This window comes from Cajanus cajan, chromosome 2 (assembly GCF_000230855.2).
Source record: "Cajanus cajan strain Asha chromosome 2, NIPB_CcT2T_4, whole genome shotgun sequence".
NCBI lineage: Eukaryota > Viridiplantae > Streptophyta > Magnoliopsida > Fabales > Fabaceae > Cajanus > Cajanus cajan.
The window spans coordinates 51,159,440-51,231,528 of NC_138518.1; the positions used below are offsets into that span (position 1 = coordinate 51,159,440).

Sequence of the window (72,089 nt, forward strand, 5' to 3'; positions counted from 1 at the left end):
CCCCATCCAAATCGGGGCGGGTTCAGGCGGGTACCCACGGGGGCGGGTTAGATTGCCATGCCTAGGCTTGACTTGTCTCCACATACTAAGTTCGACCCATCCCCATCTATTAAGCCCACATATTATATATATATATATATATATATATATATATATATATATATATATATATATATATATATATATTATGAGAATGATCCTCTTATGTAAGAATGAGAATGATTAATTTCAACTTTTAGAATAACATAGATGACTTGAATTAAAAGATTTGTGTAAAATTACAATTGTTATTGTTGTTGTTGTTACTATTTCTACCACCACTATCATTATTATTGTTATCACTATTATCCCACCACTATTATTATTATCATCATTGTTAGTGCAATCATTACCACAACCACTATTATTGTAACAACTTGACAGGTTATACATTGGTGTAACATGACACCATAACATACAACGCAACAGAAAATAAATCATTTATGCTAGGTTTATCATGTGGCATAAAACATGAAGATTGTGCATTTACAAAACATGTATGTACTCGAGGATCTCCTACAATTAAAAGTTTATTCAACTCAACCCTATTGGATAGTAATAGCCTTAGTCACTTAGGTATCGTCGACATAAACATGGAATGCTTAGTATCACCAGTTAGGTATAGAATAGTTCGAATATGAGCTTACCATGATATTGGTCTACAAAACCAAAGCCTTTATGAATTTAGCTCATTGACTACCCATAAAATACTACACAATCTTCAAGAACTAGGTCGGAGAACACCTTAGTTGACCATCATCGGCTTAGGTTCCAACTCAACATCTAAGTTCCTAAATCCCAAACAGAACCATTCAACATCAAGTATGAAATTACTCATTTCATATTATTGTCACTATCATTTAAAGGAGAACACATCATTTTTCAGGAAAACACATCCATAACTTGAACTATGGAGCACTAGGCTCCCAAAGATCTAATCAACTAGTATCTCCTACTAAATAACTCAGCAAAAGAACACAAAATGTCATTTTCTTCTAAACCTCCTTAAGGATTTTCAAAAATAGTATGGATGAAGAGAATTATACCTTCCCCAATATCCAATTACAACATCGTGAATTAGGGACTCAACATTCCCTACATTCACTCTCTACAACATGCAGGGTCGGATATTCAATAAGGCAATTAAGGCTAATGCCTAGACCCCCCAAACTTATAAGGCCTCCAAATTCTTTTAATAGTAGTATCATTGATATAAATTAATTTTTAAAAAATTAATAATATTTGAGATAAGGCCCAATATTTTATAAGACATATATCTTACATTTTTTACATCTCTTATTTTTTTTATTATTAAAATTACTTGAAAGCGTTAAAGGCATAAAGTTTCAAGCACCAAAAATAAGGGATGCACTTGTTCAATTATCGAAAACTAGTAAGATAAAGAGTGAAGTCATGTGTTTAGCGACTTATGAGATAGAAAATTTTGAATTTTTATTAGGAATGAATATTTGGTATGATATACTTTTTGCGGTTAATTAAGTAGGTAAGATTATACAATCTAAAGATATGCATATAGATGTTGTTATAGATCACTTAAGAGACCTTATAACTTATTTAAAAAATTATAGGGAAAATGATTTTGCATCTGCATTAAAATCCACCAAATAAATGACTATTGAAATGGATATAAAGTTTATGTTCAATGAAAAATGTAAGATTCATAGGAAAAAAATATTTTGATGACATTAATAGTGATGAGATAGCTCATTCTGTTGAAAATTCTTTTCGCATTGATTATTTTTTGTATATATTACATCAATCTATTTCTTCTATTGAGAGTCGATTTGAACAATTTTTAGAATATGAAAACATGTTTGGTTTTTATTTGATTCAAATAAATTTAAAACTTTAGGGGAAGATGAATTGAAAAAATATTGTATCAATCTTGAAAAGCTTTTGAGTTTTGAGAGCCATTCTGATATTGATGGTCTTGATTTATTTTCATAATTAAAGTTATTGAAAGAAATTCTAACAAATGAAATTAACACACCATTAAAAATATTGAACTATATAAAAAAATCATGTTCTTTTCCAAATACATACATTGCTTATAGAATATTATTAACATTACTTGTAACTGTTGCGACTGTTAAAAGAAGTTTTTCAAAATTAAAATTGATTAAATCATATTTAAGATCAATTATGCTACAAGATAGATTAAATGAATTAACTATATTATCTATTAAGAGTGAGATGTTAGAATTACTTGATTATAAAAATTTAATAAATAATTTTACAGCTCAAAAAGCTAGAAAAATAACAAAAATTATTAGATTCGATTAACATAGGCCCTTGTCTTAATTTTTGTCTAAGGCCCCGAAATTCCTAGATATGACCTTGACAACATGAAACAAAGTATAAACAACACATCTTAACTACATCCACAATGGCCTAGTGCCCACATCAGGACACTCAACAATATATACATCTATCATCATCAACATTAACTACATAAAGCATCAATTAACACAACATTTTTAGCTATAGTCCCCACATCACAAACCTAAGGCAAAAGCCTCATGTTTCTAGCCCTATAGGCTTCCTAGAACTCATCATTCATTCCCAACTAGAACAAACACAACTATGTCCATACTTTGAAAACCACAACATTCATCTTCATGGCCCTTAAGGCCATAGGACAACAACACAATAACATTAGAATCACCATCCGGCAAAATAAGGGTTTTGTTGAGCGAGCCCTTTCTCGTTGAGTGAGAATCTACACAACAAGGAACATTCGCTCAACGAGATCCACTCGTTGAGTAACCCTCTACACCCCATCCAAACAAGGACCAACGCTCGCTTAATCGCTAGCTTTTGCTGCACGAGCCACCTCAATGTGTCATTTTAGGCACCATTCTCATTGAGCGACCACCTCATCATTGAGTGAGAGTCACTACCCCTAAAATTCAAAGATCAGATGCCACTTAGCGAGGACATCTCATTGAACAACCAATGACATGTCCCAAATCTAAGGACCAACTATCATTGGACGAGATCACCTTGTTAAGCGACACACACTCATCCTTTCTAAGGACCTACACTTGTTAAGTGAGCCTCTCTTGCTCAATAAAGTTTCATTGCATTCATCAGGTTTAGTTGAGTGAGACCTCGTCATTGAGTAAAATCCCAAAACCCTAACACTTGTGTCTTCAACCTATGAAGGGTCGCTTAACAACAACCAACTCATTGAGAAAAAATGAATGACAGGGCATTTCTATGTTTTGTCTTCAACATGCAATCCATAACAATGCATCTAAACATCATATATTCAACGAGTCCAACAAGAGATGGTGTATGCAACAAGGTTTGGGTCAGAAATTAAGGCAACAAAGATTACCCCCAAAAACCCTAAAAAAATCAAACACATGCATATCATCAATCTCAATAATTCATCTGACAATCCAACTATATACAACAACAACTACGCTCATACAATATGTACAAGTTACAATCAAGCTTCCTTTACCTCAATTAAGCTCCCTACGAAGAAGAGTTGAGGTAGAAGAGAACTTTCTCACCAACTCCTAACATAAGCTCCCTAGCTTTGATCTTCAAGATCTCAACTCCACAATCTTCCTTTGACTTCAAGATACTTTATTCTCATGCTTTGGAGAAAATCCACGATCTTAGAGGTGATTGAAGGCTTAAATAGAAAATATGAGTCGAAGAACCTTTCTTTTTAACTTCTCTCTAAAAAATCTGAATTCTAAAACTTATGAAGTTCCCTTTTTAAATTTTCCCTTACATGCCTCAACCTTCCACAAGCCAACTCTCACACATTTAAGTTATATTACTAGTATTTTAAGATTAGGGTTATCTCAATACTAACCCACGCCCCACAATAGAAAAATCAACACACTTAATTATATGTATCACAAATATACATTATAATTATAAAAAACATGATGTTACAATTATTATTGTCACCTCTACTATCAACTAATTAAGTAATTTTATCTAGATGTTAATGTGAATTTGAATGTTCTATCTTTATAAGTTATATTTATAAAATTTTATTTTAAAGATAATTATTTAATACATTATTCATGTATATAAAAATTTACATGATATATATTTTTTTAAAATAAATATGATTGTAAATTATTTGATTATTTTTTATTATATTATTATTTTTATATAATTTGACACAAATAATCAATTAATATACTTAAAGGTTAGATCGATAAAATTTACATTCTATATAAAACCATCAAAGGTCTAATATAGTTGGTGAGACATAACTTGGACAAACTATTACATCATAAATAAATTTTAATTAAATAATTTTATCTCAAACTTTATTATTGGAATGAAATTCCCTTTTGTATAGATCATATTTTCAAAATTTTTAAAATTATTTGATACTTCATTGATATACATAAAAATTGATGTAACTTATAGTTTGTACTAAAAAATTGATATAATATATATTTCAAAAAGAAACTTCAATATATTTTTAATCTCTTAAATTTGGACTACATTTGTTTGTTTGTTTTTTTATTTCCAAACTAATATATATATATATATATATATATATATATATATATATATATAACTTAAAAAAAAAAGCCTATTTTAGTCCCTTGAACTACCTTTAACATCACCGATAGAGATAAAATGAGGTTGTAAAGTAACAAATTGAATTTGATATCATATTTTTATTAATAAGAATATTATTAGGTGAATTTTGTTACATATTCATCAACAAGTGAGTTTTGTGTAGCATATTCATTAATATATATTTTTTTAGAAAAAAGGATTAAAACATTTTTTTTAAATTTATAGGAACTAAAATAACTTTTATCTTTTTTAATCTAGACAAGAAAAAAAATAAATTTATCTTTAGATCACTCAAAAAATATTTAAATCTTTTTAAAACGTATACAAATGCAAATGATTTAATTACATTTATATTATTATTTTTATAAAACTTAACATAAATTATTGATATTATATAATTGAAGATAATAATTAGATCGATAAAATCACATTCTATATAAATTATGATAAATGGTACATGCCCAACAATTTGCATAAAGAAAAAAGAGGGGGGAAAAGCAAAGAAAAGAAAATTTATATATAATAAATAATGTGATTAAAAAAAGATAGATAAAAAAAATTGATTCTTGTACAAAATATTGTATGGGTTGTTGCACGTCATCATTATTGTAAAGTTATTAGTATTAATAATGTATTATTTTGTGTTGTAATTTGAATGCTTCTCTCTCTATATATACATATATATATATATATCCACGTTAGCATATACATGTAAAAGTTGTTAAGCAATATCTCAGGATTAGGTCTTATAGATGAAAAAAAGTTTACTTGAGAGAACAAATCGTACTAAAGGTGGTCAAGTAGATTTCTTAGTAGAAATTAGTCATTAACAAAGTTGATACATTACATAGACTAAATGTTTATTTTTATATAACTAAAATTTATAATTATTATGTATACAAATAATTTTTTATCTTTGAATATATAAATTATATTTAAAATTTTCATATATTGATATTTTAAATATATAAATTATATTTTTGATTAAAATGATAAATAATTTATATTATGATACAAGATTATTTTTAATTATTAATTTATTTTAAAGATTAAAATTTAATTCATAAATAAATAATAAATAATAATCCAGTTAAATAAAAAGTTAAAAGAACCCCTTAAAACTTCTCATCAAATAAAAGCCCTTAAAAAACATTATCATACAAGATATTTATTTGTTTTTAATATATACTAGAGTAAGAAAAGTATGCCATGCCTCCATTTATTTTGTTTAAAAAATATAAATAAAATAAATCATAAAAATAATTGCAGTTAAATTTTATGAGAGTGGTTAACAATTAAAACTAGAAGGTATTTTTGAGTAGTTATTTAGAGGATGTAAAAAGTTTGAAAAATAAATTTATAGAGAAGTAGAAAAAAAATAATAATAATAAACTATATAAAAAATTGAGTGGGAAAAAAAGTGTTTTAAAAGTTAAGGGGCAAAATGTGTATACTAAGAAGGCATATCACCTTTATTAATAGTACTAGGACACTTTGTGCCTCCTTGTATTTTGTTTAAAAAATAAAAATAAATAAGTAAAGTTAAATATGAGTTAACAATTTTGAGTAGTTATTCATAGGATGTGAGAAGATTGAAAAATAAATTTATGGAAAAATAAATGTAAAAAGAGAATAAAAACTAAATAAAAAAGATGAGAGAGAAAATGTATTTTGTAAGTTAAGGGACAAAACTATCAATAAAATTTGTACACAAAAAAATATCATTTTTATTAATAGTGTGTATATATATACACATACAATAATCGAGTATTAAAATTATTTAATTTTGCATCTATCCTAATCACATTTAAAGTGATTAAATATTAACAAAGTTACTAATATAAATACAGGATTTAATAGTGATACAATAATAGTGTAAAATAATTTTACATAGTTATCTAATCATAATTCACCATAAATGAAAGTGAGTTGACTTTTATAATACTACTTCTATTCCTAATTATATGCAACATAGGAAAATTTATCAAGACTAAGAAAAACAAGTAATATGGTTATTTTTAATTGATTTTATCATAAATTCAAATTTTATTCTAAATATACTTTTTACTTAAAGTGATTGTCATACTAATATTAGTTATAAATAAGAAATAGAGTAATAATAAAAGAAGGGTATAAAAGAAATTTAATTCTAAATAACTTTAAAAATTAATGATTCTTGCTTAATACTAATATCAAAGAAAATTTCAATTTATTGCTTATAATTAGGAGCAAGGATATAAACTATCTAAAAATTCATACAAACTATAATTTCAAATTGATTGATTGTGTAAAACTTTTTATGTATAACATCATACAAACCTTAAATCTTAAACTTTTAAAAAATACTTACAAAGTTCTTTATGTCTAACATCATGTTAAATAAAGGAGAGAAAAAGGAGCACAATATATTGTGTATATTGATAGGATTTAATGATAATGCACTAATAATATAAAATATTTTTATATATCAATTAATCACAATCCATCATAAATAATAATTTTGTTAACTTTTACAATAACTATTTTCTATTGATGGAATGTATAGAACTTTTTATACTAACAATAAATTATTATTAAACTCATATTTATATATAATAATAGATAAGGGAATACATTCTTCCTTAACTATTTTTGTCTCTATTTTTAATAAGATCATTTTAATATTGACAATTTTCTTAAAAAAAAAGTAATTTATTTATATATAAATTTTTATTTTTGTTTACGTTTTAGTCTTTTAATCTCTTTAAGTAATTCTAAGTTAAATTTTTTATTGCAAATAAAAAAATTTCACTATGCATACAAATACCCTTTTTATTCTCGATTCTTTATTATAACCGTACACAATTATTTCTAAAATTCTCATTTTATTTTATAAAAAAAAAATAAAAGATACTAAGGGGTGTATTGGATTAAGATTTTAAAGGACTTTTTAGTTAAAAAAAGTCCTGAGAATTTTAAAATATTTTGCAGGATTTTCATGACTTTTAAGATTTTGCAGAATTCTACAAGACTTAAAATTAGAATTTTAATAGATTCTGCAAGACTTTTAAATTAGGATTTTAATGGATTCTGTGAGATTTTATAGATTTTGCATAATTTTTGTGAATTTTTGACATTTGATAAAATTTCAAAAAAAAATTCATACATTCAAATTTAAAAAGAGTCAAAGACAAAAATAATAAAAAACAACAATGTCTAGATAAATAATAATAATAATAATAATAATTCTCCATAATAGCTTGTCCTCTTAAATAACATTCACCCACATATCCATAGCTATACTAGTCCTCCAAGCATTAGCCTCTTCTAGCTCTTGCTCCTAGGTTTGAATAATAGGCTTAAAAGTATGATCTTCATTAACCGGTAATGTTGAAGATGAAGGTTCATCCACCGCTTCAATTGGAAATTCATCAGAACGACGTAGAAAGTTACGTAGTGCTACACATACTAATACAAGTTCTACTTGTGTCTTAAATAAAAATGGATGTGTTAACTTAAAAATTGTGAACCTTGATTTAAAATTACCAAATATTCTCTCGATCACATTCCTTAAAGACGCATGACGAAGATTGAACAATTTTTTTCTCATTTTCAGGGTCATTACCCTGACCTGCAAAATCTTGTAGATGATATCTTACACCTCAAAATGGAGCTAAAAATTGGCGTCGATTAGGAAATCCACAATCCACAAAAAAATATTTACCTAATTACATATGCAATATATATAATATTGGTATAATAATAATAATAAATTATAATTATAATTATAATAATAATTATTATTATTTAAAAAATAAGCATTTACCTTGAGCCACTTTAAGTCCATTCCTCCTTGTTATAACATCATTTAGTAGCTTAGAATCATGAGCCGAACCCTCCCACCCACTAAGAATGTACATGAACTCTAAATCAAAATTACAAGTGGCTAATACATTTTGTGATATCTTTCCATGACGATTACGATAACTACTTACATCTCGTCCCCTCACTATTGCTGGAATATGTGTCCCGTCAATAGCTCCAATGCAATCCTAAAATTTAACATATATAACAATTCATCGTATGAAAAATATAATTATAGTAGTGTCAAATTTAATTATAATTTTTATTGTAAGATAATTAGTACATACCTTGAAGAAAGGGAAGAACCTTGTGCTTTCTCTAATTTTAGCTGGCATAGTTGATCATGGTTTAGCCATCAAAGTAGGTGCTATCGTATTCAAAGCCTTCAAAATCTTGTGAAAATTTTCACTTGTAGCAAATTGTGATTAGCCAAATGTGTTACGAATTACACAATATCAAGTATTCTGACCAACAATTTGTAGGAATGATGCAAGCATTTCTTCAACACAAATATATCGTGTATCCTCTAAAGGTGTTTTTACTCTAAGAATTGCACATAACTTTCAAAATACATCTGGATACATCCTATAAACTTGTCGAAATATTGCAGGATCATCGTTTAATGCTCGACGTATATAGTCATTTCCCATGTTAGTAATTCGTTGTCGATTTAATGGACACTCAATTTGTTCATTACGTATCATAACTATAAACTGAGTCAACACATGCATTAATGCATGAATTGCCGTTACACATGCGTACATGGCATCATAAAATTCTTTGTCATATATCTCTTTGTCACCTATCGCTTCTTCATCTATGTCACTACCTTCATACATGCTCGAATGTGACATTGTACCTATATAAAACAATATAACTAAAAATAATAATATAATAAAAAAATAAAACATGCTAAAATATTTCAATCAAGTACGGTCAAAATAACACCAAAACAATATAATTCTACCATTCAAAATATAAATAATTATGGATAAGAGACAAAATCAATAAAATTATATTATTATTTTTAGAAGCAAATCAATCATACAAGATCGAATATATCTTGGCTATCCAAATAGATCAAATACCCCAACCATTATAAAAAAACATGTAAAAACGGAAGTATAGAAATATAAGATAGTTTTTTATATTATAAAAATCAGTATATTCGATACTGAGAAAATATTTAGATATATAATTTTTTTTATATAAACGAGAGTATTTAGATATAGAGAATATATATATATATATATATATATATATATATATATATATTATTTTAGTTATATATTATATGATAATTTTTTAACGATATTTATAAATGTAAATTATTCTAACAAATATTTTAACAATATATTTTTTTTTTAAATAAGCTAATGAAAGCATAGACCTTAAACCCTAAAAAATTAAATACTGCAGTATGTTTTGTTAATTTTCTTTTTTAAAATATAAAAAATCCTAATTTCACAATATAAAAATAAAAATAAAAATTTATAGTAAAAAAAATAAAATAATTGTTGAGTCATAAAAGGAGGAGGGATAAGAGTAACAAAGAAGGAGAGAGATCGCAGTTTTCATGCTAAGAGGGTTCTTCTCCCAACTAGGATCCATTTTCATCTCATTCTTTTCATAGAAATTCTAACTCAAATTCATCTTATATATATATATATATATATATATATATATATATAAAATAGAGATCATGATATAAATTTTATCTTTCATCTTTTCCTTTTCTTGACGTGTGTTATAAAAGAAATTATCACTTAAAAGTTGAAATTTTTAGCATTTTTTGTGCTATATAAAGGAACAAATTCAACTAAATAGAATAAAAAATAGAGTAAGTCAATTAAAGAGAATAAATAGAAAAATAGAGTAAGTTAATGACAATCATATTACATATCGGAATTTCACAAAATAGGGGAATGGAATGAGAACAGTACTACAATATTATATATGAGCAATGAACAATAGTGTAATATTATTAGCAGAAGACAGGAGCATAGAAAAAAAATGAAAAGCTCACTTGAAAATTCTTGAAGCACTTGAAAAATCACTTCAAACAATCCTTCAAAATCTGATGGGTTTGGATGAGATTGTTTTATGAATTTGGTATTTATAGCTAACACTAGAAAGTCATTCAAAATCTCTCTCACACAACAATTTTTTAACATCTTTATATTTTTGAATACTAATGAATTATTTTTAAGTTATAAAAAATTTCAAATAAATATCAATAAATTTTAATGGACTCTTAAAAAAAATCTTGAAAATCTAGATTAAATACCACTTGATTATTTTTAAGTGACATAAAATCCCGATTGAATAACTTTTTTATTCAAATTTTTTTTTTAAATCTTACGAAATATTAAAGCAATACACCCCTTAAATGTCACAAATTCCCAGGTAAATATAAAAAGCAATTTGCGTTACAATTAAAATTTAATGAAATTTGAAACTTACTAGCAATGCAGAGTGAGGCGCGTGGTCTAAGCTGAGGACCCCGCTGTATGTGTAAAATAGTGAAAACTATGATGAGATTGAGGCAAAGAAAGAGCGGCAATGAAGTCAACTAAGTCAACAAAAGTATCTGTCCTGGAGAGAGCACGCTAACGCTAACGCTAACGCGGGAGGGAAATTTCTTGGAAGGTTGTATCGTAGGTTCCCACTTCCCACCCTTGTGCCCAAAAATTATAAAAATTGGGTTTAGTAGCGAGTGCTTACCTAATTTGAGTGAGATCGAAAGAGCAACAGGGTGCGTTCATTCGTGACTCAAGTTATGGGATTGTTCGAAGGGGCCGCTCTTGGAGCTGTGCTTCAAGAAGGGCCAAAGCAGGTTATAAGCATGATCTATAAGGCTTTCATGTTCAAGTCCACCCGCAGAGACCTTGGATCCGCTTTGGAGCGCCAGATTCCTTTGTCCAAACAACTTAAAGAGCGGAACACGAATTTGGGCCGCCCAGAGGAAGAAATACGTGCGTTTTTGGATGATCTTCAAAGGGCCCAAGGGATCTTGGACGCCAACTCCAACATCCCCTGGTGCCTGGTGGCAATGTTGTTGCTTGCCCTGGAAACAGCTCAAGCTTCAGGAAGAGTTGGAGGCACTCACCAGGTCCAACGTTCTTTTGATACCCAACCTTGTGAGTTCTGCGCAAGAAACGCTGTTGTTTGTGAGGGAAGGTGTTCACGGGAAACCGTTGAAGAACCGGTTCGAGCCTCCTCCCGAACCGGATCATGTGGTGGGACTGGGATTGGCTAACCCTCTTTCCCTTTTTAATAAGTTGAAGAGCCACTTGCTGGAAACGGCTACTTCCGTTATTTTATTCACCGGTCTGGCTGGGTATGGGAAGACGACCTGGGCTACACTACTATGTTCGGATGTCCAAGTTAGAGGTAATAAATTTCATCCTTCTACCACTTTTCTATTCTTGAGACTCAGATGATACTAATAATAGGATATCCATTAATCCTATAAAATCACCCTTATCCACTTATCTATACTCTTTACAATACAGTATGCTATTGTCCACATACAATCTAAATTCCCACAACACATGCATATACATTTATTTACACATAAAATCTCCATTATTAAGATGTCTTTTGGATGATGACTAAAAATAAATTTATGAGAACTTAGATCTAAAGTTGACAATTTCTTATTAATATGAAGATTGTGTGGTAACTCTGGTATACACTAGATATCATTCTAAGAAAGTAAATTATGACTTGTTAGACATTTGAGGTTCACACACATGTCTCTACATTGGTATTTTCATCTCTGAGTTTTCATTGGTAGCCCTTAGAGCTTTAGCTACACTTATCAACTCTAGATACTCCACATTACCAAAAAGACTTTCCATACAAGGAATCTTACACTTGAATCCATTGTCTTTCATTGCTAAATAATTGTCTATCACTCTTGGACACTTAGGATTTATACACACATATCTTCACATTGATATAATATTATTTACTTTCTGCATAAATCTTCATAGTTTTGCTTTTGGGCATCTCCCAAAAGACTTCATACCAATAGAGACTATGCATGTTATATAAACCTTTATTTTTTTTCATGATCCTGTGAGATGTTATTTGTATTCTAACACTATCGAATTGAACTACAACTTTGATAACACTTGTATAATTTATTTTAGTTTTATAACTTGTATATCAAACTCAATGTAATACTTAGACTTTGAGATTGACCCACATAATAGACTACTCTTTTGAGTTGAGTTCTCTTTGTCTGTTCAACTCCTAATGATAAATCTCTAACAGATTTAATATGTGATAATTATACATTCATCATATGAGTCGTTAGTTATAATTAATGTTCCCATGTTATGATTTTTGTTTTGTTTGGAGCAGAAAAATTTGGGGAAAATATCTTGTTTCTCACCGTGTCCAAATCTCCCAATTTGAAGACATTGGTACAGTCTCTGTTTCAACACTATGGGTACGCTATGCCTGATCTTGACCTTGCTGATGATAGGCACTTCATTTCGCACTTGAAAAAGTTACTGAAGGAGATTGTGACAAGTCCGATGATGTTGGTCCTGGATGATGTTTGGCCTCAGTCACAATCCCTCGTCGACGCATTCAAGGTTCAACACTTGTCAGATTATAAAATTTTGGTGACATCTAGGTTTAAAATTGCAGGAATTGAACCTGTATTCCGCATGGAACCGCTTTGTCTTGAAGATTCGGTTACCCTTTTGAGTCACTTGGCTCTCCCGAATGAAGAACGTTCTAGTGATCATGGAGAAAAACTTGTTTTGATTCGCGAGGTTCTTTCTCTCACATTTTCATATATACACATTAATTTTTGCATTGTTTAAGCTAAGCTAGTTTCGATTTTAGCTGAATAATAAAATGATTTTTTTTTTTCAATTTTACCATCATTTTAGTATCTATAATTAGCATCATCTTTGTGATTAATGCTAAATTTCGCGGCTACTTGAGCAATATTTAATTAGGTTGATAAAATGATAGGAGTGGATCATAAAATGTTTAAAATATCATAGGATAGAATTAAATATGATAAAAATACATTTTATTTCATTCTATATAATACTTTTTGTCCCTCTTGATATAGTGTGAGGGATACAATGAAATGAACTAATTAATTAATTACTTCTTTCTGTCATTATCTCTACAAAACAAAAATAGAGAAAAAAAAAATTATCCCATTGTAAAATATTTGAATGATGATACAATGATTTTATTATATTACCCTTCATGTATACTACACCTATATTGAAACCTTTGTTACTAGCTAATTTTACTTGTTTTCACTCAAATTCAGATAGCAAGGGGTTGTTACGGTTCACCACTTGTACTTGAACTGGTTGGTGGATCTCTGAAAAGAGAGCGTCTGAATGTGTGGAGACAAAAGAAGAAGAAATTGTCCAAGGGTCATCCTATTATTAACTCTCATAATGAATTGCAAAGCATCTTAAAATATTTGGATGATTTATTGGAAGATAAGTCCATCCTCAAAGAGTGCTTCATGGACTTGGGTTTATTTCCTGAAGACCAAAAGATACCTGTTGCTGCTCTCATCGACATTTGGACAGAACAAAATAAATCTGATGATGATGATTTAGACCCAAGACCAAAATTTAAAGAAGCTGACGCAGTCAATATTGTCTTTAACTTAAAGGACCGGCATTTGACTGACCTTGTCATGAAAAGGTACGCTTAGTTTATGTGTGTAAAAAAAAATGTGTCATAGTAGTTAGTACTTTATGTAAATTGTCCAAACTTTTCACTGCTAGATTATAGTAATGTGTTAGTTAATTTTTTTTTTTACAAATAAATTGAAAAGTAAATAATCTATGAATCTTCGGTGTTTTTTTTTACTAAATTGGGCCTTTTCTACATAAAAAGGAAATTGTTTTTTTGCTACAATTAAAATAAAAGTGATATTAATTATTCAAGAATCATTGTTTATTTGTTTTATAAAAAAAGTATATGAATGAGCCTTAATCTCCTATGAAATGATTTCACGGGGAATCAATTGTTTAGATTGTGCATATCATTAATAAATAAGAATTGCACTTTTAGTCTTTCTATAATATTAAATTTACAATTTTGATCTTTTTATTTTTAATTTTATAATTTTAGTCATAATTTTATAAAATTTAATTTTGGTCCTTCTATTGAATATTTATGTGTTAATTGTTAAAATTGTGATGTAGTCATTATTTGATATTAAGCAGAAGACATAACTATTAATATTTAATAATATTTAAGCTAAATTTTATTTTTAATTCTTATTTTTATCACATAAAAAATGATAAATGGGATAAAAAGGATGGAAATGACTTTACTAAAAAAAAAGGATGAAAATGAGAACTAAAAATTTATTTTCCATAATTATTATTAAATATTAATTATTGTGTTATTTATCTAACATTAGGTCATGAATAATGTTATATTTTTAACGATAAACAAATAAACATGTAGTAAAGGAATCAAAATTGAGATTTTATATTATTGGAGGACTAAAAGTGTATTTTAGAAAAAAAAAATGTACTATTATCTGAATACAAATTGCCTTATACAATAATTGTTTATTTTTATACTAATTACTTAAAAAAATCATATCAACAACGTTTTTTATTGGTTAAAAGTAATTTTTTTTATTAAATATACTTTTGCTCTTTGTAATATATTGTTTATTTTTATTTTGGTCCTTATAAAATTATTTTTTAAATGGTACTTGTTAATTTTCTCTTTTATTTTAGTTTTTTTTTAATTAGCCTCTGTAATATACTAATTTTTTATTTTTGTCCTTGTAATATGCCAAAATTTTGCTTTTATTTTCTACCATATTTTTTTAAAGAGACTAACTTAAAATGAAAAAAAATATTTTTGGGATTAAAATGAAAAAATAGATATATTATAATGATTAATGTAAAATAACAAGGATAAAATAATTAAAAGGACCATTTTAAAAAAAATAAAGTTTATGAGGATCAAAACCAAAAACTTAATATATTATAAGAAACAAAAGCATATTTAAACTCAAAAAAAATACTGTCAATGCATTAAAAATTCAAGTCTTTTGATTTATTTAATGTATTTTTAATTTTACTTAAATTTATAAATAACAGTATCATATATATAAAAAAATACTTCCTAGTTTTGGTACTTGTAGATTAGTGGACTGTAGCGATATTCATGGATATCGGATAAGAAAGGTATAGCCCTTCAATTTTGAAAACACTGTCAATAAAGAAACCAATAATGTTAATTAACAGTAGAAAAATGGTTTAAGGCCATGTTTCTCTTTTGGCACCTAACTTTTTCTCATCGATCAGGGAAGTTGCGACTGACCTCGATGATTATTGCAACCACCATTTCTTAATGCAACATGATCTTATTAGAGAGATGATTGAAGCCAGTCAAGGGCCATATAGAAAAAGGAAAAGGTTGGTGTTTGACATGAATGAAAATAATTGGTCTCAACAAAACCAGCAAAATACCATCGCGCACACATTGTCCATGTCAACTTGTAAGTCAATCTCTTTTCTCAAAAATGCAAGCACAATTGTAATGTTACGCTCACATAACACCAAATGAAATGTTTTTACAGGCAAAATGGTGACTCCAGAATTGGACAATATTGTAAAAGCTGAAGTACTTGAGGTTTTGGTCTTGAATCTTCGTACTAAGAAGTACACCTTCCCAGAGATCATAAGAAAAATGGTTGAACTGAAAGTTCTCATAGTCACCAATTATGATGATTTATACTGTTCTGAGTTAAACAATTTTGAGCTACTTAATTCTCTATCTGGCCTGAAAAGAATCAGATTGGAACGAATTTCAGTTACTACCCTTGGCAAATGGCACAAGCTGCGAAAATTGTCCCTTTACAATTGTAATCTGAATAAAGTTTTTGAAAGTGACAACATCCCAATTTCAGTTAAATTGCCAAGTCTAGTGGAACTGTGTATTGATTATTGCAAAGATTTAGTGAAACTGCCTGCTGAATTATGTCATATTACTTCTATCAAGAAGCTTAGTATCACTAGGTGCATGGGTTTTATAGCATTGCCTTAAGACATTGGAAACCTTGTGAACTTGAAAACTCTAAGACTTAGTTCTTGTGCTGTGTTTGAAGAGGTACCAACTTCAATTGGAAAGCTTCTTCAGCTGCGTTTTCTTGATATATCAGGTTGCGTAAGTCTTCGCAGTTTACCAGAAGATATTGGTGACTTACGTAATTTGGAAAGGCTTCACATGATTGGTTGTAGCTCATGCAAAATGCCTTCGTTGGTTATGAAACTTGAGAATTTAAAGTATGTTAGATGTGATGAAGAGACTGCTGAAATTTGGAAAGCAGATTTCAAGCCTAGCCTTCCCAATCTAAACATAGAGGAGGCTAACGATCATAACTTGTTCATATTTTATGATAATATATGATATTTAATTGGTAGACACCGTAAAGCTATTTTACATTGTTTGCACATCAAAACTCTTCTATAAGAGAAAATAAGTGATGTATCGAGAGTATAAAGTAATTTTACACTATCATCTAATTATATGTTATCATTTGTGATAAATTGTTGACTTTTGTAATAAACAAGTAAAAAGTCATATTATTGGGAATAGTTTTACACTGTCAATGTATTACCATTCAATTCACTCATAATAAATTTGAACTTATTATTATATTTATTTATCTAAATTTTCTTACAATTCATTTTCATTCTATTTTTCTTTTTTATTAAAAAAAATCTAAATCTTACATTAACTAGAAATAAAACAAATAAAATATATATAAATGAAAGATAATATTAACATTTTAAGATAATATCGAAATTATCTTATATTTCTTAAAATATCTACTCACTATTTACACATGCACCAAATTTAATAGTATTAAACAAGAAAAAATGTATATATATATTTTTTAAATTTTACCTATTTTAAATTATTGAAAAGAGGCACTTATTTATCACGTACCTATCTCAATAATACTAAAAATCAATTTACCGTCATATCATTTATCTCACCTAACACACAGTCTCCTTTCATTTTTTTCCCCTCAATTTATCTTCCCTTTCCAATCCATAGACACTAAATTTCGGGTGCGTACGATTAACTTTCTTCCTTTACAATTTGTTCTTGCACCGAACTCAATTATATGATCAACTTTTGATGTCACAATGAGACTATGATTCCGGTGCTCTTTATTCTTATTCTTTCGATATACGTGGGAATCTATATTTGTTTGCACATTTATGCATGGTTGAGGCCATTTATAATAAGTTTATGGAGAAAGTGACCTTTAGGTAACGTGAAATTATTTCATAAGTTGAAGAAAAGTTCCCCGAGTCCGAGATAAGCTAAGCAATATGTTAGTTGGGCTAGGCCAAGTTTACTTATGAGGGTTCTGAACATTATATCTTAGATCATGATATATATATATATATATATATATATATATATATATATATATATATATATATATACACGAGGAGAGTTATAATAATACTAGTGTAACTTTTACTAAGTATTACACCGTTCAATAACTTTATATTAAATGTAAATTTTGTAAATTCAACTGTTAGATTGAAAGTTTTTTACTATTAAATCATATATACAAAATTTTATATTAATTCAAGATGATTTGATACTTCATTCTTATAAAACAAAATTGGCATAATATATTTATTTCAAAATATACTAAAATATAAATACTTTGATTATCTTCAATTTGTTGTTCAATTTTAACAAAATTTGATACACATATAAAGTGATATGAAATTTCAATCTAACGGTTGGATTTACAAAATTCACTTTTAATATAAAGTTATTAAACAGTGTAATAGTTAGTAAAAGTTACACTAGTGTTATTATAACCCTCCTATATATATATATATATGTATATATATACCTTTTATTTTTTTTAAAAAATAAATTTCTAAATATTCTTAATCCTTTTTTTTCTTCTAATTTTTTAGTTTTATACTTTCAACATTTAATTTAACACTTTCTTTTTCTTTTCTACACACCTCTCCCTTTCAATTTTCATATGCATCCCTTTTAGGGATGTTCATGGGTCGGGTTGATTTGGATTTGGGTAAAAATCCAGTCTGAACCAATTAAATTTAATTGGTTTGAGTTGATTTAGATTTCATTTTTTTTATTTAATCCAAATTAAACCAATCCGATGTTTATTGAGTTGGCTCGATTTGGATCATTGGATATCTAATGATTCTTTTAAAAAATTTAAATTAAAAATATAATTTTTTATTCTAAAAGTAAATAGATTTTCTAACATTAACTAAATTGTTATATTGTCATAAATTAATTAAATTGATAGATTTACAATATAATTCCTATTGGTTTCTTTTCTTAATAATCTACTTAAAGATTTCAAATACACTACAATGTAAAAATGACACTCAATATACTGTAGTATAGTTCTTCTTGATTTCTTTAAGTATTTGACAAAAGGAATGAAAAAATCTACATATTGTAACACAAAAAGGTCTTCAAAATAATCAAAATGATACATTAATTGTTAACCAAATAAAAAATAATAAAATAATATATAAATTAATTGGTTTGGTTCGTGTTAGTTCAGATCTTAAATGTGTAACTTCGATAACCAAATCAATCAGCATTACATTTAATTGGTTTGTTTTGGGTTGGACCTGAACCAAATTTTTTTTTAAAACCAATTTAATTGGTTTGGTTAGAATTGTCGGGTTCATATGATAAACTGGATCTGATGAACACCCCTAACCCACTTATCTTCCCCCTACCTCCTCCTATTTTAATTAGTAGTTTTAATTCTTTCGGTTTTCATGTTACTCTCTTCCCTCCTCCTCCTTCAATTTTCACATTGTTAGTTTCTTACCCTTTCCTTCCATTCTTTCAGATTTACACGCACGTGGGTCGTAGAATTAGTACGCAATGACATTGTAGGTGTGTGCAACTTCCTCGACAATGTCAAAAGTCCTTAGCCAAACGAGCTTTTTTCTCCAAGCACTTTCTCCCTTTTTACACTTTCGAAAAACATTAAATTTAATGTTCCATAAAATACATTTAAGAATATTAATTTTAGTATTGTGGAAAGTATTTTCTAAAGAGTGAAATTGGTGTTTGAAAAAGTATTTTTTGGAATTGTGTTTTTTATATGCTTTCGAAAAGTATTTTCTAACATACTAAAACCAAAATTTTGGAAAATTTTTTTTTGGAAGTATGAAAAAAAAATAAATTTAATGAAATGCCTCTATCATCCACTTTATACATTATCGACATATAACTCACAAAAGAATTCAACCCACTATTTATTCTTGTTTTGCATAAGTAATATTAAATGAATTACAAAAAAATTAAAAACAAAAATGTAATTTAACACATTAATTTATGCCTTGTACTGAATGTAGAAAACAATGAAGGTTTAGTGAATAATTTAAATTTAAAGAACAATAGAGTTAAAAGTAAAAAAAATAGAATTTAAAAAATACAAAGATAAGATATGACTGTCTTGATTGTTAAAAAGAAAAAAATCAAGAATTAAAATTAAAAAAGAATAAAATCAAGAAAGAGTGACTAGAAAGATGAATTAGAAGAAAAAGAATGAAAGAAGGAAAGAGTGAATGAAAAAGATAATTTTAAAATAAAACTTAAAATAGGAAATTAATTAGAAGGAAATTTCAGGAAACTTTTTAAAAAAAGGATTATATATATATATATATATATATATATATATATCTTTATTTATAAAAACCAAAAGGTATATTATCATGAGCCTTATATCTTTTTATGCACGCAACACACTTGAGCAACGTCCATGCATGGTCATTAACTTGAAACCTAAGTTTGTGTGACACCTAACTATAATTTCACTTGTTAATTAACAACTTCAAAGATGGAAAGTAAAAAGAAGGGTAATTCTCAAAAAAGAAATGTTGTACTTGTCAACTTTAATGTCAGTAACGATCAAACTATTGCTAAATGACAACTATCACCTTAATTATGGAATAATTTAGTTTTAGCAAATCTTTTGGATAAAGAGGTTTAGAAATTCAAAAAAATTGAAATTTTTGAAATTTTAATTTTAATATTTTATTATTTATTAAATATTTTATTTGGATAAATCAATTCAAAGTTTTAAAATTTTAAATTTCTAGTTTGGATAGAACAATTTAATTTGCACCATAGGAATAAATATTTTAAATAAATCAATATATGTATATTGAAATTTTTTAATAAAAAATTATAAAAGTAAACATTAGCATATTTTTAATTTTAATAATTAATAAAATTAATATAAGAAAATATTTAATAAGTTAAAAAGTTGTATATCCAATTATTAAGAAAAATTATTGATATTTTTATGTCAATATTGAAAGAGAGGAGAATGAGATAGGAGAAAAAAGAGAGAAAAAATATGAAGAATTTCAAATTCTTAAATTTCTAATCAACTCTTATATATTTAACATGAATCACACAAAAGTGTTTTTAGGAGTTTTTCTTCAAATAAAAAAAATTGTAGAGATTCTTTTAACTTCTTATATAATTCAATTTTTATTTATTAAAATCATTTATGAAGTAAATATTAATATTTAAAAATTATCAATAATAAAAATAAATTTTTTACTATAATATAAATTATTTATCATGAATTTAAAATATAATTTATATATTTAAAATTATTTATTTATTCAAATATTAAATATAATTTATATATTTAAATATAATATTTATCTACATATATAATTTATTAAAATTTAGTTATATATATAATAAAGATGTTTGTATATTGTACAAACTAAAATATTAATTATTTATAATTTTTTTATTTAAACAAAATATTTCATTTCAAAATATTTTAAATTCTTAAAAAAATAATTACTCTATAAAAATTTGTGATCCAAATACACTATTAGTTATTTATTTAATGAAAATAAGTAAAATTTTTGAGTTGGAAAGTATAAATCATATAAAGTCTTATTCAATACTAAACTATGAAGGACAACTTCAAGCGTGTGGTTCAGCGGTAGGGGTTAATCCACCTTTAAGCAAGGTCAGGGGTTCAAATCCTGTCTTGTGTATGCTGTCGCGTTAAATCTTGGGATACAACTTGGTGCAGCAGCATCCCGTTGTTGGAATTATTCTGGCTAATTCTATTCAGGTTGGATACAAAGATAACTAACTTTAAACTGTTCATTTCAGGAGGACCAAAATCACAATATATGACTATAAACTTCGATTTTATTCCTTTCTCTGTGGACTCTGGTAAACGCATCATGGATTCAAGGAACCACAACCTTTCTAGTAAAGGTAAGAAGTAGGAACATAACAAACCACTGAATATACAAAGAGTGTGGGTAGAGGCCTGTTGTTGCTTCTTCTCATCACACCATCTAATACAACATGATCAGGTGTTTAATGTGGTAGTACTTGTCTCTGTTTGGTGCAATTTTCCTATTATAAACAGGCAGCAACTAGTTCTTCAAAGAAGCAGCAATATCCCTGACAAGATAGATTGATTATGGATTCCAACTTTTATCCTCAGAATAAGATCATAAGAACAAATGCAATCATATAAAGTGAGAAGTTCAAATCCTCCCTAGATAAATGGCCATTTTGAAATATTATATAAGGAATCAAGTGTTTCTCAAATAAGCCAAACAAATAATTGAACTATATGTTTGGTGAAGTACCATCACCATTTATAACTAACATTAAGTGGCCTAAAAGAAAACAAAGGACAAACTCATGGAACCTAACTTGTCGATAAGGGTCATTGTTGATTATAATCACTGTACCATGGTACTGGATAGAAACAAAATCAAGGAGTCTAACTTGCCCACAATGGTCATTAATTTGTTTTAATTCTGTCATTACCTAATCTATAAAACTACCCAATATATTAGGTAGAGCGATAAAAGTAAAATATCTAAGGAAAACATGATTACAATATATATTAGGCTTTCAGGAAATATACCATATATGAATCACTCCTTGATGACGGAAATTTGTAACTAAACAAGAATAAAAAATAGACTAAACTTTGTGGCCATTGCTCCAAACCTTTGTGGTCCACTCCATCCTCTCACGAGTCACGACTTGTATTTCAGTGCTAGCAAGAAAATAATAAACTCAAGGACAAAAAGTGTTATATATGCTTACGTGCCGATCTGCAAGTTGTTATTCATGGCTGTGTGTATCTATCATTTTGAAGTCACCTATGTTTTATAATCTGACATCCAAAATTTAAAATTCTCAACAAGAGCATTTGAAACGAAAACCTTGATATATTAACATTCTGAAATGGAACTGGGCTTAGAGATCCTTTGGTTTCATTGGCAAATTCAGGGAAAATAAATACTTTAGTTTGTCACCTTCAGAAAAGCGTTCAAAGTAGAAGATCATTGGAGATGCAGTTAACCGATTGTGGATCTGATGCCCTTGTTGAGAAATTTAAATTCCAGATGTCGGATTATAAGATTTTGATGACTTCAAGGTTGCACTTTCGGAGGCGCCTCCAATTAGAGAATAGCATAATAGCATGATCCATTGGATCTGACAATTCCGAAAACTAAATTTGCTTTCGGCCGCATTTGGGTTGGTTTCGGCTAAACGGGTTGCATCAAATAGGTTTTCAGTTTGGATTTTTAAATTCTTTGAAAATCAAACTCAACAAAAAATAGTAAGCAGAAATTGGATAACTATTTTAACCGATTCATTTTATTTATACTAAAAAAATTTAAATAATTCATAACTTGAAAAACTTTATACTTTAAAAGATGTGTTTCGATGGAAATTTCTAAAATTAAAAAAAAAAAGAATTATTTTAATTTCAATTTCCATTATTTATTAAATATTTTTATCAACGAATTAATTTAAATTTATTAAATTTTAAATTCTTAAGGAAATTTAGTTTACATTATAGGAAGAATTTATTTTAAATATGTATATATATATATATATTGAAATTTTAAAATTAAACTTTAAAAAATAAATAGCAGCCAATTTTCAAACATTAATAATTTTTTAAAAAATTAGACGTTATTTATTAATTTTAAAAAATTGAATATTCAGTAATTAACAAAAAAATATTAGTATTTTTTAAGTTGACATTGAAAATGTAACATCCCGATTTTCACAAATTATTTGAGGGCCCAAAGGTCCAATAGGGGTGATTTAGTAGTCTAGAACAGGCCGTTCTCAAATTGGAACGGACCGTTCCAAACTACTAAAACGAGAGTGATTTTGTTGTTTAGAACGGGCCGTTCCAAAATACAAAAATTGTTTACAAGTTCTAGATGGAAACAAGGCGTTCCAAATCACCGAAAATGCTTATAACCCTAATTGAGAATGGGCCTGTCCAGATATGGTCGTTGTGGGTTAAGTGCAACCCCAGAACGGGCCGTTCTGGTTCGAGAACAGGCCATTCTGGATGTGCATTTTACACATGTTGTTAGAGTCTAGAACGGGCCGTTCCAGATTTGAAACGGGTTGTTCCGGCGATGCTTGATGCCTATAAATAGAGAGTTCTGACACTCCCAAAAATCACACCTTTTAGTTCTGACTTCTTTCAATTCTGACTTCTTTCTTCTACATTTTCTTCTTTTCCTTCTACACTCTCTGAAGGTCGAGGGCCACTCAGAGGAGGAGACCAAGGAGATCTCTATTTTAGTTTCAGCTACTGTTTATCCAGGTACGGGGGAAAAGAAGATTATTTGTATGCAAAGTTACATGAGGAAATTGGGTAGAAGAGGAAGCTTGTAAGATTATGAGTAATTTTATAATTATTTCTATTTGGAGAATTATTGGTCTTATATGATTCTGTATGTATTTAGGATTATGAATATATATTTAATTTGTAAGAATGATGATTTGGGAGAGAGAAAGAAATTGTAGAAAAGTGCTTGTAAGTTAGGTTTTGGAATAATTGGGGGTTTTACCGTTTATGTTAAGATTATATTAAATTGGTAATTCCATTGATTATTATATTAATTTATGAATGTTATTATTATATTACTTGATAAGAATTGATGATCTAGATGTGAATTGCTTGAGGGGTGTGTAAACCCTTATTTTGTTGGACTTATCTATTGTGTATGTGATATGGAATTGTGTATGTGATATGAATTTGAGTTATGAAATGAGATGTGTGGAATGTGAATGAGATGTGGTTGTGGATCCTCATATTGATGACCAGGGGTGAGCACGACCCTAGACTGTTAAAAGGGTAGCGTGACCTTGGCATAGTGTTATGTCAGGGGTGAGAATGGCCCTAGGCTACTAAAAGGGTAGGGTGACCTTGACACAGTGTGATGTTAGGGGTGAGCACAACCCTAGGCTGAAGGGTAGCATGACCTTGACATAGTAAGATTTGTGATGATTATGATTGTGATGTGATTGTGGTTCCTCACACATATGACCAGGAATGAGACGACCCTAGGTAAGTGATGCTACAGGGATGGCGTGCCCCTGGCATAGTGTGGGATGAGTGAGGCAATTAATACGTATCACTTGTGTCTAGAGTGGCATGACCTTGAGGTGGTGTGAGCTAGCATATTGGCATAGTGTTAATTGCAAGATTTGTGATAGACTGGTGTGATTGTGAAATTGTGATGTGAATATGATGCATGATTGATACAATTAGAATGTATGGATATGCTTGTAAAGACTTCATTAATTGATGAGATTATGTTGTGTTTTTCCTTGTGTGCTTTACATATAGATGTTTTCTTTTCTCACCGTGCAATTGTGGATGTTTTAGGTGAAGGAGATTCGGCTATGAGTGGCATCTAGAATGCCAACGGTTGAATTGTGGGTATGCTTTGATATTGTGACATCGGGGCAGAGGATTTCTAGGACATGAATTTTTATATAGATTTGGAGTTGTATTTATTATTTTGTAAACTCTTATGTTTCATTTTCTAATTTATTTATTTTCAATTATCTTGGATATTGAAGAATATTTGTGAAGGTTTTTATGTGAACCCTTTTACCGACGATTGAAAATTTTATTTCCTTAGTCTATTTTATTACAATATATGTGTTGGGGTAGTAAGCGTGTCACAGAAAAAGAGAAAGGTCTTCGAGGAAAAAGAAAAAGAAGACAATGAGAGAGGAGAGAGAGAGAATGAGAGAAAAGGTAGGAAGGATAAAGAGATAAAAGATATAAAAGTGAGGTCTTAAAAAAAATGAAAATTTTCAAATTCTTATATTTTTTAGAAAAAATTTTGAAATTTTAAAATTTTTAAAAATTTTCATAAATACTTAAATTTCAAATTTTTTATAAATTTTTCATCTAAATGAAACATTTAAAATTATTATAAAAATTAAACTACTGATTTTAAATCCTTCATCCAAACACAAACCGTACTTTCAAAACATCTAAAAATATTCACAACACATTTTCATAATTCCACAAAGTTTGTTCTTCGAATTTAAATCAGTTAACTTGATATAAGTTTTGAATAAACTAATAATAGGATTTTTATTAAAAAAAACTCACAGATACATTCTAAACATAATTAAATTCAATAGTTTCACAATAGAAACTCAATTATAATAACAAAAGCAACTACAATAGTTATTTGTGGGTGTACTAGATAGGTCATAGACCTCAATAACGAGGATCTATCAATTCTTGACCTAACAACATAAGAATTCCACCATGACTACATAGCAAGAAACAGACTACTTGCCTAATCGAACAAAATATTCCCCAAAGTTGAGCAGTCACCGGTCTACCAAAAACATTCCCTTGTGAGTGGTAGATTGTAACGTTCATCTGTTATACGACAATAAAGGGTCTTGAATGCAATTAAATGTCCTTTTGACTAACGGTAACATTTTCACTCCTATATACACACACACAAACACACACCCACACCTGTGTTTCACCTTCAAAAGGTATGTTCATTCTTGAAACATCAAGTACTCTTTAAACACCTGCTTACTTTAGCATTGAAGTCTCTTTTGTAGGTACAACTATCGATCCAAAAACTAAAGATCGAGAATCGAAGATTAAAGACTTTGTATGAGGACAAATACTTTTCTCAACAAGTACATTTGGCGTCCACTGTGTGGTTGTAGAAAACTATTCCTACGGTTTCTATTGACAAACAGATGGTAGAAATAAGCAGATCACCAAGCAAGAACCTAGATATGGCCAATGGTGATCGTGTATTGAAAATATTACAAAAAAAAGCTACAACAATGGCGTAAGCAGAGCAAAAAAGAACAAAAAAGGAACGAGGAGGAGTTGACACTCCTTAGGCAACAAAATTCTAAGATGAAATGTTTAATCAAGCAGTCATAAATAAGTACTAAGATCATCACTCTCGACAATAGAAATGGACCCATCCTTGAAGCTATCGAGTTTGAGTAATCCTTGAAGCTAAGGTCCAATAGAAATGGAGTTTTAGAGTCGTGTCCTCAAGGTCAAAATCTTGAAGGACCCAACCTTGATCTTCTTGTAGAAGGTGATGTAAGATTCAAATAAGACCCTATGCCCATGATTGATCAAGGACAACCATTCAGACATGTTATCGGGTTTGATTTCATAGAAGTGCAAAAAAATAGGGGGAGCCATTGAATCAAAATGCTTGCAAGAGAGTCCAACTGTTAGGATAAAGTTGTGTAGGAACTACGTTGAGGATTGATAGAACTCTGACAAAGAAAGTTTCCAAGGGAATTTAGTCATTTAAAGGTTTGAAGTGGTACTTGTACATGAAAAAGAAGCATGCCTCATCATCATCGGCTTCTCGGCATACCTTCTCTTCCTTTAAGGGTCTTTGAGCCTCTATAAAGTCTCCACACCCAAATTGTATGATGTTGGTACTCTTTAGGAAGCAGATCAATAAAGCTTCATCAATACTATTTAAGAAGCATATCAACAAACTCTAAACCCTAAACCTTAAATACTAAATCCTAAACCATAAACTTCATTTCAAGCTGGTCATCTTTGACAACTTGGGGCACCTCGACAGTCAATTAGGGATGATTTGCACTAATGGCAGTTCCCAAGGCACTAGGGGTAGTAAAAGTAATAGAGGAAGAAAGGTTAGAGTTTTCAAATGAAGAGGTAGAAGATCTAAAGATAACATTTACGTCCATTTCGCCTAGGAAAGGAGATTCTACACTATTACTAGAAAAATTCATAAAAAGATAGGAGAGGAGGCATACCTGATCGGTACTTGGATCAATTTTGGATATTCTAAGGGGGTTGGAGTAGTAAATGCTCAAAGTGTTTGGAAGGTAGAGGTTGTAGGTGAATCATTATGGGGACTAAAGGACACAATTTATAGACGTGAAGAGCTTTGGGAGAAAATGCATCACACTTCTCTAGTTTGTTAGATCTCTCCAAGAATTAATGGGAATGGACACGACCTTTCACATTCTTGAGGACATCTACGCTTTCAGAAATTTCTTAATGCATCAACATGCCATCATTCCACTTGATGCAACTACTAAAATAACAATGTATCTAAAAGGTGACAATTTCAAAATCTAAAGGCGAGAAATAAATTTTTTTTTGCCAATAGTACATTGAACTTTTTTCTTAAGAGTCAAAGACTTGGAAGCTTATGTACTAGATAGGTCCTAGATCTCAATATCGGGGACCTATTAATTGTCGACCTAACACCATAAGAATGCCACTATGACTATATAGTAGGAATCCATACTACTTACCTAACCAAACAAAATATTCCTTAAGGTTGAGCAGTCCTTAGCCTACCAAATACATTCCCCTATGAGTTGCAAGTTGTAAAGTCCAACCATCACGTGATAATAAAAGATCTTGAATGCATTTAAATGTTCTATCAACTAATAGTAACATTTTCTCCCCTACATATACACATGCATTACACCTTCAGAAGGTACACTCATTCTCGAGAACATCAAGTACTCTCTTCTGAACACTTGCTTACTTTAGCATCAAAGTCTCTTTTGCAAGTACAATCATTGATTCGAAGACTGAACACTTTGGACAAGAACCAATACTTTTCTCAACAAGTACAATGAGAATTACAATCAACAATTACATCGACTAACAGTTGATTCTCACATTAGGCAATTGATTTAAGGAAGAGGTTTTTCTCCTTAATTGAATTCTTGGTTTACTCCTAAAAGTCATCCAACAATTGTTATTGTGAGGTTTGTGTTTTTTGATCCTAAAGAATGAGTTAAAGTCAGTTGTAAGGGAAGTTATAATGAAACTTGTAAAGAATTGAATGGAACTTGCTTAAATGTAAATGAAAGTTGTAAATTGAGTAAATAAGATAAATTTGATTGATCTATGTCATGGACTTTGATTATAATACTTTTTTCCAATATTTAAAAGGTCTAGAGTAGTTAGAGTTGTTTATCTATTTCCAATAACCCACTCCCTTGTATTTTAGGTGTAAGGTAAGGGTCATGTCTTTGCTCCTTTTGTTGTACCTTCTTGAAGGTTCCAAGTTTTCACGTTTTCAACCACTATTAGTACACAACAACTAGTCCTTTGACTATTACTATTTTACCCTTAATTTCAACTATATTAATTGTTTCACTTTGAATAGCCATTTTCAAACGGTTAGCTATTCATATCAGAAATTAGGAATGACAAATAAATTCGTACCTATAGGCAATCTCTGAACCCACTCTGACTTTGACGAGTAATATTCGATTTGACTATGTACGAGTATGAATAATATCCAATTTATTAAATAGTATATTGGGACAAGATTAGTATATTCTTACTCATCTTGTACCCGTCCCCATCCCCATCCCCACATTAAATTTCTAGAAATTTAATTCTTTTTTTAGAATTTGCTTAAGATTTATGTAATTCTTATTCTATTTCAAATTTATGTTAGATGAAAATTAATTAATGTAATTTTTTAATTGCTACTCTATGTTAGAATTCTTATTTTTTAAAAATACCTTTTTGCAAAAAAATATTTAATTAATTTTTGAGTAAATGGTCAAATTAGTTCCTAAAACTATCACTTCCTCTCAATTTAGTCCCTCATTATATTGCATATGTGACCAGTTATTTGATGATGTAGCAATTTTAATATTTTTTTGTGCCCTATCACATGAAGGACTCTTTTGAATGTGTAAAAAATTGCTTTTATAAAAGTAAATAATTTACTCCATGACGTTAAAAAGTATTAGTGTCTATTTTGTTCCCATTATTTCTTTCCCACATAGTGAAGAAAGGAAGGCAAGAGGTTTGCATACCAAAGAGTGCTCATGAAGCCATCTCCATTGTGTTTTGAACATTCACGAAGGATGGAAACGGTGATAGGTATTCATTACTTTCACTTTTGACTTTTCTTTTCTATGCTCATGGTTGTTTCTATTCGTCATTGTTTTTTGTCCTTGTCCTTGATATTGTTCTTCATCATGTTGTTTGTTGCTTTTGTCTTTTTGCTTTTCTTTATGTTGACTTATATTTTTGGGTTTAGGTTATTGTTGTGGTTTTGGATATGATCATGGTTCTAGGTTTTTTTGTATTTTGCTCTTATAAACCATCATTCTTTCTTCATTGTTACATGATTTTTTTTTCATTTTGCTTTGGTAAATGGTTTTTTATATTGATTTTCATGTTGATTTAATGGTTTTAATTATAAATGAAGATATGCAAGACATTTGTGATGAACCTGTTACTGAGGTTGTTGATGACAACCCATATGAATTTGAAGTATTGAGATATCCAATTAGTAGTGATGATGAGGTTTTTATAGGTGATTGAAAAGTTATTTATCCCAAGTTTTATGAAGTTGTAGACTTTGGATGTGTGCATTTAGAGATTGGAATAGAGTTTTCATGATGGAAACCTCAAGGAGGAACTAGATTGTTGTAGCTTTTCTTTTAAGTTTCTTTCTAGATCTTTTCCTTCTTGACACTTCTCAAGCTTCTTCAAGGTTTCCGATGGAGGAAGAAACCTTTGGACTCACCTTTAAAGGTGAAGAACTCTCTTCAAGTGGTGTCCTTCAGGATAGAACATAAATCACTTCAACTCTCACCACACTCTTAGGTAGAGGATAAAAGAATTGAAAGAAAATCAAAGAGAGAATTTTAGATTTTCTAGAGAGAGAATTTAAAGAGAAATTCTCAGCCAAAATCTGAATATACTTCAAAAGTTCCTACAAAATGGACAAAACTACAATATATAGAGTTTAGTTGGCTTATGGTGTAAGCTAGACTAAGCATGGTTAACTACCTTGTAGTTAAGCTAACTAACTCTAGTTAAATTTCTACAAGTCTAGTTAGTTGTCTAGAAGCTTATAGAGCAAGCTAAGCTAATCTTAGTTTAAGAATAATTTATGTTAGCTTAAGTTAGCTCCAACTACCTAACTTAATCATTATAATTACTAGACAAATGATTACTTTTAACAAGTTTGTTGAGATGTCATTATCAAAGTCATGTGACTTAATTTGTAGCTTGGATGGAAAGCTTGGCATGGTATGGACGTTCAAACCACTTGCATGAGCAAGTGGGCATCCAAACCTATGGGCCATAAAAAAATTTTGGGCCATCCAAACTCAAATAAGTCTAACAAGACTTTACTATTTACACCTTTCCTAATCTACTAATTACACCCTCAAGTAATATAAGGACAAAATTACCTATACTATTTGACCCAAAATACAAGGACAAAATTATCCTAATAAAATCAATACTAAATTGAATTTACAAATAAGAAAAATTGTATATCAACAATAGGAGTCCTTCAAGGTAGGATAGGCCTCTAGAGGTAGGATACCTTACAAAATAAGGGTAAGTATCCTACAATTCTTTAAATCAATTTTATCATCCTTTACCTTTCTTGGTCTTATCTTTTTCAAAGAAATCTTTGGGAAGTTGATTTCCATCATTTCAACTTTAAAATAATTTAAAACTGTTGTAAGGGACAACACTATTTACCTTGGAAGAGAGATTAAGTAGTTAAAAAAAATTTACAAAATTAGGGCAAGAGCAAGGTGTAAACATAAAGAATGTGCATGGGAGATATTATGTAGCTAGAGTGAAGTTCAAGAAAGCTTTCAAATTAAAAAAATTGTGGATAATCACATTTGTAATTAGGTTTTCAAATATAAGCAAGCTTTGCTTGGTGTGCTTGTTGATGACTCTAAAATATTTAGGGCCTTGTAAGAAGTAATAGAGTTGGTGGAAGGTAGCCTAAGAGAACAATATGCTCATATTGTGGATAATCACATTTGTAATTAGGTTTTTTTGTAGGGTTTAATTCCTGGAATGCAAGAAGTTATGTCTGGAATGGATCATAGGTATTGTTTAATGCACTTGTGAAAAAACTTCACTAGAAAATGGAAAGATAAGGAATTAAGGGGTGTTGTATGGGAATGTGCTAGGTCAACACCCCCTCCTAAATGGAACTTGAATATGGAGAAGGTGAAAAGAAAAAAATAAGAAAGCTTAGGCATACTTGATTAAATGGCCTAAACAAGCATGAAGTAAGGCCTTTTTAGTGAGGTTTTTAATGCTAAAATCCTCAAGTATAGGAACAAGCCAATTCTCACTATGTGTGAGGAGATCAAATGTTACTTAATTAGGAGCATGAGTACAGATACGTTGAAGTAGGTTGGGAGTGTGGGGCCCTTGACTCCAATGCAACAATCAAGGCTAGAAAATAAGAAGTGTGAAAGCAACAAGTGACCCCACGATGGTGTGGTTATGATGATGGAAATAGGTTTCAAGTACAAAATTGGGAGTCAAAAGTTGATGTGAATTTAAGCACTCAAACTTGTACATGCATGTTTTGGCAACTTACAGGTGAAACTCATGCATATATGTAACTGTTATGCATTTAATCATGTGTATCTAACATTGTAATTCTTTTTTTTTTATTATATGCATAGGAATGCCATGCAAACATGTAGAAATTGCATACAAGAATTAGAAAGTTGAAGATTATTATCATGAATGGCTAACTATTGGGTCCTATGCTGCAACATATGAGTACTTCATTCAACCTACACAAGGCCAACAGTATTGGGAGTTTACAAGTTACGTCCAAACCACTCCACTTGAAATGAAAATGAGACCAAGGGGACCAAAGAAACAAAGAATGAAGGATGTGGATGAGGGAAGTGTTGGCAACAATGGGTTGAAAAGATCATACCCTGCATTCACCTGTAGTAGATGTGGTTTAACAGGTCATAACTATAAGGGATGCAAAAATGATGGAGTACCTCAAAGGCCAATGAATAAGCAATTAACACACTCTCAATCTGGCCCACAAGAAGAAATACCATTGTCTCAATCTGCCCCTCCAATTGATGAAGCACTAATTGAATCTGCTCCATTGTCTTAGACATTTCTAGTTTCTATTTTATGTTTCAACTAATTTTGAACTGATTCATTTAGAATCACCTTACCACCAACGCACCCTTGATCAAGCAATGCCAACATGGAATTTATGACTTTCATGTCAACACCAAGATTTCCTGGGCATCAAAGCTAAGAAAGACATACAGTCCACCAGCTTGCAATTCTACTATCCAAAGTTATGGTTTTCTTTGGGTACTTTGGAATTTAGTACTGATGGTTTATTTTGGTACTATACTTATTGTCATGAATGATGATTTATTTTGGTATTGTTATTGGCTATATGGGATCTATATTTTCGGGATATGTATTTAGTACTGTTATAGTGTATTTTGCCCAACTTTTAAGGCCTATGCACCTTCACACTAGTTATGGTCCATGTACCTTAAATGAACCAAGGAATGTATGGTGTTTTAGTTGATGAAATGAAACACTTAAGATCCATGTTCTGCAATCTATTACTTTCTTTATGAATATATATTGTACATCTCAGTATCACTAAGTTTAGTTGGACTTCACAACCTTTTATAATAAAAAAAAAAGTTATTTTTCTTAATTAAGCTAGTCTTTTCTGTATGGGAGATAGTAATCTAAGTTATGGTAGTCTTCCTTAAAGTTTATGAAATTAGATAGAATTATTTTCTCTTTGTGAATTACCTTTTGTTTTTGTTCTTGTTGGAGTAATTAGCTATATTGCTGGTTGCGGTGAGATTCAATATTATCCTTTTGTATTAACTAGTTGGTTGTTGGAGTAGTTCTCCTTTAATAACCTTCTGTTAATGATGTGAAAACAATTGATTATAAGGAAGACGCCACAAATATGATTATTTGATAACTCAAGAAAGACCGCCACGAGAATTGGAAAATTCTTGATAAGATCAGTTGATGCAAGAAAGAATCCTAGCAGAGCTAAAACTCACAAAAAATGTAATCTGAATAATTTGTCCCTTTTCTCCATTCCCAAAATGTTTAATACAACTTTAGTTTGAGTTTTCCTCATTTGGGAGTAAATAAAGAAAATTAAAATGCTAATATCCCAACAGAAGCTAATATGCCCAAGTGGTTTGATGAAGGCATTATAAGCTTAAGGTCTTGGGTTCAAATCCTGAAATGTAACAGTTTATTATTTTTATTTTTAATACTGCCTTTTACAAAATAAAAATAACACAGCTTTAAAACTTAAGACATAAAAAGATAATAATAATAAAATAAAAACTAAATCTTCCAGTTCGCCTTCTAGCTCTCTAAGCAAGCTATGCATGTAATAAGTCTAGCCTCCTCCATGTGTTGAGTCGATTGTTGGGTCTTTAGCAAATGGACCACTTTGTGCTACAATGCCTCTTGGGTTTTTTTAAGCATGCCTCTAGTCATAGGCCCGCCTAAGATTTGAATTGGATCTTGATCTTTATCCTCTTCGTCGTGGACTTGGGCCTTCTGATCATAGGCCTCTTGAGTTTGGGCTTTTATGTCCACATCATTCTCTCCTTCTTGGGCAGCATTTGTCCTCAAAGCTATGAATTCATCTCCTGCATCAAAATGAGTCAAATTAGCAACATTAAAAGAAGAACTTACACCATACTCACTTGGTAGATCGATCTTGTAAGCATTATCATTGATCTTTTCTAGGACTTGGAAAGGTCCATCTCCTCTAGGTTGAAGTTTGGGCTTCCTTTGTTCAGGGAACCTGTCTTTTCTCATATGTACCTAAACCCAATCACCAGGTTCAAAAATAACTTTCTTTCTGCCCTTGATGGCTTGCTTGGCATGACTTTCAATTTTCTTTTAAGTTTGAGCTTTCACTTGCTCATGCAACTTCTTCACATATTCAGCCTTAGCCTGTGCATCTTTATGTTTAAATTCAGAAATGTTAGGCATAGGTAACAAGTTAAGTGGTGTTAGAGGATTAAATCCATACACAATTTCAAATGGTGAACATTTAGTTGTGCTATGGACAGCCCTATTATATGCAAACTCTACATGAGGCAAATGTTCTTCCCAAAATTTAATATTTTTCTTTAAAACAGTCCTAAGCAAAGTGCCTAAAGTTCTATTCACTACCTCAGTTTGTCCATCGGTTTGTGGGTGACAAGTAGTACAGAAAAGTAATTTGGTACCCAACTTACCCCACAACATTCTCCAAAAATGACTTAGGAACTTGGTGTCCCTATCACTTACAATGCTCCTAGGTAGCCCATGGAGTTGTACAACTTCCCTGAAAAATAGGTCAGCTACATGGCAAACATCATTAACCTTTTTACATGGTATAAAATGTGCCATTTTTGAAAACCTGTCAACAACAACAAAAATAGAATCTTTTTCCATTCTTTGTTCTAGGCAACCCCAAAACAAAGTCCATAGATATATCAATCCAAGGAAAATCAGGAATAGGCAAAGGGGTATACAATCCATGAGGCTTAACTTTAGATTTAGCCTTTTTACAAATAATACAATGATCACAAAATTTATGTACATCACGCTTCATATGGGGCCAATAGAAATGTTCTTGCAAAATTTCCAAAGTCTTTTGAACCCCAAAATGACCCATCAACCCCCCTCATGTGATTCACTCACAAGCAGCTCTCTAATGGAACACTTAGGCACACACAATCTATTTGCTTTAAACAAGAACCCATTATGCCTATAGTAACCATTTTCAGAAATTTTTTCACACACAGCAAAATTTCCAGCAAAGTCCACATCATGCATATACATGTATTTCAAAGATTCAAGACCAAATAGTTTAGTTTCAAGCACAGAGAGCAAAGCATGTCTCCTAGACAGAGCATCAACCACAACATTCCCTTTTCCCTTTTTATGCTTGATGACATATGGAAATTGCTCTAGAAACTCTACCTACTTAGCATGCCTCTTATTAAGCTTACCTTGTCATTTTAAGTACTTTAAGGACTCATGATCACTATGGATGACAAAATCTTTGGGCAAAAGGTAATGTTGCCAAGTCTTTAAAGCTTTCACCAAGGCATACAATTCCTTATCATAAGTGGGATAGTTTAGGGCAGCCCCATTCAGCTTCTCACTAAAATAAGCAATTGGATGACCTTCTTGCATCAAAACAGCCCCAATACCCACATTAGATGCATCACATTCAATTTCAAAATATTTTGCAAAATTTGGTAATGCAAGAAAGGGGGTATTAGTTAGTTTGTGCTTAAGTTCAGAAAATTCATTTTCTTTTTTTTCACCCCATTTAAACCTAACATGCTTTTTAACTATTTCATTAAGAGGTGCAGCCAAAGTACTAAAATTCTTAACAAACCTCCTATAGAAACTAGGTAACCCATGAAAGCTTCTCACTTCACTCACATTCTTAGGGGTAGGCCACTCTTGGATGGCTTTAATCTTTTCCTCATCAACTTGTACCCCTTTAGAACTCACAACAAATCCCAAAAACACAACATGATCAGTGCAAAAGGTACATTTTTCAATATTAGCAAACAATTTTTCCTCTCTAAGCACATTCATGACAGTACTTAAATGTTCAACATGCAAATCAAAGTTAGTGCTATATATCAGAATATCATCAAAGTACACCACAACACATTTGCCTAAAAATTCCTTTAAGACATGGTTCATCAATCTCATAAAAGTTCTTGGGGCATTAGTTAACCCAAAAGGCATCACTAGCCACTCATACAAACCATACTTAGTTTTAAAGGCAGTTTTTCATTCATCCCCTTCCCTAATCCTAATTTGATGGTACCCACTTTTCAAGTCAATTTTTGAGAAAATACAAGCACCATGCAATTCATCCAATAAGTCATCTAACCTAGGAATAGGATGCCTATACTTAACTGTGATGTTGTTGATGGCTCTACAATTAGTGCACATCCTCCATGTTCCATCCTTCTTAGGGACTAAATGACTAGAACTGCACATGGGCTCATGCTCTCTTGTACCCATCCTTTGCTCATCAATTCTTCGACTTGCCTTTGGATCTCTTTGGTCTCTTGGGGATTACTTATATATGCTGGTCGGTTGGGCAATGACACTCCTGGAATAAGATCAATATGGTGTTCAATTCCCCTCAAAGGTGGCATTCCATTTGGTAACTCCTTCGAAAACACATCCTTATATTCCTGCAAAAGAAATTCAACACTAAGAGGAATAACAATTTTATTTAACTTGTCAGCAACAAAAATATTATTTTTGCAGTACATCAAGTAAAGTGGTTTGTGAGCAAGAAACATCCTTTTCACCTCACTCTCTTTTGCTAAACAACTCATTTTTCTCTCAAGTGTTTCACTCTTTCCCTCAAGTGTTTCACTCTTCTTCTTTCTACTTTTGATAACTCTTCTCTTTTTCCTCTTGCATTATTTTTTCTCTCATTTTTATTTAATCCTCACACACATCTCTAGGAGATAATGGTTTGAGAATAATTTTCTGGTCATTGTGCATGAAAGAAATCTTGTTGGTGAATCCATCATGTAGTGCTTTTGTGTCATACTGTCATGGCCTCCCTAGGAGGAGATGAGTTGCCTCCATTGGAACCACATCACACAACACCTTATCAATATACCTTCCAATTGAGAAGCACACCTCAACCTGCTGAGTTACTTTTATCTCTCCATCTTCACTAAGCCATTGAATTTTGTATGGCCTAGGATGTGGTTTGGTTCCCAAATTTAATTTAGATACTAGTGTTTAGGGTTTAGTGTGGAAAATATTTTCTCTTTGGGTTTGCTCAAGTGGTTGTATCTGACTTCCCAACAACCTCCTTATTATTAGTATATCACCCTGTAATGCTTCCTCTTCTAACTCTTTCTCCACTTCTTCTTCATCAAGTTCAGATTCACTAGTGATTTGCCCATCCTCCTTCATGATCATAATCCTCCTGGTTGGGCATTCAGAAGCAATATGTCCTCTTCCCAAGCATTTGATGTTTCTAGTTCCAGTGGGAAAAACAGATGCATTTGGCTTTGTTGGTGATTTCCCTTGTGGAGGAGTCACTACTGAACTAGATAAATTTCCTCCTTCCTTCTTAGATTTATCCCTCCGGTTTGGATTATAAGAACTGGAAGAATTCTTCCTTGCTATACCTTTCCTCTTGAGCTGTTGTTCAACCTGTACAGCCTTGTGCAACAAATCTTTCATCTCCACATATTCCTGCAATTCCATAACATCCCTAATATCAGTGTTTAGGCCATTCAGAAAATGAACCATTGTTGCTTCATTTTCTTCCTCTATACAGGCTCTCATCAATGCTATCTCCATCTCCTTATAGTATTCTTCAACAGTCATACTACCTTGAGTTAATTTTTGAAGTTTTAAATGCAAAGTTCTGCTATAACTGGTTGGCACGTATCTCTTCCTCATGACTCTCCTCATTTCAACCCATGTATCTATTTTTCGTTCCTCATCTCTTTGCATTTCCTTTTGATATTTGTTCCACCAAATGAGGGCATAGTCTGAGAATTCAGCTGTTGCCAATTTGACCTTTTGTGCTTCAGTATAGTCATTGCATGAAAACACATGTTCAATCTTCATCTCCCACTCTAGATAGGCATCTAGATCACTCCTACCTTTGAATGGGGGAACATTCAACTTCACTCCTTCAAGTCTGTTTTGTCTAGGACCTCTATTACCGCCTCTACCTCCCCTATTTCTGTTAGGACCTCCAACATCTTGATTTAGTTGATTTTCAATTCCTTCAATCTTTTCGTAGAGTTCTTGATTATTTTGTGTCATCAATCTTTGCATTTGTGCAGTCATAGCTTTAAGTAACAATCTTTGAGCTCCTTCTAAATGAGGACCACCACCAGCTGCTCCTGCCATAGTTCAACTAAAAAAAAATGAAAATAAAAGAATGTGAAGTAATAGGACCTTACCACTCTTCTCACGTGTTTGCACTCAAAGATGTACCACTTGTGTTTATTCTCAACTTGGCTTTTGTGTAAATATTCACTCTTGCCTTTTTCCACTCATTCTCTGACTTAAGGTTCTTACAAGAATCAAATAATCTATAATCAAGAATCATCTTCAAGGATAACAATCATAAGGAATAAAACAGAATTGTAGTACTCACAAAGGACAACTAGCAAAGAACAAGGAAGACACTTGATACTTAGGAATTTTATCAAACAAGTAATGTGCACGGAATTTAAGGAAGAACAACTACCATATATTTGTGTATATATATATATATATATATTTTTTTTTTTTTCTTTTGCTGTAGATTTTTTTTTTAACTTCTTTTGCTATAAATTTTTTTTTGGCAGAATTTATGTTCCAAAATGAAAGATAATCACTGAAAGAAATATGTGGATACACAATAACAAGAAGGAATGAAACAGGAAAAAAATTAAAATAGAAATTTGAACAATACCGCGAACAGTACCGATGAACAGTGTGCGTGAACAGTACCCCCCAGAACCTGGCTCTGAATACCAAATGATGTGAAAACAATCGATTATAAGGAAGGTGCCACAAATACGATTATTTGATAAGCCAAGAAAGATCACCATAAGAATTGGAGAATTCTTAATAAGATCAGTTTTTTTTTTTTTGGTACATGAACGGGGTTAAAAACCAAAACTAAAAACCTCTAAAAAATGCAACAGCCGACAAATCAACAAGCAAAGCAAAATGGATCCAAGAAGGAGGATCGGAGAATATAACAATTCTATTCTGCAAACTACGCCCATGTTTGGCTAAGAGATCCGCAACTTGATTTGCTTCTCGAAATATATGGGAACAAGACACCTCGTGGTCATCACCCACAATGTGGACTATTTTGTTTACCAAAGAGTAACTATCGTGAGTACGAATACATCCTTCCTTTAACAACTTTACTGCCACGGCAGAATTGGTCTCAACGCAGATGGCTCCACTCCAACTTCTTTCTCGCAGCAGTTTGATCCCATAAAATATAGCCCAAAGTTCTGCTTGAACCACTGAACAGTTGATGCAAGAAAGAACCTGGTATAATGATGTGGACATAAAAGCCCAAACTCAAGAGGCCCATGATCAAAAGGCCCAAGTCCACGACGAAGAGGATAAAGATCAAGATCCAATTCAAATCTTAGGTGGGCTTATGACTAGATGGATGCTTAAAAAAACCCAAGAGGCATTGCAACACAAAGTGGCCCATTTGCTAGAGACCCAACAATCGACTCAACACATGGAGGAGGCTAGACTTATTACATGCATAGCTTGCTTGGAGAGCTAGGAGGCCAACTGGAAGATATAATTTTTATTTTATTATTATTATTATCTTTTTATGTCTTGTTTTGTAAAAGGCAATATTAAAAATAAAAATGATAAACCGTTACATTTCAGGATTTGAACCCAAGACCTTAAGCTTATAATGTCTTTATCAAACCACTTGGACATATTAGCTTTTATTGGAATATTAGTATTTTAATTTTCTTTATTTACTCCCAAATAAGACAAACTCAAACTAAAGTTGTATTAAACATTTTGGGAATGGAAAAAAGGGACAGATTATTCAGATTACATTTTTTTGTGAGTTTTAGCTCTGCTAGGGTTCTTTCTTGCATCAACTAATCTTATCAAGAATTTTCTAATTCTTGTGGCGATCTTTCTTAACTTATCAAATAATCGTATTTGTGGTGCTTCCTTTTAATCGATTGTTTTCACATCAGTTAACGTCGTGGGAAACTTCACTTTAGTTATTGGCAAGGAGTAATTATCGAGAATGTATTATTGTTTGGTTCACTTGTATGGTTGTTCAGGCTTCTCTGACTTGGTATTTATTTCTGTTTATGCACTTAATGTGACCACTGACCAATTTAATCGACAAAATTTGGTTGTGTTGAAAAGAAAAAGTATGACCAATTTTAATTCTTGATCAGAAATTAATATTTCTCCTTGACAACTAAATTTATCTGCGATTGCGAGATGTTAAAAAAGTAATGAATTAGATTTTGTTTTAATTAGACAAATGGTGTTAGTGTATGGGCTATATAGAATCAGCTCCAGACATACAAACTAGGGCCACAAGCTTCATATCAAAACCAGAGCTCACTTGTTTAAGTTTCACCCTCTAGCTTTGGACTTTAGCGTGGTTTACCTCTGTTTTGTTTTTTAGTCATGTTTGTCCATTTCACGTTTTGCATATATAAGAAGAAAATAAATATGAAAAAAGACATAAAGTTAATAATCTTCCATCATTTACCTTTTAGTTTACATGCTAAATGAATCAAATAGGAAGTTTATCACAAACTCAATGCCTTTCTTTAATAATAATGCACATTATCATACATGATATGCAAATGCATGATTCAATCTTTCTTTTATATTAATAAATGTCTTTCTTTTATATTAATATATATAGATAATATAAGCAAATGCATGATCCAAGAATAACGTAAACTCTTCCTCCATTAATTGATTAAAGGCTTAATACATAAATGTCATTATGACTTCAACATTAACCAAATACATTTATACTCTATGAATACACTTCCAAACTACCAAATAAACCACAACCAGCAAAAAAAAGCAGAAAAGAAATATTGAAGCATCCTTAATTCCAAGCACAATCTGTCAAGCTTAGAACCAATTGTAGTCACCCAACCATCATCCATTCCAATAGATCTATTTTCATTATCATCTTCGGACCTTGCATGGACCCAATGGAAGTAACCACAGTTGTCATCACCTTAAACGCAAATAGAGCATCAAAAGCCAAACCCAAATACCAAAAGACAAAATATTAACAAAGGATTGCAGTAAACCTTAGGCATTGAACATGTGTAGAATAATCGACCATGTGCGAATGACAGCCCTTCTTCCACAATAACAAAAGCCAACATTTAATTCATGGTTCCATTCACTACCAGCATGCCTCGAAGAAGAAGAATCACCCTCAGAATAAACTGTGCTTCTCTCCTTTGGTTGCATTTGACACGAGCCATCATCGTCCCCACCATCCATCTCCATATTCACCTAAACAAGCTTTCACAAGAAAGATTAAACCGTATCAGCAAAATGACACCCTTAAAATAGGGGCACGTACCGTTAGAAATTATTACTATCACATTAGTCCCTCTTAAATATCAATACAGCTAACATGGCAACTTTTACTTTTTTTAATTATCACATCATCGTATAACTTATCACCTATGCAATTCTGATATAATTAATGGAGTATATATGATGGAGGGACGAATGTGAGTAACTATCGTAAATTTGGGGACGATTTTTTATTTTTAATAAAGTGAGAAACTAAATTGAGAGTAAGTGACAGTTTCAGAGATTAATTTGACCATTTACTTCTAATTTTTGGATAAGTACTGAGCAAAATGGATACAAATATATACAATACAAAAACCCTTGTTCATCACCTTTGACAACTAACTGATAACAACTATACTTCTATGTTGACTAACACTATTTTTGTTAACATAAATGTTTTATTTTGCATCATTCAAGATTCCAACAATTACTTCATTAATTGCTTTTTCTTTTCAAAATACTTTGTGCGTCAGAAACGTTTATAGAGGAACTTGAACACCAAGTTTTAGAGGACAAAAAATAAAAACAAGTCAAAATCAAATCTTATTCATTTTGTAAGGATTAAAAGCATATTTAAATTATTAAGAATTTACAAATATTATAATCAATTTTACCATTTCCCATGATTGATTGTAAAATACTGGAAATTAATAGTTATAAGCAAATTTGTGCTAGTGACAGCTTCTTTTCCTTTCAAGAACTCGTTAAACATGCACATGTCCACTCTAAGGTTTAACTTTGTTGCGACTTCTTCGTCTGGATTTTAGATGAAGAAAAATTATGCGATTATAGACATCACATTAGTCACGAACCGAATCAGAACTAAGTTGGATTTCAAGGAAAAAAGAATAATTTCGGAGATTAAAAAAAGAGTTTACTTCAAAACTAAGAAAAAAAAGACCTTCAATTATTTATAAGAATCATTATAATTCTTCATAAAGTCTCCTACTTCTTTCAAGTAACATAGTACTGTTCACAAACATGCATACATTGCTAGAGAAACCTGAGTAAACATGTCTTGGGAACAAGAGGAGCGTTTCCACACTTTAAGTAATATATTTCACATAACATACCCACTTTGTCTAACATTTATTTTTAAGAGGTCTTAATTAGGAGCTAATTGAATGAAGCCAGTTTAAGTTAACATCAACTCGAGGAACCTCTATCTTTAGATTCGGAAGCATAGCTTCGAATGCTTCCCATGAAGCAGACGTCTCTTCATCGCATACCACTACCTTCAAATTCTCAAGATTGACGACCGAGTATGGCAATTCACACCTTGCACAACTTGTCATGTAGAGATTTCTTAGATTACATAGGTTACCAATGTTCTCTGGTAAACTTGAAAGGTTTATGCAGTTTGAGATGTCAAGATGTCTTAGCTTTGATAGGTTTCCAATAGAATCAGGTATCCCTTCCAAATCAGTACAGGAACTTAGGTTCAGGAGTTCCAAATTCACCAACTTTTCAATTTCTTGGGGCAGAGAAGTAAGCTTGTGGCAATTAGTAATACTGAGCTTCTTTAGTGGGGTAATATCACATATCCCAGTAGGCAATTCCACCATATCCTTGCAATAGTCAATGTTCAAATCTTCTAGACATGGAAATGAATCTGAAACTAGGATGGTACCATTTTCAAAAGCCTGACTTATATTACTACACATGTAGAGGGATAGTTTTTTAAGAATTTTCAATGAACCCAATTGAGGAACAGAAATCCTCTCTAGTCTGATTCTTTTCAGGTTTGACTCAGAGCCTAGTAGTTTGAAATTGTCCAGTTCAGAAGGATGAAAACCATAATTTGTCACGATAAGAACTTTTAGTTTACTCATTTTCTCCAAAAGCTCTTGAAAGTAAAACTTCTTAGTTCGAATATTTAAAATCAGAACTTCAGTTTGGGATGCTTGTATGTGGGACCAATACGAAGCACAAGTTTCATCTGCAAAAACAACCCGCATGAAGTCAGTTAGAAAAGTGTAATCAATGGAAGACCGCTGCTACTTCCTTATTAGCATTTTTACCATGTAAGACAGTAAGAGCATATAGTTCAGAAACGGTTTAACTAACCAGTTGATATAGACAATGTGCGAGCTGGGACCTGTTGGAGGTTCTGTTTAACATACCATCCGCAATATTTTGACCATAAGTTGGCCACCATGCTTAGTTGCTTCTCCCCAAGCCACCATTGAGTTTTTTTTTCATTTATGTCAGTTATCAGTCTTTTTCTCCGTTCAATTGGTTCCCGATTGTTCTGATAAATTGCGAGATCTCTTAGAAGATCATGGAGGATGACAAAGTGATTATTGTAGTAGTAATTGTCTGAATCACTTGCATTTTTCCTGGTAAATGAGCAGCAGAAAAAAGATAAATAAATCTTTAGGAAGAGAAATTATCCCACAAGATTAAAATACATTATCTCTACCAGATAGATAAATTATGAACTTCAGCTTCTGACCCTAGATTATGTTCATAAAAATAAATGTAGTGTTGCATGACGCGAGAAGTTTAAATTCACTACAAGTTAAACGGTTATTTTGGTTTATTTTACAAGTTACTAAATGATTCTTGCATGAGTTATACATGCTATTGAAGTATTTGTTCAAGAGTATAATTCACCTTTATATATATATATATATATATAAATTAAGTGGCTGAGAAGGAAAAATAACTAGTCATTGTACCTTACTACTAAAACATTAGCCAGATTCATGGAGTCTAATTTTTTTATGATTTCCATTGCTTCTATGCCGTTATCATCTAATCCATATAACTCTGCCCATATATCAATGAGAACAGGAAGAGGAATTCTTTGGTCTTCAGGAAATAACCCAAGGTCCATGAAGCACTCCTTGACGTTGGGATTGTCTTCCAAAACATCCAAGATCTTTTCGAGGCATGTAAGTAATTCAGTACTAGAATCAAGAATAGAATGACCATGGGACAATTCGTCCACCGTCTTTTGCCACAACTCAATCGATCGATGTCTGAGTGATCTACCAATCACTTTAATGGCAAGCGGCAAACCCCTGCAATATCTCACAACCTGCATTTCAGTGCAAGCAAATAGGGTTAGTAAACGAAAGGTCATACCTTAGGTGCCCAAGCAGCAAGTAATCTACATATTATTGCTTTGAGGGGTCAAAACACAGCTTTCTACTCTCTAACTCAACAATAAGTTATTTATTTTATAAAAAAAAAATGTTACAAGCGGTTATGTCCTTCCTATCTTGTGTTGTCTGCTTCAAGCTAATGACTGTCAAATAATTTGTGACGTGGTTCTGTTTGACCAAGTCCTGTGACTGTTTTTATTCCTAGTTTTAAGGAGTCGTTAGTTGTTCCTGTAGATTTGAGGAGTCCATGTCTTGAGTCCATTCCTATTTTTATGTACTCGGTTATTTTTATGGAGTAGTGCTTATCTATTGGACTGTTACTGGATTGCCTATAAATAGGCAACATATCAATAAAGTAAATGCACTTCCAATATATCTCTTTCTCTTAATTTTACTTTAACAATGAATTCAGACAAAAAGGGGAGGTACAGATCACTCCCATATCAGAAAGTAAGAATACGCACCTTTTGGATAAGTTCTTCGTCAGGAATACTTGAACTGCTTTTTTCCAAGGGAGCATAATGACGGAAAAGGGTTATTGCATCTTCATGAGCAAGTGGTTTTAAGATATATGGGGTGCCAAATTTAGGAAATGCAACCCTTGAAGTCACCAAAATTTTATAATCAGACATCTGGAATTTAAATTTTTCAACAAGGGATTCTGAGCCAGGCCAAACATCATCCAATACCAACAACAGTGGACTTCCCTCAATTTTCCGCAGCAAAATTCCCAACCGTTTAATAGCCTCTTCATCACTTAGAAACTCAGGCACGTGGTATCCACAATGTTCAAATAGTCTCTCTACAACATTCTTCAACTTAGGCGTTTGTGAGAAAGTGATAAATAAAATATTTTCCTTGAATTTACCTGGTGAAAGCAACGAGATCTGTCAGCATAGAGCATTTGATACGATGTCTAGTATAAAACACACAATATTTTGCTAATGCTTCTCTAATATGTTAAACAATATTTGCAAAGAACTTGAGATGCCTACAATATGTTCATATTGATGTAAAGACATATTAATTTCTCAAAGGACATCAATATACATCAAGCTTGACTCTGCTTTAAGCTGCTCTACACTTCAGAAATAGGGATTAAAAACACTTCGCAAGCCACTATTTACATCTATTACAGATAAAATTTCCATATATGTTTGCAAATTTCAATTAAACTTTTTCATATCCGTCTTTTACTATCTTTTAGTAATAGTTTATGGCAGAGAATTGTGTATGAGATAGAAGAGGACATATAAGTGAAATTATGAAAGCATTGATGAGGGGATGATTATCACTCTAAACAGATTTCCGATAAGAAAAATTCAGATCTGTCTTTTACTTATGAAAGCTTTAATAAGGGAATAATTATCAGTCTAAACAAATTTCATAATGGACATAGTCATAGTCTTCCTTATAAGAATTAGTCAGCCAATTTATCATGCATCAGAGAACCAAAGTGGAATTACCACTTACCCTTGACTTCTTCATCCCAACAGAGCTTTGTAGCCAAAGTAGTTTTACCAGATCCACCCATACCAGTCAACAAAAGGATGGACATACCGTCCCCGAGAATCTCCATCTTCAACTTGCTCAACGGTACACCCAACCCAAGAGTGAATTCTGGGTTTCTAGGGACACCATAAGGACACTTGATTGGTGTTCCAACACCTCTCAGTTTCTGCTCAAAATTCTCTATGTCAAGAAGCTCGAGAATCTCTCTCACCTTGTACAATGTGTGTTTGATAGAGTTAACTTGTTTGTCATCCTCAGCAAAGGAATCATTCTTATTATACCAAAGTCTGTTCCTAAAGAGTGGAAGCCAAGAGAGAAATTTCAACCACCTAACAGTCCTGGAGCAAGAAATGCACACAAGCTCTTCTCCAGCATCTTTTTCTTTGATAAGAGTGTTAATTTCTTCTCTGGGTGGGTCCAATTGTTCATTGTATTGCTTGATTTCCTGCACCACAGTAGTCATATCCTTGAGGATTGACCTAAGTATTCGCTTGTACCTTTTGTTCCTTCTTCCTTTTTCTTCTATGTCCATGACCATCCTCATTGCCTCTTGAAATCTTGTCCAAGGGGTAACAAGTTGTTTGGTCTCTCCCATGATAACCAACCGGTGGCATCCTCCCTCTATGCAATCAAACAAGGAACAAGTTATCAAAGGCATAGAAACTCAGCGTTGATGCATCAAATTCAAATTGAGAGTTTAGAAAACGAAAAGAGACAATTATATACTGTTAAAGCAATGGCAAGAATTGAAAAATAAAATAGATTCATAGAATTAACGTGCAGTCAGAGAGAGTATATTATTTCTTTCAGAGAATAGATACAAAGAGACTCGCAGAATCAATGATACAATAAACACCTTTCTCCTTCAAATTTTGGAGCTAAACATTAACAAAATTGAAGACATCTCAACATATACTGCTATTATACCTTCGTGGCAATCGCTCATGCCTCGTATGAATTTGTGATATTTTGCTGAGTCTGTCTTTCTTCTGGTTGATGAAAGTAGCACAACGGGTAATGAAACGATTTACAATCCAATTAAGCAAAGATGAAAGTATCAGCAATGGTAAAGTGAAACTCAAGTTTCAGGTTTGCTATTGAAAATATTAAAATTTTGGGAGCGCGAAACAATGCTATTTATCAGGGACAATTTTTGAAACTACCTTGCCTTCTTCCTCTGAGCTGAGCTTCCCGGAGACTTTCGTATTTTTAAACGCGTAAATAAAGTTATGAAGTTAACAACGAAAAAACCCTGATATTATTATATATTTTCTTTCATCTTATTTTATTTAACTTTTACATTTTTTTACGACATTATTTATGAAAACAAGGAAAATGTCCTAATATTATTTTTTATTTACTTTTTTCTTTTATATACTTTTATAAAAAAAAATTAACTTTTTAATATTAAAATATTTTTTTAATCCTTATAATTTTTTTTATTTTACCTTTTAATTTTTATAATTCGTTATACTTATCTTTATTAATATTTTTGGATTTTTATAATATATTTCTTAGTTCATATATATATATATATTAATTATTCTTAATCTCCATCATAATTTGTTTTTGTAACGATTTTTTTTATTGAGTTAATCTTATAAGGATTTTTAATTTTGTGAGATAAAATAAAAGGTATTTCAACAATAGATATTATAGATAATAGGAAGAGACACAAAACATCAAGGACCAATAAAATATATAAAGAGACAATATTAAAAATAAAATAAAATAATTAAAACAGAAAATAAAAATATTAAAAAAAAAACTTTCTTTTATTCGTTTAATGATAAAGAAAGACTCGTCTGATAGTGGATGTCCATGAGTTATTTTGCTTTAAAAAAGTAATCAATCAGTGTGCTTGGTCTGTCATTTTAATTTAACAAAACAGAGTACAAACTGGCATTTTTTGCTATATTTATTAGTCAAGTTGATAGAAATTACACAGACTTGACCTGGGAAGCTGTCTGAGTTTTTAACGTACTAAACGTCAAGTCGCTTGAATTGTGAGCGTTTTAAACTTCTAATTAAACGTTAAGTAATAAGTCGTATGAAGAGGGGCGCGTATAAGGTGGACAAACTACAAAGTATTTGAACCGGTAAAATTTTCGACAATCCAAGATTCGAAATCATTTCCTCATGATATATAATTATATTTTTTAATTTAAAATTTAATAATTTGTCCTATCGAAATTGTCAAAGCATGTGATTCTCAACTACTCAACAATTACAGTTCCACGGCCCCACACATTAATGACTGTCTTTGTCTTGAATTGATGTAGGAAATTGCTTAGCAATAACATTATTCAATGACTTTGAACGAAAAGTCATGGAAGCTGCAATCCACTCACACTTTTTTTTTTTTTTTTTTTTTTTTTTTACTTATTCTCTCTCTTTTCTCGTTATTTCGTCAAGTATATCTTTATTTTTTTAGTGGTACTTTAACCGATATATTTTTTAATAAAGTAGATTGATTTAAAAAAAATTTATAAATTAATTTTTTAAAATTAAATTAGTTTGATACGATATAATTATTTATTTTTTATTTATATATATAGATAATTTTTTAAAAAATTAAATCAAATTGAGTTGATGCATTTATAAAAATGAATCATAACTGAATTAATTTTGTAAAATAAATTAATTTAAAATTTTTTAAATAAAATAATTTTTTTATTATAAATCAGATTGATTATGAATAAGTTAGAATTAATTTAAATTTTTTACACACTTTTAATTTTTTTTATATTCAAATTTATCCCAATAAAAATTAATTAACATCGTCTACATTTCCTAATTTTCTTTTAGCATATAGCATTTCCTTTCTTAAACTTTATGTTTTGTAATAGAGTTTAATGATTATACATTTTATATTTTCAACTAATTATAAATAAAAATATCAAATACATAATGGACGGACAGGATTGGTTACCTGCAACCTGAAGAGCAGGTCAGGGATCGGTCCAACGTTAACGTTGCTCATGAAGGAGCTTCAGCGATCTCCGACGAGTCGAAATTTGTGAGTATGAGCGAGAAGAAGCGAATCTTCGGCGGCGAGTACCCGAGGAAGCGTGATTCTGCCGGCGCAGGTCCGATCATATGGTGGCTGAAACCTTCTAGGACGGAAATCATGGAGGTGGGAAAATTAGAAGAGGATTTGAGGAAAGAAGAAGCGATCCAAGTGGCGATAACGGAACCAAAGTGATGTGAAACAGAAACAGCTGAAAAAATTGTTTATAGTTCTCAAGAGATAAGAGGAAGTGTTCAGTTTGTAATGAGTTGTTTGTGTTTTGCTTTCCCTCCCTTAGTTACTTTTTCTGTTTTACAAATTTTTGATCTCGCTTATCTTGTTCACTGTAACCGTTCCCTTCCTCAGCACGAAAGCCATAAACGACGCCGTTTTTTTCTATATTAATACCCTGTTACTTACGATGCAAGTTTTTCGGAATTACTATTTTAGGCCTGTAATTTTTAGAGAGATGCTTATTATTTTTGTAATTAAAATTTAGAATATTTTTATAAAAAAAAACTAAATTATTTTTTTTTATCTATTTTCAAAATTCAATTCAATCCTACTATTTTTATATAGTTCAATTTGATACTTTAATTTAAACAATAATATTCAATATTATTATTTTATCTAAATTAAAACTAATCATATTAACAAAATTAGATAAAAAGACAATATTAAATATTTTAAAAATAATGAGGTAAAATTAAATAATAATTAATAAAATAATTTATAATTGTGTAAAATATTAAATTAAATATTTAAAATATTAGATAATTTTTTTATTCAATTTGGTCCCTTTATTTTTGGGATATTCAATTTAATCTTACTATCTTTAAATGATTCAATTTAATCATCTAATTTTAAAAAATATTCAATGTTATCTTCTATTCAATTTCATTAATATTGTTAATGTTAATTTGAAAAAAATAATAATATAAGTTTCAAGCATTTGTTTTAAAAGATATAATGTTTTCATGAATATTCTTTGAAAACAAATTAGTTAAATATCATTTTGAAATAAATTATTAATAGGTGAAAATAATATTGTATAATAATATAAATTAATTATTATAAGGTTTAAGTATAATTTATATGATACAAATATTTATTTATTGTGAATTTTATTATAATATAATTTATATATTCAAAAAGATTTATTTATTATGAATTATACTTACTTAAAATAAATAAGTATCTAATATTTTTATTTATTTATAAGAAAAATTATAATAATGAAGATTAAAATTAGGTCGTTTCAGTTTTACTCTAAACCCTTTTTCTCCAACTATTAGACTAATTCAGTATCTAGTATATTAAGCATGTCTCTAATAAAAATTACTGGTAGTCTGGTACTTACGTAGCATGATTTGTTATAAGTGTTTAATATTATCTTCGATTTAAGATAATAAACATGTACTAGCCATGAAGTTAATTTATTCTCTTTAACATAATTGTGCGGTATTATTTAATCACAGAAACATATATCAGTTGTAATTGCAATAAATATTTAAAAGAGTAATATTTTGTCCAGATATTTCAACCAATTTTTAATCAAAATTTTCTAATGATATTATATATCACAAGTATATTAAAATTATAAAAATAAAATATTAAAATCATCATAATAAAAAATTAATTAAATTTTAAAAAATTATAATAAAGATAAATATTTTAACATACATATATTATATAATATTATATAGTAGTTGTTGTTGGTGCTGCCATGTGATTTGTTTCTGCTGTTGATTTGGTTCCTAGAACTCGGTTACCAAGTCCACCAAATTTTCATGAAGCTTTTATTATGGGTTTTTAGAGATTTTGACTTGGCTGTTTTTAATTCTACTCTTAGCAACCTCTATCGCCATTTTAATTTCTTAGACGTTTACTTCTTTCTTTTAATTTTCACTTTCTTGTTTTGTTATATTTTTTTTTAGTTGGTTTGGTTTGGTCTCTACATTTTAATAAAAAAAATAAATATAGTCTCTAATTTGAACTCGAATCGAGAATTTCATCTCCATTGGAAAAGTCACAATTACATGTAAAAGTTGATTTTCTCCGATATGACCATTATTTTCATGCTCCTCCATAATTCTTTATAATGCAAAAATGTAGAATTGTTTGAGATTATCTTCTAATAAAATTGTATATAGTCATTGTTGCAACAATTAGTTAAACTTGTGTTTTAAATTTGAATTTAGGCACAAGATGCAAAATTGCAAACCTATTTTTCCATATTCCAAAAGTTCTTTCTATTGTATACCTCAAACTTGAATGGTAATAATTGAACACCTCATTATAGTTTGCAAATCTAGTTGAACACCTAACTATTGGGAGGTGGTAATATTCCATTTATATGGACCAATATATCTTATTGGTGTTGAATAAACAACATCAATCAAAGTAATATATACCTAATAAAAGATAAAATTATTATCATGTAAATCATGAGTTCATGAACATATAAATAAATTATAATTATCATAAACATTTATCTAGAGGTGGATGTGGAAAATTAATGGAAGGAGTTGTGAGGATATTTTCAAATACACAACAGGTGTCATGTGTAGTACCTTCCCATCTTGGTAATGAAAATGTGAAATTAATGTTTTAAAAGTCGAATTAGTCATCAAACGGTTCAAAGCATTGAGTCAATGAATAAGAGGTCAAATTGATAAGTTACTAATTGAATTGCATGATTTGGTCTTTATTAAAAATTTTAAACAATATTCATATTATGTATATTCATACCTACAAATTTAATAAAATTCATATCGTATTTTAAATAAACCTAAAAAATGAAATCAATATAATACTTAGTATAACTAAATTATAGATAGGTTGGACCAAATAAATTAATATATGATTTTAACTTTAATATATGCTCTATAAATTATTTAAGACAAATGTAAAATTGTGTTGGTATAAATAAAATATAATTTAATTTATATATATATATATATATATATATTTGTCTTAAGTATATACACCAAATTAAGCACCAAATCAAATGGTGTAGTTGTGATGCATAAGGCCTTTAATCTTTAAAATTGGGGATCAAAACTTATTTATGCCTTCTTTAATATATTTTACAAAAATTTAACTTAAATCTCATTTTATTTAAATTTTAACCTCAAGCAATAGCACAGGTTCACATGTGAACCTAACATGAGAAACAACAAAGTGACAAACGAAGCTACATGAGAAACAACAAAGTGACAAACAAAGCTAGTGGACAGTGCAACGTAAAAAAAAATTCAAAGTAAAGAAAGATTTAACCAGTATGAATATTTGGTAGTTTAACGAAGTTTTCACCAATTTTTATGGGTTTAGTGACATAATCACTAGGTTACATGCATGTTTGATCTTACTCTCAACTCAGATTGGTTATGTACCTGGATCCCTATCTAATCGGTCGATTTGAATCAAGTTTTAAAATACTGTGTAAAGCGCATGTCCTAATCACACAACCATTACATGCTATGTGTTGGATGTCATTTTCTTTTAATAAATTTTGATTGTTCATGTGGAGTAACCACACATGAAATATGAGTACCATCAATTGCTTCTATAGCATCCTTGAAAAATGACCAATGTCATGGGTCGTGTTCAATTTTTTTATGGACATCATGGAACCTAGAATCTTGTGGCTTGATATATTTGAAGGTTAATCTAAGACATGCAACTAATACTTGATGGAAATGCCTACGTACATTTTCTCCTAAATGTTGAAAACTTTCTTGTATCATGCTATAGTATTGTCTACTCCATGATCAACCATGTTTAAAAACATTGCAATCATTTCTTGAACACCCATTCACTTAGTTCTTTTTAAACCATGTTCAACCAATTCAATGCAAAGTTGATTAAATACATGTTTTCTCATTCAAAACATCTCATAATAACAAATAGGATGCTCATTCAAAATGTCTTGCACTCATGAATGACCTATTTGTCCACTAATTCTACATGGCTCTTTACATAGGTATTTTATGACATACAAGTTAATGCACCGACATCTTTAGCCTCTTTTACATCATCTTGTAAAATAGGAAATAAGGTAGTTTCTTCATTTTGATCTTCTACATATTCTTCGTTACAATCCTCCATTGATCCTCTAAACTTGTTACTCATCAAACTTGTCACAACTTAATTGTTCAAACAAATAAACTATATACACGATTTTATTTTAACAAGAATGATAATACTACATGAATGATAAAAACAATGATATTAACATGTTAATCACAAAAATCCCAGCCCTTACACTTAACCAATATAAATGGAATAAAAACTTTTTGATTAAAAACTTTTTTAAAAAAAAAACTTTTCTAAACTCTTAGTATTTATGAATCAAGAACAAGTTTTCTTGAACCTTAAATTATTAAAAGACAAAAAATAAATATAATTCTTGAAGCTTAAATGTTGAATTAGTTGAATTGTTGTCATAACATGATACTTGTAGTAATACTATAAATGTAATTCTTGGCATACAAATTTGTTGATACAGACTTAGTATTTACTTGTTATTCATTAATATTGAACAACCTTTACCATTTAACATTGGGTTTCCCCATGACCTTATACAATATACTTGTAGTAATACCGATATATTAGCAAAACATAATAATTAAGCAACCATATGGATCTCAAAACTTGTAAAATTATAAACAAAGATTATTGAATTTAGTATAATCAAGGACTAAGATAAAAGTATTGGAAGAGACATGCAAAGGGAATCACTACAACCAAGTTTAGTATGTAACCTGGTTGCTCTTAGGATAAATAAAACAAACTCATCACGTAGTACCTTCTTAAGTAGTTCAACTATTTTTTTTTGTATTTTGCCATGTTTTGGATATTGAGCAACAATATTAGTTTAACTCAGTCTTTTGTTTATCTTGTTGAACATTAAACAAAATAAAAATAGAAAATGACTAGAAAATGGTTCTTTTCAAAAATTGTTAAGATACCAGTAACAAATTTGTGATGGCAAAATATGTAGTTGTCACAACTAATTCAACACCATCTACAGGCTAGATAATATAAGATATAAATATTCAAAATAAATCATAATGATCCTAATTTTCATTATAACAAAATAACACTAGGATTTTAACTTCTACTAAATATAAATAACATCAGTCCAACACCTAGTAGTCTAATACCTAGCAATTTAATTTCAAGTATATCATAATATCACCAACCTTACTTTTCATAGATGGTAATGCATTATAAGCAACATACCTCAATCAACCCAACAATCTTTTCTCACGTCCTTTCAATGCAACAAACATTTTCCTGGTAAGCTTGGACAACAAAAGTTGGTTGCATTGGGTGTGTCAATCCTCATTACTTGTAATAGCTTTCATTTTGTCAATTTCATCCATCACTTTAGCAATGGATGTGCCAATGAGTACTAGTGTGTTTAAAGCAGTTGAACATGACTCAAAAGAAAATGCAATTCTACCAATTATATATATATATATATATATATATATATGAAGAGAGATCCTTTTACTTTAGGAGTAAGTCTACCTAGACTTACTCCGTTGAATAACTCATCTTCTAATCAAATTTTAACGATCTAACCGTTCAATTTAAAGTTATTAATGCATATATCAAATCTGCAAATTTTTAAAACATTCGAAAATCATTTGATACTTTGTTTCATTAATTCGAATCAATGTATAAAATGATTTTATGATTATCCGTCAATTTGAATTAATGAAATGAAGTATCAAATGATTTTCAATTTTTCTAAAAAAATTTGCAAATTTGATCTATGCATTAAGAATTTTAAATTGAACGGTTGGATCGTTGAAATTTGATATAGAACATGAGTTATTGAATGGAGTAAGTCTAGGTAGACTTACTCCTGGAATAAAAGGATCCCTACTCTCTCTCTCTCTCTCTCTCTCTCTCTATATATATATATATATATATATATAAGTAGGAGCTTTCATCTTCATGCTTTCATTGGTAATCCTTTACCTCTTTCTAATTCTCTTTTCACTATTATATCCTTTAGAAGTTCTTAAATTGATATTTTCCAAATTTGAACTTATTCCAGCATTTGAAAGTACTTTTTCACTATCCCTTAAGCCTTCCTCTAAGGTTGTATGCCACTATCAAACTATGAACTATATACATTATCATCTTCATCTAATCCATTTGGTAGTATCCTAGAAGAAGGTGTCCAACTGAATTTTCTTATAGCCACAACATCACTAGACAATGTACTTAGCTCATAAGCAAAAACAAGTCTTTTATATATGAGTTTTCCTTATAGTGAATTCTGCTACATGTTTACAAGTAATCAACACAATATATTACGCAAAATAAATATAAAACTTCTAACTTCTTGTTAAAAGATTTCATACCATTTGCTTTTTATCTCACCACTCATCTGATGCATCCACCGTATTTATCAAATTATCTCATCCTAGTCCAGTCTCTTTCCCAAATAGTTTATATCATGTTGACCTTTCTTTCTTAAGGTTATTCCATTTATTTATTTTTTTTATTTGCCATATTTTCTTCTGGTTTAATTTCGCATTGAATTCAAATTCAACAACTTTCCACCTTTTTCTTTTGTAAGGGTGTGGTCCCATTCCATTCTCCTTTATTGACTTGCTCCAAGCATACTTTAATATCAATTTCAAGCTTCTTGACATTCCATGCAACACCTTTGCCTTAACATCTTCATTATCTATAGCATAAGTCTCTACATTGCCTTTTCTCTTATTGTTACTCATTTGTTTTATTATAAAATAAATATGAAGATTTATTTGCAAGGTTGTTTGTTTAATATTTGCATAAGTTGCAAAAAAAATATTGTTATACATCTATGAAAGAGATAGGTTATGTTTTCTTATTAATTTAGGAATAAAACATCACAAAGAGAATAAAAGTAATAAGAGATGAATTGAGAAATGGATCATCACAAAAAAGGAAAACAACCATAAATGATGAAATGAAAAAAAAAAAACATGCAAGCTTACCAAAACTAAAGTAATCTTTGTCCACAAGCTTAGAATTGTAACCACAACCACCTTAGAAGCTCAAAACTAGCAACATGAATGTAGGATCTAAAACTAACAAGTATGTGGGATATAAAACTAGAGCATGGAATTAGAAATTATGATATCATAGTCACATCCAAATTTATGAATCTTCAATGTTGGTAGGTTAAAGGATGACAAGGTTGTTACGTCAAAAGACGATATTGGATCCCTTAGCATATAAATTTTAATGATAACAAACTTAGACATTTTTTAATAGAAAAGTTTTTCAAATCATATTATAAGACGAGTCGTGATAGACAATTGATTATTTTATCATTAAGTCTCCCAATCAAATTACTTCGTCTATAAGATAAAAGTATTTAATATATATAATTTATGATGTCTGATAATCAAATCATTTTTATCTATGTTATTCCTTAACAAATCAAAAGGAATAAAAAGTTTCTTTGGTGCTCAAACTACTAAAGGGAGCAAAATCATGTTTTGCATCATAAAAAGGACAAACAAATCCTTCAAAGTACGCAAAGTTTCAAAGAAAGTTGTTTTTGATTGTCACATGCAACAATTCCTCTCTTTTAGTACTAAAAAGGTGATAAATAACTTCTTTCATCAAATAAAAAGTGATAATTTGGTGAAACATATTTATTGTCCACATTTAATGCACCGTGACACTTTCCCCCACAAGGAATGAAGATATAGACAAACAAAACAAACTTGTGAGAGATGTTCAAGAATTTGCAGTAATCACCTTCATGAAACACATATATAAAGAAGTTTAAAGATTCAAAAAAGAATAAAGACACATATATACATAGATAGAACAATAATCATAAAAATTTATATTTTTTCCTATAAAAGATTTATACTTAATTGGTTGTATCATAACTTAATAGTAAGACAAAATAACAAAGTGATTTCTCAGCTTTAACTTTGTGTTATTATCTTGAGCTTGAAGAAGTTTGTATGTAAAAAAATACTTGGTTGTTTTAGACCGAAAAAGCTTGTTTGTAAAAGAATACTTGGTTATTTGAGCTTGAAGAGACATGTCTGTAAAAGAATACTTGGTTGATTGAGGCTAAAAGTTTGACTATAAAAGAATATTTGGTTATTGAAGTTTGGAGAGGCTTTGCATTCAAAGAATACTTGGATAGTTGTTTGAAAAGGCAAGTCAAAGAACTCTTAGATTAAGTTAGAAGTGTTTTGTAAAAGAATACCTGTATCTTTGTAAAAGATAATGGAACTTGATTGGGTTGATCAAGAGTTGAATATGATTTTTGTAGTTGAGACAAAACAGTATAAAAACATTGTGTGTGTTTTTTTTAACTCTTTATCTATACTTGTAAGACTTTGTAACTACTTCATTGATTAAAGAAAAGTGTTGAATTTTTTATTGACATTATTCTACCATCCATTTCTTGTGTCTTTCTTTCCTTTACAAAGGTTGGCTAACGTTTGTTCAAATTAATAATTTCAATATAAAGGTCAAAAACTTGTTAATGTCAAAACAAAAACAACAAACATGTTGATTTCGTTGAAATAAACGTTGCAACAAAAACAAATTCAACACAACAAAAAGGAAGATAGTCAAACATACAGGTATGACATTCTATGACTCATGAACATCCATTTAAGTATGAAAATGCCTACCCAAACATACCCTGATTCTACTTGCAAAATTGTCATTATTGCTAGTCCAACTAGTTTTCGCAATAACATATATTATATTAGTATAATATTTCCATCCATGATAAATTGTTTCTACAACGTGTGAGTATAGTGATTAATCATTATGCTAATCCATTGGATTAGTAATGATTATTTAACTAATATTTTAATTCATGTAATGAAGATAAATTTTTATTTTATGTAAATAATTTTTATAATTTTTTAGAGCAATTAGAATTTATAATAAGTAAATATTATAATATATAAATATGTTATAATTAAAAAAAAATTAATAAATAGTTTTAATATTATAATATATGGTTATTTTAGTTATAAGTATTTCAAAATATTAAAATTGAATTTAGAAATAAAAATAAAAAGAATAAACTAAAAAATGAGAGGTTGATTTTTTTTTAAAGTACTTTCATTAAAAAATAATCACTAAAAATATTTTCATTCAATATATAAAACTTTTGTATATACAACAATACTTTTGTATAACACTACATAATTAGAGTTCTACCAACCAAAACAAACTCATCTTTAACGTATAAGAAAGATAAAAAGATTATCCATAACTTTATGAAGACCTAAAGTCGAATTCCATCATCTACTCATAACTTGAGTTCTAAACCTCTTATTTTGGATGATTCTAGTGTCATTGGAAAGCTAACATCTAAGACTACAATTTTTATAAAGATCATGAAAACTAATTTTGACTTCATCGTGCCCAACACGACGTTTTTTCGATGACACGAGTGCAGGGTCTGCACTTCACAAAACTTAGAAATTTTGAATTTCCCAATAAACCACCAAAATCCATCCTTAACTCATCTACTAACTCCAAACTCAATTCTAAACCAACAAAACTCATAATTAGAGTTCTACCAACCAAAACAAACTCATCTTTAACGTATAAGAAAGATAAAAAGATTATCCATAACTTTATGAAGACCTAAAGTCGAATTCCATCATCTACTCATAACTTGAGTTCTAAACCTCTTATTTTGGATGATTCTAGTGTCATTGGAAAGCTAACATCTAAGACTACAATTTTTATAAAGATCATGAAAACTAATTTTGACTTCATCGTGCCCAACACGACGTTTTTTCGATGACACGAGTGCAGGGTCTGCACTTCACAAAACTTAGAAATTTTGAATTTCCCAATAAACCACCAAAATCCATCCTTAACTCATCTACTAAATCCAAACTCAATTCTAAACCAACAAAACTCATATAATCATCATTACAGAACATGATTCCAACCACAAAAATAACATGCAAATAAGAAAGTTTCATAAATCAACCAACTCATCAAGTCACAACCATGCTCAACAAAATGCAATAAAATGCAGCCCACTTCATCTAACTCAAACAAGCATATAACAAGAATTTTGACAATCAATGTAGTGTATTTCAGACCATATTTCAGCATGCAAAATATACAAAAGAATAGGTAATTAAGATTCCCTTACCTCTCTCAAGTTCAAACAACCAAGAAACACGATAGACCAAATACTCTATACAGACATTCTCTTTACTCAAAAACCCTTAGTCACTCAACTAGCCACACAACTAACAACTAAACAAGACAACCAACTTCAAGAACGTCCCAGGATTCCAGGAGCTAGGGTTAGCTTCACGAGCAAGGGAAAATGGGAGAAGAAGGTTCAGTCAAGACAAGGAAACTCTCTTACACAAGCTCTTTCTCTCTTTTGTCCCCTCTTCAGAAAATAAGTTATGAGTTCCAGGATAAGAACCCCCAAACTCCTTAAAACAACTTAGCTAAACATCCCTCCTCTACCATACTATCCCAAAAAACTCAACTCACACTAAATAAGCAAAAAAAAAAACTACTTAAAACAACTCAATAACAACAATAAACTAATTATCACAATAAAATAAATTCAATTGAAACCAAACAGGAACAACTAATTAAATTAAAACACAACACAAATAATTTAATTAACAAATCATTAATAAATTAAATTGAACTTAGCAAATAATTTAAATTACACACCAGCGTCACTGTCATCTTAACAAAGCTAGTTGCCATGCGTGTCTATTTCCCATTTGTAATATTTTGTTCTCTTTTGAGCGTTATCCACTTTCAGTAAAAAGAAATATTAATTACTTCCCATTTGTTGATGGTTCAATATTGAGTGCTATAAGCCTATAACTTATCTCCCACGTATCCAAAATATGTTCGTTGATGATTCAACGACTTTGCATGACCTTGTACGTAACTGTAACTTGCACGTAATTAAATGAAGCTAACTTATGGCGTATTAATTTGTGTTGTTCAAACAAGCTGAGTCATTTCCAAAAACAAAATAACATAAGTGGGAACCATTTGCATGGTGCTAACTGCTAATACATTTTCTATGGGCACTCGACGTTTACAATATAGTCTATTTGTCCAACTATAGTCTTATTTATCGCATCAAATCCTTTAATAAGTAGTCATGCAAAACATCACCAATAATGGTTTGTAATATAATTTGCCCAAAATATTGTCACAAAATAGTAAAATTTAGTGCTTTGATTATTAACTAAGTTAATGATCAGAAGGTTGAAACCTGTTTTAGTTTGGCATTCTCATTTAACAACTGAAGATCAAGACAAATGAAAGAATCAACTAACACGAGAAATAAACCTAATACGAAGGTAGTCACCACTCTCACTCTCACAAAGGTACTATTAAACATTAAAACTATACATTATGTAGTAGTCACTCACAAACATTAACACTTTACATAATATGCAGGCTGTCAACCTAAACAATAACAATTCCTTCGCCCTGTTTTGCCTTGGGCATATCAAATAGGATTTTTGTTTGTCGAGTTGCTTAACAACAAACCAAATATTTTCCCCTTCGGCTATGACTAACATAGATATAGAAGTTTCCTTTTACCATAATCCACTGTGCAAGCAGAGCCATGTTTTATTCTCTTTGCTTTCCTGTGTGATCAACCATAACTTGCAAACACAATGATGAAAACTACATGACACAGGTTTTAGGAGTGAATTGTGTGAAGCCAATTCAAGTTAACATCAAATTCAGGAACATCTATCTTTAGATTGGGAAGCATAGGTTTGAAAGGTTCCCATGAAGCAGCTGTCTCTTCATCGCATACCACCACCTTTAAATTCTTAAGATTGATGATTGAAGATGGCAATTCACAACTTGCACAACTTGTCATGTAGAGATTTCCTAGATTACACAAATTACCGAAGTCCTCCGGTAAATTAGAAAGGTTAATGCAGTTTGAGATGTCCATATGTCTTAGATTTGAAAGCCTTCCAATAGAATTTGGTATCCCTTTCAAATCAGTACATGAACTTAGCCTTAGAAGTTTCAAATTCTCCAAATTTCCAATTTCTTGGGGCAATGCAGAAAGCTTGTGGCAATTAGTAATACTGAGCATCTTCAGGGAAGTTATATCACAAAGCCCCTTAGGCAATCCCACTATATCTTTGCAATAGTCAATATTCAAATCCTCCAGATTTGGAAAAGCGTCTGAAATTAGCATGTTAACGTTCTCAAAAGCTTGTCTTGTATTACAAAAGTAGAGGGATAACTTTTTAAGATTCTTCAATGTGACAAAGGAAGGAACAGAGATCCGCTCTAGTCTGATTCTTTTCAGGTTGGATAAAGCGCCAAGTAGCTCAAAATTGTTCATTTTAGAAGGATGGAAACTATAATTTATGACTATCAAAACTTTTAGTTTAGTCATTTCTTTCATGAACTCCGGAAAGGAGTATTGATTAGTTCGAAGGTTAAAAATCAGAACCTCAGCTTGAGCTGCTTGCATGTTGGACAAATATGAAGTGCAAGTTTCATCTACAAAAGCAACCCATATGGTGTCAATAGTAGAATAGGAACAAATGATAGATCATAGACTTTCTTATTACTATCTTTATTTTGTAAGTAAATGCTTCTGTTTATACTTTATAGTAAGGTATATAATAACTTACCAGTTGATATAGACAACGTGCGAGCAGGGATATGTAGGGGTTTCTGTTTAACACACCATCTAAAAATATTTGACAATATGCGGGTCATCATGCCTTGTTGCTTCTCCCCAAGCCACCATTCAGGTTTATTTTCATTTATGTCAATCATCAGTCTTTTTCTCTGTTGAATTTGTTCCTGGGTGCTTTGATAAATTGCCAAGTCTCTTAGAATATCATGAAGGATGATGAAATGGTAATTGTAGTAGTAACTGTCTCTGTCACTTGTATTTCTCCTGGTAAATTAGCAAAATTTAATTCCTTTTGGAGAAAATTAAATTCCCTCGCAAGATTAAACATACATGCTACTTATTTGATTGATTTCTTACGAATTCCAACTTCTGTGATCAAAGTTCATAAGAAGAAATGTGAAGTTATATAATGCTAGAAGTTTAAATTGTCAAGTTAATGGTATTTTTGGAATATTATACAAGGAATCAGCTATTCCTCTCATGAGCTATATAAGCTATTGAATTATTTGTTCTATAGAGTACATATGGTGAAGTAGTTAGAAGAAATATAAGTAGTTGTTGACTGTACCTTGTTATCAAGACATTAGCAAGATTCATAGAAGCTAATTTGTTGATGATGGCCATTGCTTCTGTGCCATCATTATCTAGTCCATACAACTCTGCCCACATATCAACTAGAGCAACAACAGGAATTCTTTGGTCTTCAGGAAATAATGCTAAGTCCATGAAGCACTCTTTGATGATGGGATTATCTTCCAAGACATCTAAGATTTTTTGGAGGGAAGTAAGTAATTCAGTGTTAGAATCAAGTAAAGAATGACCTTGCGACAATTCCTCCACCATCTTTTTCCACAATTCATAAGGTTGATGACTGAGTGATCTACCAATGACTTTAATGGCCAGTGGTAAACCCTTGCAATGCCTCACAAGCTGCATTTTAATGCAAGTAAATATAGTTTGTTATGAGTTAGGCACCAAGCTTGAAATTTTATAAGACTCAACAAACTTATTATATATGTCAGTTTGTGATTAAATGACAGTGTATAAATTTTTATATTATCAGTGTATGTATTATTTACTCTATCTTTTTATTAGTTCAACAATAATTTGCTTTAATGGTGGTATGCTATCTTGTGATGTCTATTTCTAAATATGATTGCATATAGAAAGAACATGTAAGATTACTCTTATAGTATGTCTTAAATAAGGAACAAGCACCTTTTGGACAAGATCTTCGACAGGAATATTTGAACTGCTTTTTTCTAAGAGAGCGTGGTGACGGAAAAGGGTTATTGAATCTTCATGAACAAGAGGTTTTAAGATGAATGGAGTTCCAAATCTAGGAAATGAAAACCTTGAAGTCACCAAAATTTTATAATCTGATATCTGAAAGTTAAATTTCTCAACGTCGGCTTCTGAGCTAGGCCAAACATCATCCAGGACCAACAACATTGGACTTGCATCAATTTTCCTCATCAGAAGTCCCAGTTGATTAACTGCATCTTCATCGCTTTGAAATTCAGGCACTTGATATCCATGATGTTCAAATAATCTTTCTACAATAATCTTTAACTTCGGCGTTTTTGAGAAGGTAACAAATAAAATGTTTTCCTTGAATTTACCTAGAGAAACCAAAGAAACTAGTTAGCCAGAGGATTTTTTCTACAATAATCTTAAGCTATGCAGTCTGCATATATTGTGACTAAATAGTTTACAACATTTAACATTTTACAAAAAAGACAAAAAACTTAACTATAATATCATAGATACCGTAGGTGCTGGTATGTAAACTAAACCTCCAATTTTGATCGGAGAATAACACTAAACATACCTACAATATTGTACCTAAGTTTTGTGATTCTTAAATACCATCTGAACCGAAAAGGAGTTATCACTTACCCTTGACTTGTTTATCCCAACAAAGCTCTGCTGCCAAAGTGGTTTTCCCCGATCCTCCGAAACCAGTTAACAGAATGATGGACACACCTTCTTTGAGAAGCTCCATCTTCAACTTGCTTAATGTTAAATCCAACCCAACACTGAATTCTGGCTTTTCAGGAACGCCAAAAGGACGTTTGATTGATTGTGCCATCTCTTCCATGAATAATCAAACAAGGATCAAGTTCTGAGAAGCAGAGAGAAATTTAATATTGCTGCATAAGGACCTCAAATTGAAAGTTTAGAACAAGAAAAGAGACCGTTGTAGGTTTTTTTTTTTCATTAAAATAAGAACGATGTATTCCAAATCCATACTATGGGGAACGCATAATCTTTTCTTGTTAGCTTATTCTATATATCATATTCATTAGCTAAAGGTATATCATAACAAGAGAGTTTGTTAGGAAGAAGTAGGATATATTGGATATTATTTTCTCCTCCTTTCACACTTATGCTTACAATTTTTCCGTATTTCAACTACTATTATTATTGTTTCTATCACCAAAATTGTTGTCCATACATGAAAGGAAACTCTATATTTTGAAAATCCTATATGAAAAAACATTTACGATTTATGAATCAGTCCCTATCGTTTCTACAATTAAATTATGACACTATTTGATTTGTCTTATAATTGACACCTTTTCTTCTAGTTTCTACACAAAAACATCTTTCACTTTATTAATTTTGCTTTCTACATGAAAAAGTGAATAAAGTATATGCTTTGGTTGGTATAAATATCTTCTTTTTTATTTTATTTTATTTCTTTCATACATGAAAAAAGAAAATACTCTACCGACAATGTTATAATTTCGGCAAATGGTTTGGTATGGACAAATTTTAACTGTTTCATGTAAGGATTAAAACGAAAAAGAATATATCCAAATGTAAGGGCTAAAGTATTTTATTTAACCTTTATTATAAATGGGAACTCTTTATATACTAAATAATTATAATTTTATATTTTAATATTATATAAATATTACTTCAAAAAATATACTATACGATCAAATATAATAGTTTAAAATTTGATTTCTTATAACATGTTCAATTTACAAAACATGTGAAACGGTAAACTTATAGAAGAATGATTTGAACTTGAATTTGTTATGACTCCGACAAAACTAACTTTCCAACGTATTAAAAAAAAAAGATGTTGGGAAGTCCATTAAGAGGGTAAAAGAATCCACTTCCTAGCGTAGCATCAACTTATTTACATATTGCATTACAGGAAGAGTATATATTGGAAATAAAGTCAGAATATATTGTGGGACAAGTAAGTATATATAGAGAAAAAAGTTAGAAAACATTATTGTAGTAAAAAATTGCGACAGTTACATGCAATTATTTACCTTAATATGAAATAATGAGAGGTGATGCTTCCTATGGATGTGTTTTTCTCTGTTACGTGTCTTTGTTGTGTTGATGAAGCTGCGTATACGAGCACGACCAAATTTTGAAATTCTGAAAGAAGTTATTTTGCACCAGGATCTCCAATGAAAGAATTGTTTGAACCATAAAACAGACATATTTATAGCCACATGTCGCATGCCGTGTCTTACTTTGTTTCGATATAATTTCTTGGCCATGACGGAAACGATAAAATAATAGTCAAGACTAAAGATCGTGCTAACAAAGAGAATTTCATTCATACGTAGCGAAATGTGTTTTTTTTTTTCTAAGAAAAAGATTATCAATTTAAAATTAATGGATGATGTTATTTTGAAATACATATGTAAAACAATTAAAGTTATTACATTTGCTTTTTTGATAGTTCTATGGGATTAGCCTAATAATAAGAAATTTGGATATACAATTTATATGAGCTTTTAGAAAACTTTAGAAACTACTTTCTTGATTATAAATATTAACAATCATAGCTTCAATTATAAACTGAGTCAAAAACATTTCTTGTTTTCCAAGAATGAATTCCATATTACAATAATGTTTGCTTCTGTTTAGATTAAAGTGCGTAATTTCGTGAAAAAATAAGAAAAATTATTATATGTTTCTCTTTTTACTTAAGGTTTATTTATTAATTGGGGAGTAAGTTAGTAACGAAATAACACCTTTTTCTTCTTCTTTCTTTTGTGTGCATATAAAATCCTCTTTAAGATTCATTAAACATGAACATGATTCATATCACTACTTTAATTTATGGACAAATTTAGACATTATTTTATAGGTATGTTTTGGTTACAAAATTGCAGCCAAAGTACGTATTCGAATGGAAAAGAATCTGAAAACGTCATGTCCCATACTATTGTAGATAGCCATGCAACTTCACAATAAGTCATCGCTTAAAAGGTTTCTTAATCGTTAAAATATGAGTATATTTTATAAGTTATTATCTTTTCTCTTATTATTCTATTGATGTGAAACTTGTTTCTATTTCAAGAAGTTAAACAAAATAAAGTTAACATTCCTATTTCCTCCATGAATGTGTAAATTATATGTGGTTGTTGGCCACCTTGTAATCTAACGAATTTGATCTCAGAATTTCGATGACTGCTACGTTGTGATCCTTTGGAAATTGCCAGTACTCCCAGTACGCGTGTTGTGCATTTCTTGTAGTCTCTCTCTCTCTGCGAGCTTTGATGTTTGACCACTTATTCAATATTCAAACAAGAATGAGGCTTTCTAACAACCCCTCGTCAAATACGGTTTGTGTCTATTCGCGGCAATTTGCGTCTATTCGCCGCAATTTTCCTTTTACCCGATACGATAGAGTTCTTAGTTTATCATCTATTATAACAATTTTTTACTACATTTACTGTAATAGCTGACGATGTACCAGTAGTGAATCATATCTGCTATTACAATATCTACTCTTTGTATTGCAGTAGTAAATGATGTACTCGTCAGTCGTCATAGAGGTTGTAGTGGATCGTCTATTACTGTAAAATCTCCCACATCTGGTAGAGTAGCACATAATGCAATAGCAGTAAAGATAGTAGTGCATTGTCATAGATTATGTACTTGCAGTAGAGATCACAGTATATATCATCTGTTACTACAACATTTACTCCATTAAAATCACAAATTATTGGTATAATTAATTTTGTCTTGTTAGAACTTAGAACCGTCATTGGTTCAAAAAAAAAATGTGCTAATTAATGTGTATCTTAACTAAATTATTTAGAATTTAAGTTCTTGTTTTAAATATGAAATAAATTATATAAAAAGAAAAATATTTAACTTATATATGTTCATGATTTTTTTACAGAATTTAACCATTGTTTTAGATTATAAATATTTTGAATCAATCTCGTAATTAAAAATAATATATATATATATATATATATATATATATATATATTATTTTCTCTATGTATCATTGAAAATAATGCAGTAAAATGATTTAATTAAGTAATTTAAAATATAAAATTCAATTATTTTATTACAATTAAAAATGTCAAAACTAATATAGTTTATTAATTCATAATTATAAATAAACAAAACATGCCAAAAAGTTAATCGATCAAATAATTAATTTACTCAAATGATTTATTTGGTATGTTTAAAAATTATTATTTGATTACAATAAAATATGTAAAAATTAAATAAATTACATAATTTATTATAAATTTATGGTGATTTTTTTTAAAAAAATAATAGTCCAGTAATTCATTTTTTTTTTTGGCTTTTAGAAACCGTTAATTACATAAATTATTAAAAGATTAATTAGTAATATTAATAGAATGAATCTCTTTAAGGTCTAAAATTTTGAAATAATCTGCTTTAGAAAACCTTCTTTCAAATCTTCCCATAGGATCTTTGCATTATCTATGACTCAATGTTTCTAGTGATCCATGAAATCACCATAACATTGCATCTCTCTCAAGCGTATCATCCTTGAAAATAGATCACCTGACTTTGGAGGGGGAAAGTTAGGGTAACTTTACACATTTAAACCATTGGATTTGTAATAGTAGATCAGATTGTGACACGTGTACATTTAAGTTAAAATATATTTTGTACACGTGTCACAATCTGATCTATTATTACAAATCCAACGATTGAGATGTGTTAAGTTACTATAACTTTGATATCTCAAAGTCAGAGGATCCGGATCCATCATCCTTGCTTGGAATTGGTATGGCTCCATTGATGAACTTGGACTTGTTCTTGGACAATAAGGCTCTTTTCATGGTCTGACTCTAGGTATGATAATTTGTCCATTCATCTATAGTGTGACAAGAATCAATCCTATATATATTTTTTCCAAGACACGGATAATATTGGCTGCTGGAGCTTTGTGATTGATCAATTGGTGCATCACCTTCACTAGACTTTGTGTTCTCCATGAACAAGAAAGATGAAAACGAAACTCAGAAGAAAAAAAAAATACAATTAGGTATTTGAGAATCAAAGATCCAAAAACCAAGAAGAAAAAATAACTATTTCAGAGTTTGTGCGGACGAGAGCAGGAAAAACCCGCTCAGATGCCATAACAGGAAAATGGGAAAAAAAAAATATTGTATTTTATTATTGTGTGTTGAAAGTTACAAAAAGTATCTTTATATAAGGATAGATGATAGCTCCTATACAATACATCATTACTGCTATTAAAAAAATAATACTAATTACTCCTATTAACAAATATAATAAAAGTAATTTATTACTCCTATCAAAGAAGGATGATGGAATGTGATGTATTTTTTTTTTCAAATAATTTATTTACTTGCAAAATCCTTCTTTAAAATTAAACGCTTATATATATATTTTTTTTAAGTATTCATCTTTTTTACATTTACTCCCTTTTTCTATTTTTTTAGAATTTTGAAATGGACTAAAATTTTAAAATTGAAACTTTTCTTCCTAAACATAAAATTTTAAGATTTTCAGGCATCCTTCTTTCCACGGGCATCCAGTTTTCATAACATTAATTTTAGTATTTTGAAAAATAATTATGAAAAATATTTTTAGATGTATTTTTTTTTTTACATACTTTCAAAAATTACTTTCCAAGACATTAAAGAAAAAGAAGGGACGGGAAAGAAAAAGAAGAATGATAAAGGAAAGGAGTGCATATAATATGAGGTAATTATTTATTTGCAAAATCAATCTTTAAAATTGAAAGCTTAAATATTTTTCGAAGCACTCACCCCTTTGCACACATGCCTTCCTTCATTTTTTCAGCATCTCAAGACATACTAAAATTTTATATATAATTGTATTTTTCCTTCTAAACATAAAATTTTAAGATTCTTACGCATCCTTCCTTTTATATGCATTCGATTTTCGTAACATAAATTCCAATGTTTTGAAAAAAGAACTTTGTAGAAGAAATATGCTTATAATTATAGAAAATAATTTTCAGATATGTAATTTTTACATACTTTCAAAAAAAATTGAAACACTAAGGAAGAAGAAAAAGAAAAGGAGAAGAAGGAGATGAACCAAAAAGATATATATAATACATATTATGAAAAATTTATTTATTTATAAAATTAATCTTTAAAATTAAAATATTTGAAATCTTAAAAATGTATTGGAAGAGACTGAGTGAAAGGGTGCATGTAAAAGAGGTTAGTACTAAAAAAAAAATTAAACATAAAAACAAGAAAAAGGGTATTCGTAAAGAAAAAATAAAAATTATTTTAGGAGAAAAAATATAATAACGACTTATTATTAATATATGGATGTGTCATGAGCGAACAATTAATTAAAGAGGCCACTAATTAGAAAACTCTTAAAAAAATACAGAAAAGAAAGGCTTCGATAGTATTATTGCAAACATTAAACCCTAAACCCTACACTATATAGCTATATACCAACAGAAAAACTACCATTTATTCTGCTGATATTTAGATTCGGAAGCATAGGTTTAAAAGGTTCCCACGAAGCAGCTGTCTCTTCATCGCACACTACCTTCGTTAAATTCTTAAGATTGATGATTGAAGATGGCAATTCACACCTTGCACAACTTGTCATGTAGAGATTTCTTAAATTAAACAATTTTCCAAAGTCCTCAGGTAAATTAGAAAGGCCAACACAATTTGAGATGTCAAGAATCCTTAGATTTGAAAGCCCTCCAATAGAATCTGGTACCCCTTCCAAATCAGTACAAGAATTGAGCCTTAGGAGTTCCAAATTCCCCAACTTTTCAATCTCTTGGGGCAATGCAGAAAGCTTGTGGCAATTAGTAACACTGAGCCTCTTCAAGGAGGTGATATCACAGAGCCCCTCAGGCAATTCCACCATATCTTTGCAATAGTCAATATTCAAATCTTCTATATTTGGAAAAGAGTCTGAAATTAGCATGTAGCCGTTTTCAAAAGCCTGTCTTGTATTACACAAGTAGAGGGATAACTTTTTAAGATTCTTCAATGTGACAAAGGAAGGAACAGAAATCCGCTCTAGTCTGATTCTTTTTAGCTTCGGCAATGAGCCAAGTAACTCAAAATTGTTCATTTCAGAAGGATGGAAACTATAATTTGTCACTACCAGAACTTTTAGTTTGCTCATTTCTTTCAGGAACCCTGGAAGGAAGTGCTGATTAGTTCGAAGGTTTAGAATCAGAACCTCGGCTTTAGTTGCTCGCATGTTGGACCAATATGAAGTGCAAGTTTCATCTGCAAAAGCAACCCATATGGTGTCAATAGTAGAAGAGGAACAAATGACAGATCATAGGGACTTTCATTTTACCATCTTAATTTACTTCGTAAGTAAATGTTTATGCTTTAGAGTTTAGAGAAAGGAATAACTAACCAATTGTTATAGACAATGTGTGTGCAGGGATCTGTTGGGGTTTCAGTTCAGCACACCATCTAAAACAATTTGACAATATGCGGGTCATCATGCCTTGCTGCTTCTCCCCAAGGTTCCATTCAGGATCATTTTCATTTATGTCAATCATCACTCTTTTTCTCTGTTTACTTTGTTCCTTGGTGCTTTCATAAATTGCCAGGTCTCTTAGAGTATCATGAAGGATGATGAAATGGTTATTGTAGTAGTCACTGTCTGTGTCACTTGTATTTTTCCTGGTAAATAAGTAGAAATTAACTCCACAGGGAGAAAAATTCCCTCACAAGATTAAAAGTGCATGCTTTGTATTTGATAGATAACGGATTTTAACTTCTGTCCTCAAAGCAAGTTCACAAGAAGAAATGCATATTACATAATGCGAGAAGTTTAAATGGTAACATTGGAATAATTTATAAGGAATCAACTGCTCCTCTCATGACATGAGCTACACAAGCTATTGAATTATTTGTTCCATAGAATATATTAGGATGAAATGATTAAGAAAATAAAAGTAGTCATTGACTGTACCTTGTTACTGAGACATTCGCCAGATTCTTGGAACTCAATTTGTTGATAATGGCCATTGCTTCTATGCCATCATCATCTAGTCCATACAACTCTGCCCACAGATCAATGAGAGCACTAACAGGAATTCTTTGGTCTTCAGGAAATAATCCCAAGTCCATGAAGCACTCTTTGACGATGGAATTATCTTCCAAGACATCTAAGATCTTTTCGAGAAAAGTAAGTAATTCAATGTTAGAATCAAGTATAGAATGACCTTGTGACAATTCCTCCTCCATCTTTCGCCACAACTCATTAGGTTGATGACAAAGTAATCTACCAATCACTTTAATGGCAAGTGGTATACCGTTGCAATGTCTCACAACCTGCATTTCAGTGCAAGTAAATGTAAAGCTCCCAAGCAGCAAGTATTTTACCATAATATTACTTTTCTGGGGTCAAATTTTTGTTAGCTCAATGGTAAATTTTTTTATATAAAAAAATGGAACGGCAACTTACAATTATGTGAAGTACTAAAGTTTATTTCAAATGATGACTACATACAAAAAGAACAAGCATGAATTACTCGTATAATATATCAGAAAGAAGGAAGAAGCACCTTTTGGACAAGATCATCGGTAGGACTATTTGAACTGCTTTTTTCCAAGAGAGCGTGGTGACGGAAAAGAGTTATTGCATCCTCATGAACAAGAGGTTTTAAGATCAATGGAGTGCCAAATCTAGGAAATGCAACCCTTGAAGTCATCAAAATTTTATAATCTGGTATCT

General features: G+C 30.4%; 5 protein-coding genes and 1 long non-coding RNA gene across 10 annotated transcripts in view; 1 reads left to right on the forward strand and 5 right to left on the reverse strand.

The window, feature by feature from the left end:
- The first annotated feature begins 11,056 nt into the window (after nt 1–11,056).
- Nucleotides 11,057–17,164, forward strand: LOC109814446 (putative disease resistance protein At5g66900). Its single transcript, XM_083068373.1, has 5 exons — nt 11,057–11,859; nt 12,838–13,256; nt 13,775–14,163; nt 15,795–15,988; nt 16,070–17,164. Exons 1-5 carry the CDS (start codon nt 11,454–11,456, stop codon nt 16,534–16,536), a joined length of 1,875 nt encoding a protein of 624 aa, XP_082924499.1. The 5' UTR covers nt 11,057–11,453; the 3' UTR covers nt 16,537–17,164.
- A 4,526-nt stretch (nt 17,165–21,690) lies between these two features.
- Nucleotides 21,691–23,913, reverse strand: LOC114916915 (uncharacterized). Of its 2 annotated transcripts, none has more exons than XR_003805577.2 (2): nt 22,630–23,913; nt 21,691–21,969 (listed from the first exon to the last, which is right to left on the reverse strand). It is a non-coding gene; the product is annotated as an uncharacterized LOC114916915 (long non-coding RNA). The 2 variants fall into 2 exon arrangements; XR_003805576.2 differs by having other exon boundaries at nt 22,445–23,913.
- Nucleotides 23,914–32,812: 8,899 nt separating this feature from the next.
- LOC145955017 (uncharacterized) lies at nt 32,813–41,719 on the reverse strand. The gene is made up of 14 exons (XM_083069715.1): nt 41,617–41,719; nt 41,350–41,438; nt 39,358–39,733; nt 37,530–38,583; nt 37,295–37,415; nt 36,746–36,894; nt 35,697–36,320; nt 35,369–35,570; nt 35,137–35,228; nt 34,921–35,084; nt 34,598–34,770; nt 34,381–34,501; nt 34,159–34,323; nt 32,813–32,916 (listed from the first exon to the last, which is right to left on the reverse strand). The coding sequence occupies exons 1-14, from the start codon at nt 41,717–41,719 to the stop codon at nt 32,813–32,815; spliced, it is 3,537 nt and encodes a 1,178-aa protein (XP_082925841.1).
- A 961-nt stretch (nt 41,720–42,680) lies between these two features.
- On the reverse strand, nt 42,681–49,742 carry LOC109814461 (putative disease resistance protein At5g66900). Of its 3 annotated transcripts, none has more exons than XM_020378896.3 (7): nt 49,349–49,742; nt 47,344–47,405; nt 46,378–47,037; nt 45,369–45,772; nt 44,476–44,837; nt 43,862–44,133; nt 42,681–43,733 (listed from the first exon to the last, which is right to left on the reverse strand). In XM_020378896.3, exons 2-7 carry the CDS (start codon nt 47,360–47,362, stop codon nt 42,904–42,906), a joined length of 2,547 nt encoding a protein of 848 aa, XP_020234485.1. In that variant the 5' UTR covers nt 47,363–47,405; nt 49,349–49,742; the 3' UTR covers nt 42,681–42,903. The 3 variants fall into 3 exon arrangements, with proteins under 3 accessions (XP_020234485.1, XP_020234484.1, XP_029130410.1); XM_020378895.3 differs by lacking the exon at nt 49,349–49,742 and adding an exon at nt 47,580–47,743; XM_029274577.2 differs by lacking the exon at nt 47,344–47,405.
- A 10,941-nt stretch (nt 49,743–60,683) lies between these two features.
- Nucleotides 60,684–65,557, reverse strand: LOC109814442 (putative disease resistance protein At5g66900). Its single transcript, XM_020378871.3, has 6 exons — nt 65,399–65,557; nt 64,008–64,233; nt 63,327–63,730; nt 62,677–63,038; nt 62,101–62,372; nt 60,684–61,966 (listed from the first exon to the last, which is right to left on the reverse strand). The coding sequence occupies exons 2-6, from the start codon at nt 64,207–64,209 to the stop codon at nt 61,140–61,142; spliced, it is 2,067 nt and encodes a 688-aa protein (XP_020234460.1). The 5' UTR covers nt 64,210–64,233; nt 65,399–65,557; the 3' UTR covers nt 60,684–61,139.
- Nucleotides 65,558–69,750: 4,193 nt separating this feature from the next.
- LOC109814454 (putative disease resistance protein At5g66900) overlaps nt 69,751–72,089 on the reverse strand; it is a 3,667-nt gene continuing 1,328 nt past the window's right edge. For both annotated transcript variants that reach the window (XM_020378886.3, XM_020378887.3), the window contains exons 3-6: nt 71,920–72,089; nt 71,325–71,686; nt 70,761–71,032; nt 69,751–70,624 (exon numbers count right to left, since the gene is read on the reverse strand). The exon at nt 71,920–72,089 is cut by the window's right edge and continues 234 nt beyond it. In XM_020378886.3, the coding sequence (XP_020234475.2) occupies nt 69,816–70,624; nt 70,761–71,032; nt 71,325–71,686; nt 71,920–72,089 (1,613 nt within the window). In that variant the 3' untranslated portion in view covers nt 69,751–69,815. The remainder of the gene's footprint in view (nt 70,625–70,760; nt 71,033–71,324; nt 71,687–71,919) is intronic.

What these genes read in the sequence shown, in the direction of transcription:
- LOC109814446 (XM_083068373.1), top strand. Translation starts at nt 11,454, where the DNA reads ATGATCTTCAAAGGGCCCAAGGGATCTTGGACGCCAACTCCAACATCC. An exon ending in AACTTGTTTTGATTCGCGAG is followed by an intron (nt 13,257 to 13,774) that starts GTTCTTTCTCTC and finishes ACTCAAATTCAG; the next exon opens with ATAGCAAGGGGTTGTTACGG. An exon ending in CACATTGTCCATGTCAACTT is followed by an intron (nt 15,989 to 16,069) that starts GTAAGTCAATCT and finishes ATGTTTTTACAG; the next exon opens with GCAAAATGGTGACTCCAGAA.
- LOC145955017 (XM_083069715.1), bottom strand. Translation starts at nt 41,719, where the DNA reads ATGGAGATGGATGGTGGGGACGATGATGGCTCGTGTCAAATGCAACCA. An exon ending in GAGACCAAAGAGATCCAAAG is followed by an intron (nt 36,321 to 36,745) that starts GCAAGTCGAAGA and finishes TCTGATATATAG; the next exon opens with CACTAACTTTGATTTGCATG. An exon ending in AGGCGGGCCTATGACTAGAG is followed by an intron (nt 32,917 to 34,158) that starts GCATGCTTAAAA and finishes TTTGATGCCCAG; the next exon opens with GAAATCTTGGTGTTGACATG.
- LOC109814461 (XM_020378896.3), bottom strand. An exon ending in ACGAAGAACTTATCCAAAAG is followed by an intron (nt 44,838 to 45,368) that starts GTGCGTATTCTT and finishes ACTGAAATGCAG; the next exon opens with GTTGTGAGATATTGCAGGGG. An exon ending in CACATTGTCTATATCAACTG is followed by an intron (nt 43,734 to 43,861) that starts GTTAGTTAAACC and finishes TTGTTTTTGCAG; the next exon opens with ATGAAACTTGTGCTTCGTAT.
- LOC109814442 (XM_020378871.3), bottom strand. Translation starts at nt 64,209, where the DNA reads ATGGAAGAGATGGCACAATCAATCAAACGTCCTTTTGGCGTTCCTGAA. An exon ending in TTGGGATAAACAAGTCAAGG is followed by an intron (nt 63,731 to 64,007) that starts GTAAGTGATAAC and finishes TGGTTTCTCTAG; the next exon opens with GTAAATTCAAGGAAAACATT. An exon ending in TCGAAGATCTTGTCCAAAAG is followed by an intron (nt 63,039 to 63,326) that starts GTGCTTGTTCCT and finishes ATTAAAATGCAG; the next exon opens with CTTGTGAGGCATTGCAAGGG.